This window comes from Vigna umbellata, chromosome 4 (assembly GCF_029865625.1).
Source record: "Vigna umbellata cultivar VRB3 chromosome 4, Vumbellata_1.0, whole genome shotgun sequence".
Lineage (NCBI taxonomy): Eukaryota > Viridiplantae > Streptophyta > Magnoliopsida > Fabales > Fabaceae > Vigna > Vigna umbellata.
In genome coordinates this window covers 40365046-40437134 of record NC_142168.1, presented here as the reverse complement: position 1 = coordinate 40437134, position 72089 = coordinate 40365046, and the positions used below count along the sequence as shown (strand labels likewise).

At 31.0% G+C, this 72089-nt stretch overlaps 3 protein-coding genes and 1 long non-coding RNA gene across 4 annotated transcripts; all 4 read left to right on the top strand.

Moving 5' to 3' along the window:
- Positions 1–2448: 2448 nt before the first annotated feature.
- LOC148200176 (uncharacterized) lies at positions 2449–3856 on the top strand. The gene is made up of 3 exons (XR_015786399.1): positions 2449–2869; positions 3012–3107; positions 3285–3856. It is a non-coding gene; the product is annotated as an uncharacterized LOC148200176 (long non-coding RNA).
- A 41893-nt stretch (positions 3857–45749) lies between these two features.
- LOC124845956 (basic leucine zipper 43-like) lies at positions 45750–46842 on the top strand. Its single transcript, XM_047323144.2, has one exon. The coding sequence runs from the start codon at positions 45881–45883 to the stop codon at positions 46481–46483; it is 603 nt and encodes a 200-aa protein (XP_047179100.2). The 5' UTR covers positions 45750–45880; the 3' UTR covers positions 46484–46842.
- A 3412-nt stretch (positions 46843–50254) lies between these two features.
- On the top strand, positions 50255–53263 carry GAUT9 (galacturonosyltransferase 9). Its single transcript, XM_088113932.1, has 3 exons — positions 50255–50787; positions 51130–52341; positions 52657–53263. The coding sequence occupies exons 1-3, from the start codon at positions 50635–50637 to the stop codon at positions 52930–52932; spliced, it is 1641 nt and encodes a 546-aa protein (XP_087970058.1). The 5' UTR covers positions 50255–50634; the 3' UTR covers positions 52933–53263.
- A 10920-nt stretch (positions 53264–64183) lies between these two features.
- Positions 64184–67172, top strand: LOC124835352 (transcription factor MYB83-like). Its single transcript, XM_088111309.1, has 2 exons — positions 64184–64642; positions 65997–67172. The coding sequence occupies exons 1-2, from the start codon at positions 64320–64322 to the stop codon at positions 66739–66741; spliced, it is 1068 nt and encodes a 355-aa protein (XP_087967435.1). The 5' UTR covers positions 64184–64319; the 3' UTR covers positions 66742–67172.
- The last annotated feature ends 4917 nt before the right edge of the window (positions 67173–72089 follow it).

Below are 72089 nucleotides of genomic sequence, written 5' to 3'. Positions count from 1 at the left end.
TTATGCAGATGAGCTGTGGCCAATTCTATGTGAAGTGCTGCCAGCTCATTATCATCCATCTTCATTGTTTCTGAATATTCTGAATAAAAAAAATAAAAGAAAGAGTAAAAGAAACAAACAAAAACAAGATTGAGAAGTAATTAACAAATATTTAATATAAAAAAGAATCAAAATTTCAAATTAAAAACATATAAATGGATTCAGATTTATATTTATTCGTATTCAATCATACAATTTCTATTTATTCGTATTCAATCATACAATTTCTATTTATTCGTATTCAATCATACAATTTCAATCATTCAATCATAAAATATTTATTCGTATTAAAAACATTCCAAAAATTCATATTTATTCGTATTCAATCATACAATTTCTACATCCGATCCATGTATATCCATGCATTTAATCCATATATTCATGGATTCAGATTAATCCAAACATATACATGCATTAACAATGGAAAAGAAAAATGGAATCACGAACAGAGAAAGAAAGCACCAACCTTAGTGCAAAAACGCGCGAGTGAAACGAGATTCAACCACAAACACTATTGTCCCTGCTTGCGAGCCCGTCAATACAGAGAAAAGAGTGCACAGATGGTGAGGGAGACACAAAGAGGGAGAGGTGCAACGAGGGAGACACAAAGAGCGAGAGAGGGAGTTGAAGGAATATGCGAAAATCGGGTTTCAGGAGGTGCGAGAGAGTATGGGTTTCGGGAGTGTAGGGTTTGCCTTTTAAAATTTGAGAAAGAATCTCAAGTCAAAGATTCTTTTTGTTATTTCTGTTTTCTGTGCAGGTGCGCAGATATTCAAGGTGATTAAACTAACAAAAATAATCCAAGATAAAAAGGACAAAGATATTTTTCAATGATGATTAAATATGGATATCTTCTATTTTTACTAGTTTCACTATAGTATATTTCTATCTTCAAAAGTGTTAAACTGAAAAACTTAGAAAAATATAGAAATTTTTTTTAAAAATATAATAACTTTTATAAAATGAAAATTAAATAATTACTTTTTATATTATAAAATGCAAACTTAAACACTAAAATAATTAAGTAAATATGATTTTAGCTAATTTTACTCTTAGTCAAATTTATTCGATTCTTATAATTTATATTATAAATTTTAAAATCATGTTTTTTATCCTTGAAAATGGGGACACATAACAAAAATGCATGTAGATAAATATGTTCTCACATGTATGGTTTCTGTATTCTAGTCCTTCCTTAATTTTTATTTAATACTTCAAAATATGAAAAATAATAAAAATTTATATTAAATATTAATGTTAAAATTGTTGTATTTTGTGCTCAATTATTTTAAAATAGTGTTTCAGACTCTTGGTAAAGTCTTTGTTACTAGAGAGAATAGATCGCAATTTTGACACATGGATCATAAATTCAATTTGACATTGATTAATATATAAGAATGAAACAATTTTTTCAAAATTGCAAAAAGGTATTGAGAAAAGATGGTCTCGATCTCCAAAATTTTGCTTTTAACAATACTTTTTGCTTTCCAATTGAAAGAGAGGGTGGAATTGTAGTTTCGGAAGGAGAAGATTTGCTTTTTCCTCCTGCCAAAGTAGAAGTTTTAATCTACAATTTTATAGCTTCCAAGAACTTGACTGTTCATTGCAAAGACAAGCACCATCATCTTAGGATTCAAGTATTTAGTATTAAACCTAATTTCTTTGTAAGGATTACTTTGTATTTTTATAGGTTTTCGTGAAAAGGAGGAAGTTAATCTTTTGACATTTATGATCAAGATAGAGATGATAGTAGTAAATGTGTATGGAAAATATTAGAGAGTGGACTGTGTATTCACTATTCTAAGAATGATGAGTGTTATGCATGGAAATATTAGAAAGTACCTCTGGTAGTTTATGAAATTGAAGATGGTTTTTTTTATCAAATTTGAAGAGGTAGTTTATGAGATTTTACTATTTTATTCCTTTTACTTTTATTTATCTTATTTTTTTACTTAATATCTATTTTGATTTTTATATTCGTCATTTTTATTCAAAGTGGTCTTTGAAATTTTTTTTGACATTCAACGTGATAATCTTTTTTGTTTAACAACTTCTAAGTGGTTAACTTTGTTTACCTTAAGGTAGATTCCTAATACAGCTCTTCTACACAATTTCAAAGCGTAAAATAGCTGTATTTACATAATGAAGAGTTCAATCAACGATTAATGTGGGTAAAATGTAATGTCTTACAATCAATAGATTAGTGAAAATATAAAGAACAAAAATAATGGGCTGGGCCAACAGGCCCAATAGCTCTTTTTCCTCATAAAGTGAAGAGATACTCCTTCCACCACCACTGCTTTCTTCTTGTATCTCTCCAACTTATTTTTTTTTCCAAAAATATTCTTAGGTAAAATTTTTACCTATCACTTTTTATACTTTTAATTAAAAACCTTAATTCCCACTTCACTTTTATTAAAAACCCTAATTTCCATTTCCGTCACCCACCCTTACACCCCCCTCCCCTCTTCTCCTTCTCTTTCTCATTTTCATTTTCGTCACCCACCCTTCCATTTCCGTCACCTATCAACAAATTTTCGTCACCCATCAACAGATTTCTGTCACCCATCAACAGTTGGCTCTTGAAGCTGCAATACAAGGACTTGTCCTTCTTAAGAACATCGGTTCTGTTTGCCTATCTCCCAACAGAGTCATCGTACCGTGGCTGTCGTTGGGCCCAATTCCAAGGCTACTGTTACAATGATTGGCACACACGCAGGTGTGAAAACAACCGTATCCAATTTGATGCCTGGGATGACATTGTTCTCTTCAATTTATTACATTTTGGTTTGCTAAAGATTTTCATGACAACTTCCCTTATCTTGATTAGGTTTGTTAAACCAGACACAAAATCTCATACAAGTTTGAATTTGATAAGTTTTGTTACCATTTTTTAGTGCACTCTTCCGCTAATTCAAATTCAACAAATATTTAATAAATTAATACCTTTGTGCGCTTTACCTCAAATGCAGGTGATCAAAGAGGCTATGAGATTTTACAGTGTATCTCCATTAGTTGCAAGAGAAACATCAAATGAAGTGGAGATTGAAGTTTATCTTCTCCCAAAGGTTCATAAAATATTCATTTTATTTTTCAAATTCATTTCTTTTTCTTTTCCGAAAAGTGTTTAATGAAAAGTTAGTCTTGTTATGAACACATATAAACTGTTTTGTTTTGATATGCATTCTTTTCACAAATCTCAGTCATAGAATTAACTGTTTTATCTGTGCCACTGTTGAATCTAGTTTGGTATAAGTAGAGGACTTGGGTGTGGTTAGCACTTGGAGTTGTGGCAAAAGATCCCAAGGACTTTCCAGAGCCAGAAAAGTTCAAACCAGAGAGGTTTGACCCCAACTGTGAAGAAATGAAACGAAGGCATCCTTATGCTTTTATACCATTTGGAATTGGTCCTCGGGCATGCATTGGTAAACAATTTTCCCTACAAGAGATCAAACTTTCTCTCATTCATTTATATCGAAAATACTTGTTTCGGCATTCATCCAATATGGAAAACCCCTTGGAACTTCAGTATGGGATAGTTCTCAACTTCAAGCATGGGGTCAAGCTCAGAGCCATAAAAAGAACATAAAGTTGCTAAGCAAACCGATAAGATCAATCAAATACTCTACACTGTAGAGTTCAGATGATTTTATTATCTTATAAATGTTAAAGTTTGCTAAAAACCAAATATTAGCAAATATGTTACCTTACGTCGAATTTCACCCTATAGCTTGTCTAATAGAATACCTGAAACATGTTATGAAGTTTATCGAAATTCCATATTTTAATAAATATCGGCTGGGCACCCTTCCTATAAGATTCTGGATGGCATGGAAAATATTCTTTAACAAAAATTAGAGGACAGTGAGTAATATCAATACCCATAAATGAACAATTGTACAAATGGAGACCCCTCATAAGTATTATCAAACATAAGCTACTTCTACCTAGCTAATGCAATTTAAATTGCATGGAACAACAAGATGTTGAACTTCTTGGGAAAAATAATGACAAAATACACAAAAATGTTGAGCTTCCACCACATTCTCATACCATGTGAATTGAGCAATTTCCCTTTCATCAGGCAAAACAGGACTGGTGTTCTTAAGAAGGACAATTCCTTGTGTTGCAGTTTCAAGAGCTAACTGTCGATGGGTGACGGAAATGGGAGGGTGGGTGACGGAAATTGAAAAGAGAAGGAGAAGAGTGAAAGGGAGAGGTGGTGAGTGTGTGACGGAAATGAAAAAGAGAAGAAGAGGGGGTGGATATGCTGTGGGTGCTGGAACATGGGTAAAAAATTGAAGTTTTTAATTAAAAGTATAAAAAGTGACGGGTAAAAGTAAAAAACCAAAAATTAATTTAAGGATATTTTTGAAAAAAGATAAATTGGAAAGGTAGAAGAAGAATGTTGTGGATTGTGGTGGTGGAGGGAGCATCTCTACAGAGGGTGTTGCTCCCTCCACCACCCCAAGTTCTCCTGCACCTCTCCATTATTTTCTTTTATTCCAAAAATACTTTACACCTCCCCACTATTTTCTATTATTCCAAAATTACCCTACACCTCCCCACTATATTCAATAATCTTTCTCTTTCTCTCTCCACATTAATGGACATTCATATGGTTCAGATTTAAACTTGTGATATATTGTAAAATTGGGAGTTGCTCCCTCCACCTCCACACATCTCTTCCTCCACTTCCCCAATTTTCTAAAATGCCAATTATATCCTTCTAAAATGACAATTATATCCTCAAAAGTTAAAATTTTTTATTTTTATTATTTTAATATTTTAATTTATTTAAAACTTCTTATTTACTTCTCTGCACCTCTTCCTCTCTTCCATTTCCGTTTACCTTTCTCTCTTCCGTAAAGCTTCTTCTCCATTTCTCCATTTTCGTTTATCATATTTTAACAAAATTATTACGTTTAAAAACTAACCATATATAACATTTAAAATTATAAATTTAAATATAAATTACTGTAAATAAAATAAACAAATAAAATAAAAACGAAACGTAAAAGCAACGCTGCCTCTGGACGGATGACATCCTTCAACGGATGTCAACATCCGTTTAAGGCGAAACGGATCCGTTTTGCCTTAAACGGATGTTGACATCCGTTGAAGGATGTCATCCGTCCAGAGGCAGCGTTGCTTTTTCGTTTTGTTTTTATTTTATGGCTCATGCAAGGATTATAGGCTTGGATATTAAAAGGATTATTGGAAGTATGGGAAGGGTTTAGGGTTTAGGATTATAGGAAGGATTATGACTACGTACCTGGAGAGGAACCACGACAAGGACACTACACCATAAACGCACTGCACCACCTACTGCACCGAGAACAAGAGGAAGATTGCTTGATAATTCTTTTCACGATCACCAAGCTTTGCAGAAAAATATTTTACTCATACAAGGAACTACGTAGGTTATCAGTGAAATATGTTATAAATGAATAAAATTAAAAAACAATAATTTTAAAAATAAAATTTTACTGAGGGGCAAAATAGTAAAGGAAAGGTGGAGGAAGGGGCAAAAAAGTAAAGGGGAGGTGGAGGAAGAGATGTGTGGGGGTGGAGGGAGCAACTCCCTGTAAAATTTTATTTACATTTTCCCTTAAATAAGCTTGATTCAATCTTATTTTCACTGTTCAATATTTTTTTTCTTCAAATCACTTAATAAATAGTAAAATTTTGTTTTAAATTTCTAGAAAAATATTTATATATATGTGTTTTTTTTACATTTAATATCTATAATTTTTAACATTATATTATGTTTTAACTTACCGACATGTTTGACTCAAATAACTTGAATAAAGTATTTAATTTATTAGATAAATAATATAAAATATTATTAAATATTTTAAATATAAAAGAAAAGTTATTTGTTAAAAATTTGGTATTTATTTAGTTCTTTCGTCATTATAAAGTTAGTATATAATAATAATAATATATTATTTACTATTAATATTACTATGTTTATTATTTTGTATTTGGATCTAACCTTTAAGTTTATAAAATGGAAGTGGTAGAAACACTAATATTGAAGTTTCCTCTCAATTTTATATTTTGCAATATATCACAAGTTTAAATTTAAGCCATATGAATACTCCATTAATGTAGAGAGAGAAAGATAAAGATAATGCTCTATTAATGCAGAGAGAAAAAGAAAGATTGTGGAGGATAGTGGGGAGATGTAAGGTATTTTTGAAATAAAAAAAAATAGTGGGGAGGTGTAGAATATTTTTGGAATAAAAGAAAATAGTGGGGAGGTGGAGAAGTACTTTGGGGTGGTGGAGAGAGTAACACCCCTCTACAGAAAGTGTAATGATATTAATATTAGAGGGTTACTCCCTACACCCCCCACATTTCTCCCTATACTACCAAATTTTGTGTAAATTTCAAAATTATCTTTTATATTTTAAAATATCTTACTTCCCATCTTTTTTCTTCAACACATGCGTCACATCTATGTCATATCCATTCAGGTTTTTTTTAGTTTTTAGTTTAGGTTTAATAGATTCGGAGGTCCCTATATTTGTGGGTTCGTTTCAATTGGGTCCTCCAATTTTGAAAGTGATCAATTTGGTCCCTAATTTAACAAAATTGAGTCAATAATACCCTTTCCGTTAAATGCAATGGACGACATTAACTTTTTAAACATGTGGTATGTTGAAGCATCCTTCAAATAAAACTGTGCAACCTGCAAATAAAAGGATGCCTCAACATGCCACATGTTTAAAAAGTTAACGCCGTCCATTACATTTAACGGAAAGGGTATTATTGACTCAATTTTGTTAAATTAGGGACCAAATTGATCACTTTCAAAATTGGAGGACCCAATTGAAACGAACCCACAAATATAAGGACCTCCGAACCTATTAAACCTTTAGTTTATTATATTATTATATTTTAAATTAATATATAAATATTATTTAACTTTTTATAAATTTATTATGTAATTATATATAAATTAATTTTATTTTATTTAATAAAATTGTTTTATTAATTTAATTTATGTATTATTATTTAAATAACTATTTAAAGTTTTTTTATAAATATATTAAAACGGATGTGTCACATCTCACATCCGTTGAACTTTTTTTTTTATTTTTAATTTTCTAATTTATTATATTTTAAATTAATATATAAATAGTATTTAATTTTTTTAAAATTATTACTTAATTATTTATAAATTTATTTTATTTAATTTAATAAAATAATTACTTTTAATTTAATTTATGTATTATTATTTATATAATTATTTAAATATTTTTTATAAATCTATTAAAACGGATGTGTCACATTCGTTGAAATTTTTTTAATTTTTAATTTTTTAATCTATTGTATTTTAAATTAATATATAAATATTATTTATTTTTTTAAAATTTATTACGTAATTATATATAAATTAATTTTATTTTATTTAATAAAATAATTATTATTAATTTAATTTATGTATTATTATTTAAATAAATATTTAAATTTTTTTATAAATCTATTAAAATAATGTGCACGTTGAAGTTTTTTTTTCTTTTAGTTTTTAATTTTTTAATTTATTGTTATTTAAATTCTTATATAAATAATATTTAATTGTTTTTGAATTATTACTTAATTATTTATAAATTAATATTATTTTATTTAATAAAATAATTATTATTAATTTAATTTATATACTATTATTTAAATAACTATTTAAAAGTTTTTTTTATAAATTTATTAAAACGGATATGCCACATCCGTTAACAGATGTGGTGATATCCGTTGAAGTTTTTTTTTTAGTTTTTAATTTTTTATTTATTGTATTTTAAATTAATAAATAAATATTATTTAATTTTTTAAAAAATTTATTACGTAATTATATATAAATTAATTTTATTTTATTTAATAAAATAATTAGTATTATTTAAATATTTTTTATAAAATTACTTAAACGAACATGGTCATATCGGTTACGGTTTTCTTTTTTTTAAAAATGAAAAGAAATAAACTAAAATATAAACTATGTAAACGGATGTCAACATCCGTTGAAGGTGAAACAAATGTTAACCTCCATTTTATAACAAGAACAAATTAAGTATGGAGTGGTGTAGAGAGCATTTGGTGGTGGTGGAGGGAGCAACACTCTTAATATTATTATTATTAAACCAAGAATCCGCAACACACTCACATATAAATTACTCATTGTATTTCTAATTCTTTAATTTAATTTAGGTTTAAACCCTCGGATGGTCCTCGTGTTTATATGGGAATCTCAAATAGGTCATCATATTTTCAACTGTCTCAATTGGGTCCATATATTTGCAAAATATCTCAATTGGGTCCAAATATTTGTAAAATTGAACCAATTTTGCCATAACCGTTAAGTTGTCACAAACGGCGTTAAAATGTGCTGAAATGGATATACTGAGGTGGATATTTTATTAAAAAAAATATACTGTCAGTGATGACATGGAATTTAATAAATAAATAAAAATAGAAAAATTATGCGATAAAAAAAAAAGGGATTTGAGAGTCTGAGTTTCGTCTTCTTCGCTATCCCCCTAAAAAACTGCAGCACCGTCGTCCGTGTCATGAGGAAACTGGAGAAGGAAGAACTGGTGATGAAGGAAGAAGGTGGTGGAGCTGAAGGGGTGGATCTGAGGAAGCTCTTGTGTGGTGAGACAGTGCGCGGAAAACCCCATTGAAGCTTCGTCAGCTCTGGCGGCGGGGACAATGGAGACGACGGTCGGGGCGGTGTTGATGCTGTTTTATGTGCTGAGCCGGCGACTGTCGCGGAAGACGGAGGAGGACAACAAGGATCACGGAGGCTGCGGCGACGTGTCGAAATCGAGCAGATCGGCGTGCCGGAGCCCTCATCCTTGGAGCCCTCATCTTCTTGCTGCTCTGCGACGTCGGAACCTTAGGCCGCCCGCCGCTGCCATCTCCGGTGAGATTTAATCACACTTTCTTCACCCTCTTCTCTGCCACGTTTCTCTGTGTGCGCGTATCACCTTTTCCCCTCCTTTCTCTATTTTGTTTCTTTCTCGATTTGGATTCGTTCCGGGGGTGATTGGTTGCATTCTAATGGGTTGTTGCTACCAAATAGAGAGATGGTGAATCATATATTGTCATACATATATTAATCAAGTTTTTACTTTTTACAGTAATTATGTGCAGCTCAAAGGGGATGAGATAATTGTGGAGTTGTACCAAGATATTATCATGGAAATTCTGTCATGGCTTGAAAGATCTCCTGCTATTCAAGTACGTTTCAAAAGGGTGAAACCAACTTATCTCTGATTCGGTTTTGCAGTGCGGTGGCTTTGGTTTCGCAAAGGAGATGACAGCGAAGATGAACAGGCAGTAGCGATTTAGGGTTGGAAGGATTTTCAAATTGGTTCTCTCGTGGATTTTCTGAGTGCAGGCCATTTTTCTCACTTTTTTCTGCTTACATTATTTTTTTATTTTTTTTAATTTATTCAATTCCATGTCATCACTAACAGTATATTTTTTTTAATAAAATATTCATATCAGTATATCCACTTTAGCACATTTTAACGTCGTTTGTGACAACTTAACGATTATGGAAAAATTGGTTCAATTTTACAAATATTTGGACCCAATTGAGATATTTTGCAAATATATAGACTCAATTGAGACAGTTGAAAATATGATGACCTATTTGAGATTCCCATATAAACACGAGGATCATCCGAGGGTTTAAACCTTTAATTTGATTTAATTTAAATAAAGTGTTAGATGGATTACTTATAGTTAAAGAATTAAGAGTGTTTTTTTAATTAAAGAAGGGTAACTCTGTATATTCTTCTGAGATGTCTAATGCAATCTCAACCTTCTTTTTTTTTTTTACTTATTGGTTTCTTTGTCTATGTTCTTAGTCTGGTTGGCAACTGATTTTGATATGTTACAGTTTTTGCATAAAATTGAATTTATTATTTTCATTTTTATCTCATTCATGTATACTTTTTATTATTTTGGATTCATATTTTATTTGATAATTTGGAATGGTGTTAACTTTTTTATAATGAGGTAGGAGATAAGAATTAATATTTTGGAATATTGAGATCTATCTAAAAGATTTACATATTTTAATTAGAAGTAAATATAGGTCAGATTTGTCATTGTTCTAATTTGATCCAAAATTTTGATTGAGTTACTTAATTTAAAACATGATATGAAATAAGTGAGTTACTTAATTTAAAACATGATATGAAATAAGTGAGATAAAACTTGATAAATCTGATTTTGTCATTGTAATATATCAATTTCGTATTTAATCATTCAAAAAAGAGAAAGAAATATAAAATTTAAAGTAAGTTATATTTAATAAATAGATATTTCAAAATTAAAAAAATTATTTTAAATACAATACCACATTATATAAAATTTTATTCATTAAATAAACAATTTTTATGATTAAAATAGAAAGGTTATGAAACAAATATATTTTAAGAAAAATATTAAACATAAATAATATATATAAAAAGAGTAGATTAGAATAATATTATTTTTAAAAATCATAAATAATCAATGATGAAGAGGAGTTTACACTGACTTGAATAATGACATGGTACTATTGATTCGCTCTTACTATTGGTTATATTTATATTTTATTTTTATATTTATATTTCGTTTATATATTGTTTTAAACAGTTATATATATATATATACATATGTATATATATATATATATACATATATATATATATATATATATATATATATATATATATATATATATATAAATTGTACTCTCTCTTGATTATAAAATAAGAAATACAATTATATATATATATATATATATATATATATATATATGTAAATTGTACTCTCTCTTGATTATAAAATAAGAAATACAATTTCTATCATTTCTTTTCTCATGACATGGTAAAGAAAATTAATTCTTTATCATGTTCTTCCGCAACCAATTCTTTTCCTGTCCAGATCTTCATCTTCTACCTTTCGTTCTTGGTTTTCCTGCCTTTTTCTTCTCCTTCTATGGCTATTTCCTATGTTACTCTCGCATCGTTGCAAGATACAACACACGACTGTTACATTCACCCTAAAGAGAATCCTTCATGATGCTTGTTTCCTCGATTTTTGAAGGTCACAATTATTATGGATGGGCTCGCTCAATGTCTATTGACACTTCTTCCTCAATCTAATCCCACAGTCTCACATTCTACCAATCTAGTGAGCTCTCATAATGCTTCCACTTCTTCTCAAGCTCAAGGTAATATTTATTCCCAATGGATTCTAGACACAAGTGCTACTGATCATATATTCAATTCTTTGTCTCATTTTATTTCTTATTTGCAGATAAGATGGTTTATGTTTTGGCCTGGTTGATTTCCTTTGTGGAGTAACAATGACAGGTTCAACAAAAACAGGTTGAGAAGAAAGAATAATAGGGTCTAAAACAATAGAAGGAAGAGATGTAGGTGGTAAGGAGGGTTGATCAGTAACTTCTGAGAAAATAGGTTATGGAGAGGAAATGATTTTGGTGTCAAAATCCAAGGATTTTTGTGTATCAATAGGTGAGTGCTTGTCATTAGTAAGAAAAGGAAATATGTTTTCATAAAATACTACATTCCTTAATAGAAAAATTTGCCTAGAGTTGAAATCTAACTAAAGGTAGCCTTTCACTCCTTTTTTAAAACAAGTAAAACACATTTTCTTGCACGAGGTTGAAATTTTGTTCTATGAGCTTGAAGAGTTGAAGCATAACAAAATGAGCTAAAAACTCGTAAGTAAGTAATGTCAAGTTTAACGGTGTGTAACAACTGAGATGGAGAAAAATATGCCAAAACTTTGGAAGGTAAAATATTAATGAGTTGTACAACATAACAAACAACAAAAGACCAGAAAATTATGGGCAAATGAGATTGAAACATTAAAGATCTAGCAACATTGAGAATGTGTTGATGTTTTCTCTCAACAACTCCATTTTGTTGAGTTGTTTCAACACAAGATAATTGATGTTGTATCCCTTTTTGTCTATAGAAATTTGTCATTGCAACCTCATTACCATTATATGATCTAATAGCTTTTACATCAATGCCAAATTGTGCTTTGATATAAGAAACAAAGCTAGTAAGTTGTGATCTTGTATCTGACTTACTTGCCATCAATTTAATCAATGGAGAAGATAAGATGTTTTATGTTTTGGCCTGGTTGATTTCCTTTGTGGAGTAGCAATGACAGGTTCAACAGAAATAGGTTGAGAGAAAAAATCCTTTCTTTTCTCGTAACATGGTATCAGAGTCATGATTAGAGCCTATCCTAGTGATATTTCTTGTTTCTTGGGCATTTCTATTCCACCTGCTATTAGGCCATTATCGGACCACCCAATTTCTACTATCACGGACGAGATGTTTATACCTCGGCGTGAAGGGGGTGTGTTGGAAGTCCACATCGACTAAAGATAAGGTCAATTTATAATTTATAAGTGGGTGCAAACCTTACCCTATAAGTCGATTTTGTGGGAATGAATTAGGCTTTAAACCCACTTTTTAATCATGCTAATCTACCTAATGGTCGAGGAAAAGCCCAAAATTTTGCATGGTAAGAGTGGAAAAGAGTCCAACTTTTTGTTCCATGAATGGATATGGAGTGAGTGATTAGATGGTCAAAATTATCATGTTGTGAGATGAGGTTATAGAAAAAGAGAAAAAAATAAAAATAAAGCAAGAAAGAAAGCAACAAGCGTGTGATAAAGAGCAATATAAAAGGTGACAAAAGGGCATTGAACTCACTCCTTCTGTGACAGTCAAAAGAAATCTAATGTATGATCCATCTTTCTGACCCCACCATATTTTTCTTTCCAACAATACACAATTTGCATTATTTGAGTATCAAATAATTCACATCTTCTATCCCAAGTAGTGTATAAAATCATTTTTCCTTTGCTTACTTTTTATCTTTCTTATACACACATCTTACGTGTACTTTCCTAAACCAATGGAGAGAGCAAAAGTTGTCCCATTCTCTTCTTGTACACAAAAGCATTCAAGATATACTTAACATCACCTGTGCACTTTTTCTTTCATTCGAGGTTGAAAGATTTGGGCAAGGATAGATTCTTTGTATTTCAAGGTAAATTAAAGACTAAAACCACTAACTTCAACTAAATCCTTACCAAAAAAGTGTTTGTAGTTAAATTAGAAAGGAATTGGAGACAAAAGAAAAGTCATTTTTCTTACATAAGGAGAAGATATGATATAATATGATATGATATACTGAGACAATATTTGGCCTTGTCACTCTATTTATAAATATTTTTATTTATTTTATGGGTAATGTTTTTATAGATTATTGTTTTAGTTTAAAGAAATGGTTAAATTTAAGAAAACATTCAAATTAAAAATATTAAAGTAAAAAAAATACTTAAAGGATAAAATTGGTAAAATAATTATTTTAATTTAAAAAAAGTTACTTAAAGAGTAAAATTAAAAAAAAAAAAGAATGTACATAAAAAAAAGAATTTCCTTTATATGATAATATAGATTATACAAGATATTATCAAATTAATCTAGGTTGATGTTAACTTAATTTTGGTTAAGACTGGTATTTGTTTTGTTTAAAAATTTTGACATTCAATTTTAATGTTCTAAAACTTTTGTCGATATTTTTTTTCTAGTTTTAAAATACTTTTTTTTTTATCTTCTACAAGTTGTATCCAAACCACTTTTCATCTATCTATAAATATTTGTGTATGCTATTTTGATACAGTAAAAGCAATGCACTTTAAAATTAGAGAAAAATTAAAACAAAACATTTAGAAAAACAAAACTTTGAACTTCAAAAATTTAAATAAATAAACATTGTATTGTTTTATCTTTAAAGGATGAAATTGGTAATGCTAATTGTTTGGAAAGGGCCAATTTGGTATCATTGATCAACAAATTGCATTGTGATGTATATCTTGAAAAAGGGAATAGGGTCCATAGACCTTACCTAATAATTTTAATTGAAAGGAATCTACCCAATCATGAGGGCTTGGTCATTGCATGAATAGGCATCTTACATTATTTTGAAGGGCATGGTCAAAATGATTCTACTTTCAAAGGGACACACTTACCCTTATTTATTATAATAACTAAGTAATAAAGTGTATTCGATAAAATGGGGTAGGTCACTTTTATCAGACACTTCTTCAAGTTGTGGGTTTAGTACATAGGCTTAGAAGGAAATAGAAGATAATATATTGAACAATTTAGCTTATATTAATTTAACCAACATGGACTTCGTCCAATTGGCAAGTAGTTTCATCAATTAAACTTTATTATAAGTATTACATATTGTTATTTTTGACAAATATACGAGTATATAAAATTATTAGGACTTATACAAGTACTTAAAATTATTAATGATCATTTTTTCATGTCTCTTCGAGATAAAAAAAAAAAAGCACACTACGTTATTTTTTTTTATTAAGTATACAAATTTATGTTTGGTGCAAAAATTGTTTGATTTATATATTGAGAGGATATATGAATTTAAACACTCTTTGATATAACTTTATAGCATTGAAAGATGATGCAAATCAGAAGGTTAGAAGGATTGGTCAACTTGAAAAGGTGTTTGGAAAATTCAAACTTCATGAACGAATCTTGGTTGTTGCGGAAGCAAAAGTAATAAAGAAAAATAAGAACAATTTGCAAAGAAAAATAGAAAATAGATTGAAGAAGAGAAATGAATACACCTTCCAGGGTAATCCCAAAAGATAAGTGCTACCACTTGATAAAAGTTTTTGAAATAAAAACTAAAACAATATAAGAAAACTCTTAAGACTATCAAATTACTCACAAGAATAAATTTCATTCAATCTTTAAAAATAAACTTTAAAAAAGGGAGTGACTCTTATTTGTATGTATATCGTAATCTGATATGGAAAAGACTTATTTCTTTCATTTAAAGAGTTAATTGGAGAATCACATATATGAATTACTAGTGACACTTAGGATCATGAAGGAGTTTTGTCCATCACATATGATTTAAAAAAGTGACATGTGTTGATTAGAAACTCTTCATATTCCCTTCATGTTTTGAAAGGTCACTCAAAATGTGTCTTTTGAGAGTGACCTGTGAATTTTAGAATATTCCAAAATAATAAAGGAATATTTTATAATTCAAGAATCTATAAACTTTAATGTTTATCAATTTATCCTTCTAATTTCTATAGTCTTCCTCTTGCTAATCTCTTTTGAAGTTTATTCTTTCTTTCTTTTTTATTCTTTCTTGTCATGCTTATTGTGTTTGTTCATTATTGCTTCTTTTTATCTATCTTCAACAAATTCTTCCTCTTCCTTATTTATATCAAAGGGTTTACAAAAAGTTCATGGTCTAAAGGTTTACAAAAGCACTTAAGAAATTATTGCATTCACATCTTACTGAGTTGCATATATTGTCTTTCATTTTATTTGTTTCTATTTATGTACATCTTAAAAAGGACCATAACATGCATTCTTGGTTGTCATCTATATTAGAGCTTTTTCAGATATGTTTGATTTCGGTTGATAGCATCTTGAGAAGGATATAAGAGCAAAAAAGAAATAAAAGAGAAGGAGTTGAGAGAGAAAGAAATTCATGAAAAAAGTATAAAAGAAAATATCAAAGAAGAAATAAGTGAAAAAAGTTATCAACAAAGAGGAATAAAAATATACTAATAGAAATATATTTTTTATCATTGTGTAAATATTGTTGTTTTGTTCATTTAATAATGTGAAGAAGATTTTTCTCATGAGATGTCTCAACAATATTTCATTTGATAGCACACAACCAATATTATTTGTAAGAATTCGAATTCTCAAATGGAAATTTAATCAATAGATAATCTTTGATCTAAATAGTATGGATTTATCTCAAAGGAAATATATTTAGGGATGATAACAGGTCGGGTCAGGTACGAGTAGTGTCTACTCATTACCCGACCCGCAATAAAAAAAAATACTTGTTAGGTGCTCTAGATATCTAATTAAAAATACGTGCAAGTATTTTGAACCCTATGAATACCCATGGATACCAACAAATAGTTAAAAAAATATTTTATAAATTTTTAAAATAAAATATAAATAAAATTACTAAACAAAATATAAAATATAATATATTAAAATTTAATTGTAATTAAATTTAACTTAATAAAATATAAATTAGTTTTAATTTTAATTAAATTTAACTTAATAAATATAAATTAAATTTTATTTTTATTTTTTTGCGGGTAATGGATACTCTACAAGTATGGATAGTATGATATCCATACTCGACCTGTTTATAAACAGATATTAAAATACATACTACTTGGAAGTAATAAATATATGTGGATATCAACTATCTACCATAGATTTTATCCACAATTACTCACGGGTACGACTATTTTTGTCATTTCCAAGTATACCCATGATTTTATAGGACAAATGTTATTGAAAAGGGAAAGAATGATATGATTCTCAAGATGACAGTGTAATTTTTACGTGTTTGTAATCTTTATATTTTTTATTAAATATAAAGTAATTATTCATATAATGGATGTTAAAGGAAGTATCAACACATATGTTAATTACTTGTGTGTATTAAATATTTCTTATTGAGAATTAACGTGGAATAAAGATTGTATTGTTAGAGTAATTTTGGAGTAATAAGAATTCAAATTTAATCTTATAAGGATAACACAGGTAATCAATTTGATGACTTATCACTTATTTTTTATCTTTATTGAGTGTGTAATAAAAGGTTTAAAGAATAATTCTGATATATTATTTCAAAGAGTAGAGTACCATATATATACATTTAAGGATCCTATAATCTTCATCTATTAAAGGAATGACAGGTGCACAAATCTGCACAAATTATAATAATATCTAAATTATAACTAACATAATATTTGATTGCCTAATATCCTTTAATAGAATATTTGGCATATCTTAACACCCCCACTCAAGTTGGTGCATGGATATCACACATTCCCAACTTGAATAGAGACTCATTAAACAATCTTCTTGATACTCCTTTGGTGAGAACATCAGCCAACTGCAATTCTGATCTTACAAAAGGAAATGAAATTATTCCAGCTTCAAGCTTCTCTTTGATGAAATGTCTATCAATCTCCACATGCTTTGTTCTATCATGTTGCACAGGATTGTGAGCAATTGCTATAGCCGAAGTATTGTCACAGTACAAACTCATAGCTTCATTTTGTGTAAAGCCCAAATCTGATAGCACATTTTTAATCCATAAAAGTTCACATACACCTAGTGCCATGCCTCTGAATTCTGCTTCAGCACTAGATCTTGCTACTATAGGTTGTTTTTTACTCCTCCAAGTTACAAGATTCCCTCCTACAAAAGTAAAGTATCCAGAGGTAGATCTTCTATCATCTTTTGAACCTGCCCAATCTGCATCAGTGTACCCTTCTACCTTTAAGTTTTCATGATTTGAGAACAAAATTCCTTTTCCAGGAGCGGACTTCAAATATCTCAAAATCCTTTCAACAGCATCCATATGAAGCTTCCGTGGGTCATGCATAAATTGACTAACAACATTCACTGCATAGGTGATATCTGGACGTGTATGGCACAAATAAATTAATTTTCCTACCAGCCTTTGGTATCTTCCTCTGTCTATGCTTGCCGAATTTGAGCATTGAAAAAGTTTATGATTTTGTTCAATTGGTGTATCAGCTGGTTTACTCCCAAGCAGCCCAGTTTCCGATAGTAAATCAATAGTATATTTTCTTTGGCATAGAAAAATACCATGTTTTGATCTAGCTACTTCAATACCTAAAAAATATTTAAGATTTCCAAGTTGTTTCATCTCAAATTCAGATGCAAGGTATTGTTGTAAACTAGAAATCTCATCTTGGTCATTTCCTGTAACAATCATGTCATCTACATATATAATCAAAGCTGTAATTTTTCCTTTACCTCTCTTAAAAAATAAGGTGTGATCAGAGTTACTTGCTCTATAGCCAAAAGCCTTCATAGACTTGGTAAACCTTCCAAACCATGCTCTTGGGGATTTTTTTAATCCATATAGAGCCTTCTTTAATTTGCAAACCTTCATTCCAATTGAATCAGTCATGCCTGGTGGAGAATCCATATAAATTTCTTCTGAAATTTCTCCGTGTAGGAAAGCGTTTTTCACATCAAATTGTAGAAGAGGCCAATCTTGGTTTGCAGCTAGCGACAAAAGTATTCTCACAGTATTGAGTTTGGCTACTGGTGCGAACGTCTCTTGGTAATCTACACCATAAGACTGAGTGTAACCTTTAGCCACAAGTCGTGCTTTATACCTCTCAATAGTTCCATCAGCTTTATGCTTAATTGTAAAGACCCATTTGCAGCCCACTGTTTTCTTCCCTTTTGGTAAGGATACAAGATCCCAAGTGTTATTTTTTTCTAAAGCTGCCATCTCCTCAACCATTGCTTCGGTCCATCTAGGATATGCCAAAGCTTCCTGTACATTACTAGGAATAGAAATTGAAGATAATTGAGATACAAATGATGCATATGACTGAGATAACCTGTGAGATGACACATATTTACTAATGGGATATTTAGCTTTGGCTTGGAGGTCTGGTTCATATTTAACTGGAGGTTGACCACGGTTAGAACGAGGTGGAAGAATATATTGAACAGTAGTAGACTCAGTGTTTGGTGTGCTGGTGGTCTCATGCGGACAAGAATCAATTCCATGATCAATTTCATTAGTATTATCAGAGATAGTATCAGAAGGTACCTCTGAAGAGTCAAGTTGAACCTGTGGAGAAGATTGAGCCAATTGGTTATGATCAGAAGGCACTGTATTATCCAGAAAAGAAGGGTCCATATTTAGGATTGGCTCACTTCCTGCAGAATGATCCTCAGACAATAATTTATCTTCACAATCAAACATACCAACATCATGATTATGCACTTCACTTTCATTGTCTCCCTGAAGTGGAGAATCAACATAAAAAAATCCATGCTCATTAAATGTCACATCCATAGAAATATAAAATTTCCTTGATGGTGGATGGTAAGCACGATAACCTTTTTGAGTTGATCCATACCCAACAAAAACACATTTGATCGCTCGTTCTTCAAGCTTTGTACGTTGATGTGGGTGTAAGTGAACATATATAACACATCCAAAAATATGAGGTGGTAAATAAACTATGGGAGGAAGGATACAATGATCAGATAACACATCAAAAGGCCTTCGAAAGTTAAGCACACTAGAAGGAGTTCGATTAATTAAATAAACGGCAGAGCTCACAGCCTCACCCCATAAATGAGATGGGACATTACCATCTATCAAAAGTGATCTTGTCACCTCTAATATATGTCTATTTTTCCTCTCAGCCACTCCATTTTGTTGTGGTGAATAAGGACATGTAGTTTGATGCAAGATGCCTTTAGAGTTCATGAACTCTATTAATTCAGTCTTAAAATATTCTCCTCCATTGTCTGATCGAATGACCTTAATAGATGTGTTAAATTGTGTAACAATCAAATGATAGAAGGAACGAACCACATCACACACATCACTTTTATATTTAAGCAAATATACCCAGGTTACCCGAGTACAATCATCAACAAAACTGATAAACCATTTTTTTCCATTATGTGTAGATTGCGGGGCAGGGCCCCAAACATCTGTGTGAATTAATGAAAAAGGAAAATTAGTTTTGTTATTGCTTAAAGGAAACACAACACGATGATTTTTTGCCAAAACACAAGTTTCACAAAAAAAATCAGAAATATTGCATTTATGAAATAGTGATGGAAATAGTTTTTTTAAATAACCAAAAGAGGGATGTCCCAACCGTCTATGCCACAACCAAATTTCTTTTTTGTTTTTATCTTGTATGTGATCGTTCGCAAGACAAGTCAATCCTTTTTTATGGTTTGATTGTGAGACATTTTCAAGATAATACAGTCCTTCACTCTCTCTACCACTAGCAATCTTCTCCTTGGAATGGATGTTCTGAAAAAGACAATGGGTTGGGTAAAATAAGGCAACACAAGAATGTGATTTGGTTAACTTGCTGACGGAGATAAGATTACAGTTTAATGTAGGAACAAATAAAACATCAGGAATCGATAAGGAGGGTGAGAGGGATATAGTACATATACCTTCAATAGGAGACGAGACCCCATTGGCATTAATAATAACAGTTTTAGAACAATTAGAGGAAAAATTAGTAAATATATGAGGATCACAAGTCATATGATCAGTAGCACCCGAATCAATTATCCAATTACTATCCTTAGGGCAGAGTTAGATACACCTGACTTGGTCACAAATCCGGCAGCAGTAGAAATATAACTCTTGGAAGCAGCGGAAGTTCCAGAATCATGTTTCTCCGATTGATTGTCATCGGAAGAAGCCATCAGAAATATTCAATGAAAAAAGGCACTGATTCCTATATCTTAGAGGATATCAGTGTTGGCTCTGATACCATGTTAGAAGTGGACTTGAGGCCTAACTCAACCCCACAAAACCGGCTTGTAAGGTGAGGTCTGCACCCACTTATATACTTTAATTTGGCCTTATCTCTAGTCGATGTGGGACTTCCAACACACCCCCCTCACGCCGAGGTATATACATCTCGAGCGTGAGATTAGACATTAATGGGTGGTCCAATAGCGGCCCGATAATGGGTGGAACAATATGCCCAACAAACAACCAATAATGCTAGGATAGACTCTAACCATAGCTCTGATACCATAATAAAAGGTTTAAAGAATAATTCTGATATATTATTTCAAAGAGTAGAGTACCATATATATACATTTAAGGATCCTATAATCTTCATCTATTAAAGGAATGACAGGTGCACAAATCTGCACAAATTATAATAATATCTAAATTATAACTAACATAATATTTGATTGCCTAATATCCTTTAATAGAATATTTGGCATATCTTAATAGTGTGACGTACATATTATTTCCCAAACTAAATATTAGAAACACTCCCTTTTAAGTTAGTGTCAAGATTTTGAATCTTGATATTCAGTGTCTTTTTTTTATACTTATGACATGTATGAGTGTAAAAAATACTTCTCCTCGATTTATATCACAAATTAATTCTTAATGATTTTATTTAAAAAATGGAGAGAAATTTGAGGAGGGATAAAGGAAAGAAAAGAAAGAGTAATGAGAGATAAATAAAGAGAAAATGTTTGATTAATATTGAAAAAAAAAACATGTGCAAATTGTAATGAAAGAGATATAGAGAAAAAGGAAAATATAAAAAAGAAAAATAATGAAGAAAAAGAAAATAAAGAGAAAGAGTTAAGAGAGAGATAAATTAAAGAAAAGGAGCGAAGGAATTGAGAAAAATGAATTTAGAGAAAAAGAAACTGAGGAAAAGGAGTTTAAAGAAAAAAAAATTCAAGAAAAAAAGAGAAAAGGTGTAATAAACTGAAAAGAGGTGGTTAGTAAAGAAGTAGGAGAAAAATAATAATACAAATGATATTTTTTATAAAAATGTTATTGTTTTGGGCATCCAACAACATGAGGAAAAGTTTTCATCATATGTAAAAAAAACACGTCATTTGAACGATAATATTTGAAAGGGTTATAGTTCTTGAATGAAAAATCAATAAAAGATTGGTAATTGATATAACAGCTCAATTTTTTACTTACTAAAATCTGTAATTAATATAAATTACATAATTTAAAATAAAACTTGAATCTTTTTTATTGAAAATCTCAATTACAAACAAACTTTTTTATTGAAAATCTCAATTATGGACCACTCTCCCTAGTTTTGTGCATCTTTCTCAATACCGGTATGATCATCTACTCCTGTATAAAATATGATTATTCCAGATGAAAACTATCAATGTAAGGGTGAACTAATATTTAAACATTTAATCATCATGACAAGAATGTACATAAGTTATAATATAATACTCATCCAAACCTTTCTTAACTCTAGCCGCTCATAACACCATTCAATTTCGTCAATTGTCAACCATTCACAAAGCCTATTGACTCAACTAGTGAGAAGAAGGAGGGGAAGATATTGAAGGGTGGTAAGGAGGGCAAGTATCGATCTAAGGAGTTGCCCCAAGGACCATGGTTTCACCAGTATACCCACTTTAACCTGACCAGAGCCAAGATACTTGAGGAGGCTATATGCCTTTATCTGATCCCCTTCAGAGGAAGAGGGTCACACCCTAGGGTGCCGACGACAATAAGCATAGCATGTACCATAAGAACATGGGGCACAACACGAAGGATTGCACCACTATATATGATAAAATTAAGGAGCTAATCCAGGTGAGTCACCTAAAAAAGTACATGAACCTATAAAAGGAGTCTCGAGAGATGTTCTTGCCGCTTCTCAAGAACCAAGGGTCGACGAGAGTCCCAGTGCAGAAGCAAAAGCTCTAATAGGAGTAGAGAGTGTCCGCTTTGAGGTTGCATTAACATGATCTCGGGAGGGTTTGCAGGAGGCGAATTCTCATCATCAACATGTAAGTGGCACATTCGCACATTGAGGACTTTCCGCCGTAATAGATAGGAAGTTGAGGTTCATGCCTCTTATCACCTTCACAAATGAAGGCCTCAAAGCCCCTAATCCCGATCAAGATGATCCTATGTTCATCACAACTGAGATAACTCATTATAAGGTGAGCAAGGTGTTGATCAACCAACAAAGGTTGATCAACATCCTCTATTCGAAAACGTTCCTGAAGACGGACTTCTCTAAAGACCTCATTGTCCCATACAATGAACATAAACTACGCTTTGTGGGAGAGAGGGTGGATACCTGCAGTTACGTAGACTTAAGGACAAGGTTCAAAACTAGCTAGGACAATAGGAAGATCTGAGTGAGGTATCTCTTGGTGGAGGCTAACACCTCATATAATGTACTAATTGGGCAGTCATGCCTGAAAGCACTTGGTGTCGTAGTCTCCATGTCTAAATTGGTGATGAAGTTCCCATTTGATTAGGGAATGATTTGCATGGTACACGTAGATCAAAAAATATCACGGGAATGTTACGTTGTGGAGCATAAGGTTACGTTGTACGTTCGCGCGTGTAAGGCCAAAAGTTTTGAAGTGGCCATGGCTGAATTGGATCCTAGGACTAATACGGAGGACTGAATGGAATCACAAGGCAAGATCAAACAATTAGACTTAGAAAAACAAGAAGGTCAATCAATGAACATGGACAATGATATGAGCCAAATTAAGAGCAAGTTGTAGCGAGAGTGTTGAAGGTCAACAATAACTTGTTCATATGGATTGTTGCTGACATGTCGAACATTTACCTTGGTGTAGAAGCTTGGCTAATGGCGTAGAAGATATATTTATAATGTATTTAATTATATAAATGTTTTTTAAGTTTTTAATTAATTAGTTTTCTAATCAAATAAATTAAAATAAATTTTTAAATTACTTTATTATAATTAATGATTTAAACCCAATTTATAAATGTTAATTATTTAAATTATAATATTTTTATATTTGTTTCCTTAAAGCATTATAAGATTGAAAAAATAACTTTTTAAATTATTTTTTATTTTATTTTAATTAAAAGAAACATATATCCACTTTTTACTCGTCTTTGGCCTATCACTTTGACAAACTAAGTTGGACAAATTTATACTGATCCACTTTATCACTTCTAATAAATAGGACAAATTTAACAAATATAAAAGTTAACTAAAATAAACTTTTAAATGTGTTTAATACTATACATTTATAAAATAAAGGTTATTTTAATCTATAATTAATGAGAGATTTCCAAAACTATCTTACTCTAAAAATAAAAGCATTCAACGTCACTCCACTATGAAAAATGAATTCTAATTGTAATAAATTTTATAAAGTTTCACTCCAACGCTCACTATATCTTTTGTCTCTCTGGGATTGGTATAAAAAAATGTTGTTTTGCTAGTTCATGCGAAAAGCCTCTTTAATGGGTTGAGATTGCAATGGCTGTCGATTTTACAGCAGTAAACCCTGAAAATTTTAGGTCACTCACTACTGTTTTAAGCACCCAAATACAAAAGAAATAAAATTTTATACGTAAGATCTTGTGGTGGATTGACTTTACCAATCTACTTTTTAGGTTTTTATTTTTCTTTTATTGTTTATTTCACCCTAAATTGGAATACCATCACTAGCAAAAATACTCAATGAAGTGACAAAGAGAAAGAAAGAAAGCAAAAGTAGTGATTTTGATGAAGGGAAGAAGCTTGGGAAAATGATAGCACTCATTCTCTCTAGAAATTAACTTGCATTGTGTGGCTCTTGAGTGTGGCTTTGGTGCAACATTTATGCCTCTTCCTTGAGGATATTTTTTAAGAGTAAAGTGGGGAATATAAGAATCATTACTATATCAATCATAATACATTTGAAAACGATACAGGCTCTCTCAAATTTATAATGCCGCCTTTCGTTTTGCTTTAAACCTTCACTTCTTGTCACTATCCTTTTGTCCTCTTCACAAAGCAACTATATCTAACTCTTTATAGACATATTATATGCAATTTTTTATTTTACACCAAACATATCTATATCAAAGTAAACATTATTTTATCTATGACATTATCAAATTAGATTTTATTTTTTTAACAATTTCATATATATTATATATATACATATATATACTAGTATAATACTTAAGTTTAATAGTGATGTTTTAAGTTAGTCATCAATCATAAGAAAATAGAGATTTTTAGTATAATTAATATAAAGATTAACAATTTGTTTATTATGTTAGTTAATTTGTCATTACACGCGGTAACATATCATTTTATATTTATTTTCCTAACATACTTGTTTTAACTTATATTCTTAATTATTATATTTTAAATATATTGTTATAGTATTTTAAAAATTAATTTTATATTTTAAATTTTTTATTATTAGTTATTATTATATATTAATCATAACTTAATTACAAATATTAATGGAATATTTAACATTATGAATGTAGCATTTATGTAAACATATAAAATATATATATATATATATATATATATATATATATATATATATATATATTATTATTATTAGATAGTTTAATATGTTTTGTAATTTTATTATATTTAAATCACTATTTTTATATTATATTTATTATTATGTTTTTAAATAGAATATATAATATATAGTTTAGTACATTTATGGACAATAATTTATTTATTAATTTTATTAATATTTTAGAAAAGAAAACTTATAATATTTAATAAGTATCTAAATACAACTGAAAAAAGATGAAATCAAGCTAAAATGTGATAATATTAGATTAATTTTAATAAAATTTACATTAAAATTATTTAATAATCAATAATATATATATATATATATATATATATATATTATTGATTATTAAAAACAAACAAATAATTGATAGAGTTTAAATATAAATTTAAATCATACATTAAAAAAAAGAAAAAAATAACAACATATAATAAAATATCCATAAATTTATTATTCATAAATTCATTATTTTAAACTTTCATGTTTTATTTAGTTTTATTCTATATCTAGATGAATTTTTTGCATAACAAAATTATATCATTATCTTATATATTTTAAAAATATGTTTAGCTAGTAAAAAAAAATTAAATATATTTAATCAGTCAAGGATTTCAATGACCTATATTTTTGCGTAATTTTTTTATATAAATAATGCATGGGATGGTAATTCTAAAATGAACAATATCATCATATGATGTGCACCAAAATGCAAAAAAACTATGAAAAGCAAACATATAACAACTACTAAAACACATATAAGCTAAGACAATCCATTAAACCAATCCCAATTTAGCAACGATCACCATTATAATAATAGAATTAAATGGAATCAATTTCAAATTGGCAACAAGCATCATTGACAACAAACATCATAGGTAATCCATTAAACCAATTCTAAATTGGCAGCAAGCATTATTCAGACAATCCATTAAACCAATTTCAGAACCAAAATAAGAAGGCAATCCATTCAACACAGACTTACCTCCAACAGACCTCCACTGTCAGACCTCCACAACCATTTTAGGGCTTTTGGACAACCATGAACCTTCCACCGCTAGTAGCCACTATGACGTAACAACCACCATCACCCAACAACAAGGAGAGCCACTAGCCACCACTGTCGTGCCACCGCCACTACCATCACGCACGTTGCATCGCCACCGCTACCAACCACTAATGTCATGCCACCAACCATCAGCGTCGTAACAAGGACCGGCCAATAGTGGGGGAGTTTTGTAGGTTGAGGGAGGTTAGGGCAGAGGGTTTGTGAAAAATGAAAATGGGAGAGAGAAAAACTAATTTATGATTTCATAAACTCGAAAGACTTACCGATCGTCATCGTCCGTCAGTAATGATTGATGATATTTATTGATAATATTATTGACGAATATCAACGACTATAATTTGTCAGTAAATACTTATCTCTACTTCGTCGGTATGTATTATCAATGAATTATTAGTCATTTGATAATTTTAATAATTTTTGTAGTGTACCGCATTATTATCCTTAACTACATGCCAAAATGATGCTTTTTAACTTAATGTGAGATGAGCTCTGCTTGTACAGTACTGCTTTAGTTGTAAGTGAAGATGATCCGGTTGTATACAATACAAATTTATTATTAAGAAATATAAGTAGTTACGAATGGCAAATTGTGTGTATACTGTTCTAGCTGCAACCTATAAAGTAAATTTGAGAACATTATTAAAGAAACAAAAATACCTTTGATGCAGTTGCAAATGAGAGGGCCACAGACTTATATAGGTATAGCCGAGAATCTAGAGACAGCTTTGTGTTTGATAGCCGTGCCACGACAAGAATTTGATGTTAATGGGGGCACTGAAGTTGGATGATTACTCATTGCAGCCGCATCAGAGATCCTAGTGTTGAAAGCCAGACAGAAAAAAACAAAATAAGGAGATGCAGAGGACAGATTTGTAGCTCACAACAATGTTTAACGAAGCCTCTTCAGGGTGCATATCTCAACATATCAACTTCAAATATTTCAGGAAAGTGGCTAATGATATTTCATCTAATATTATCAATTTCTAAGATATATAGAAAAATAAGTATGTTATATGCTAGAAAATGTGTCTTATTTAAAAAATATGAGAGATGTCAAAAATGGATAATTTGGCTCATATGAATAAATTAATTGACCTAAAATTCCGTTCACTTTATGATAAGTTAAAATTTTGTAATTCAGTTTTACAGCTACTTATTAGTAAATTAGGTGTATCATATCATTTAAAAATATTTTATTTTCTTAATTTATTTTATATATTTATTATAAAACAATAAATATATTAACTTGATTATTATTTTTTATATAAGTATAATCAAAGTATTTATATGTGTTACCAAACATTATTATTTATAAAAATAGTATTTAAAAAAATTAAAATGTTAACTTAAGTGTATATTCAAATAAATTAAACATTCAAACTTTTAAAAATTATAAAATAACATCATACTTTTTAAAAATAGACATAAATAAAAATAATAAATACTTATAAGAATAATAATAATAAAATATTATTATTGGTTGACTATGGATCAACTCATTCTCATTTTACTCAAATTTATTTAACTCATGAATTAAGTTAGTTAAGTTCAGTATAATCCGTATTTGAAAAAACTTAATTTTTTTTAATCTAATTCGGTTCAAAACATGAGCATTTAAAAAATTTGAATTCATTTTAACATTTCTAACTATTCTTTTTATTTGATTGTATAAGAGAATATATTTTTAAAAATATATTTAAGTTGTGAAAATATAAATTTGCCTAATTTGTTAGTCATATTTTATTTTATTTAAGTTTTGAAAATATAAATTTGCCTAATTTTATTTAAACCTCTACTATAATTAATTATTTTTTAGCGTGGCGTGGTAAGATATTACACATGGTTAACGTATTACACATTAATAGATTTTTATTTTATTGTTATGATAATTTTTTCAATTTCATCGTCTTGTTTTGACTGTATTTAATTTAGTCTAACTTTCTTGAAAATCGAGTTAGTGTAGTGATTTATATTAAAATAATGATAACAAAAATAATACAACAATATGAACAATAAATGATATATATGACAAAAATATCTGTACTTCACGGATATTTATTATTTGTGGGTAGCGGGTATTTTAATATTCGCTAATAAATGGGTCGGTTGCAGCGCTCACTACTCGCAAAAAATAAAAATAAAAATTAAATTTGTATTTTATTAAGTTAAATTTAATCAAAATTAACATTAATTTATATTTTATAAGGTTAAATTTAATTAAACTAAATTTTCATGTATATTTAATTTAATTTTTATTATGTTTTATATATTTTTTGTAATTTTATTTAAATTTTATTTTAATAATTTATAAAAATATATTTTTTAAATATTTGCGGGTATCCGCGGATTTTAAAATATCCGCAGATATTTTTTAAGCAGGTATTCGTTCGGGTAGTGGATGAATTTTTTTGTGTCCGGTCGAATTGCGGATGGCACTATCGGTACCGGACCCGACCCGTTGTCATCCCTATGTATCATCAATCAAAATTAATTAACTTATTAATAAAATGATGTTATTATAAATTTGATAGAAGATATTATTTTTATTAATATAAATGAATCAAATTAAAAATGTTAAAAATAATAAAATGAAATCCAAAAAAAAAAGAATATAATAAAAAAATTATCGTATTTCATTAATTTAGATTCAAACAATGATGGGTGTCTAGAAAGAAGAAAACAAAGGAGTAAATCTAGTATACCACTCATTTTGTTTTTGGTTTAGCCTGTTTTAGTTTTGTTATGATTAAAGAAAATCGTAGTTGGTTTGTGTCTATAGTAATAATTATTAATAAATAAATAATATGTAATTATGTTGTCCTAAAATCACAGCCAAACTATGCGTATTGCCACTTTTCTGTACAAAAGTAAAAACATTGTTTTAGTTAATTAGTTTTTTTTATAAGTAAAAGGGACTTTTTATGCTATGTTAGGGGCAAGAGAGTTTTCCAAATCATCCTAGGAATCATTTGAAGTCCAAGGATTTAAACCTAAACATAAACAAATACATGTACCTATATATCAATAATTTATTAATGGTCACTTTGAAAGCATTGGTTAGAAAGAACTATCATATATAAAGGATTGTATCAAACTAGTGGCAAAGATTTTTAAATGACATTGGCACTAAGCCATTATAAAATCAAATCATGTTTTGTCATAATTAAACAATCTGCCACTGCAGATAACCTCAAGAGGTTACAAATTCTGATTGGATAATCCATCACAACTGTCACTACCAGAATCACCAACAACATATACATATAACATATCATAAAATATGGTGACAACAAGACACATTATTTGTAGAAAAATTGGAGGTACTGTTAGGTCCTAGCCAATTGCCATTAATTAAATTTGAATCGTCATCTTTATATCCACAAATTTGATAGTGCTTCAAAACCTGCCAGAAGAACTACGTAAGCCAAGTAATATAATATATATATTTTTTGTACATGCAAGTTCAATTCTGCACCAAGACAATATTTAATTAACTGATATGGTTGTTCTGCATTGAGATTATGCAACAGCAGTGTAGCTAGGTTTTTCCTTTTAATTATCTAAAGTACTCTTGAGTCATCATGTTCTGAAATATAAGAACCACCCCAGAAGAAAATTTTGGATTTGGACACCTTTATGCAATACACTGAATATAATTCAAATCAATAACATCAGAATATTCTGATGAAATACGCATGCATAGGTAGGAATCAATTTGAAGAAGATGTTGTTTGAGTAAGAAGAATGTGTTGATTATACCTTTTACATGCTGAAGAACATAATGATGCTGAAGCGTGCAAGTATGACCCTTTGGAGATTCGTGTTGCTAAAAAAATGTGATACAGAAAATCTTAGGAGGTTCAAAAGTACCAAGATTCTGTGTCTTGATCTTCTTCCTATGAATTTGTAAAATGTGTTAGTTGAGGAAGTGAATTGATTGATGAAATGTAAGTGTATATTTGATGAAATCTTAGGCTTTCTTATCATAGACAAGAAGAAAAGAAATGTGGGTTAGCATAGTGGGGTGCACACACATTATTTCAAGTGACATCTCCAAAACCCATGCTTACTCTCCCTACCCTCTACCTAGAAACTTCTAAAAATTCAAAATGAATGAATATATGAAATGAGAAAAAGGTAAAAAGAAAATGAAAATACAAAGTTTATTCATGGATGAAAGTTATGGGATGAGATGCCACTCTCATCTTTAGACAAAGTGCTAATTACATGTTGGGAAGACTAATCAAAGTGTAATTTATAAGATTATGATATAAATAATAAAAATATTGTAAAATAATTTTATATTATAAGTCAACGCATATCATAATACATTATTCTTTTTCATAAAAACCATGTCAATAATAATATTTTAAAAATCATATGGATAATAATTGATAATTATATATAGTATAAATTATAAAATGCCAATTAGTTAATTTTATTATACTTAAATATATAAAAATAGTTATTGATATTTTGTTCGTGACATAATCATTAGGTTTATATATTAAAACAAAAAAATCAATCTTCCTATGTTTAATGATCCTTGATGAAAGATTAAAATCTAATATGCGAAGTAGTCTCATATTTAGAAATCGAGATAAAAGAGTATTTATACACATTCTTCTATCATTGAAGTACTTTTTGAGAATAAAATTAGAATGAAGCCAAAGACCTTTAAAATAAAAAATATCACATTTGTTCCACATAATTGAAAAAGTTGTCTATTGATACGGTTGTTAATGTTAAAGAGACGGAAAAAGTGTTTTAAAATTATTGAAAAAATATAACTATTGTCCATTTGTTCTGTTTAAAATAAGTAATTCCCATTTTAATGTTACAGAAAACTGTTCAACAGTAATGCACCTAATTTGTTTAGATTTCTGATTATCATAACTATTAACATTATCTCCCAAATAAGACACCTAACTTATTCTATCAATTCTCTTTTCCCTTGTATGTTTATCATTATAAAAATCTCTTTAGAAAAGGTAAAAAAATGTTAACTAAATATTTTTCTAATTAAACAAGTTTAAATGAAATATAAATTGATATTATTTTATGATTAATATTTTATAAACTATTTTTTAAAATATTCAATAAGAAGCTGTTCTAACAGTATTACATTTTTTTGTAATATTATAATTAAAAAAAAACTAGTCATATTTAATGTGTCTCGCCTCTGAATTATGGTTTTTTTCAATCTATTTATAGGAATAAAATTGGAAACCTAATTTAAAATATTTCCCATCAAGAAACATGTTAAGGCTATATACATTACATTACATGATAAAAAAAATGTAAAAATTAATAAAAAACAAAATAGAAAAAAAAATTGAGTGAGTTGACAGGGCGAGAGCAATAGGTATAAGATGGTGGAATAGCTAGCCATGCGTGCTCGTTAGTATGGGTCCCACCGATGACATCTATTGTGCGCCCGCATTTTTCTCGTCTCTTCTGTCAAACATCATTGGTTTTTTTCCTACTGCCAAATGTTAACTAAATTAAAATATATCTAATCTAAATACTGCCATAAAAACATACAAAATAAACCTAATGTGAATTATTCAAGCTCACGATAATAGACTTATTCACATAAAATAGTATGTTTCATAATCTTACAAACATAATTATCATAATCTTAAACAGCGAATCAGTGAAACGGAAAATTTACGCCTCATAAGCCATTAAAGTTCATTTAATTAAATGATTTACACTAAAAAAATATTTAGTAGGGTTTATTTTGTAGAGAAATTCTCTACAAATTAACATTATTTTAAGATGATTATAATGAGTGATCTCAATGATGATAATTTTAAGTGTCTTTTAAACAAATATTCACACGATTAATTTTCATCATTTTAATTTCTTTATTTTCAATTGAAGAGTTTCTTACTTCAAGTCGCCCTTTTCATATCAAACATTTTGTATTATGTGTTTTATTTTCACCCCAAGTATTTTGTGTTGATCCTCAAATCAAGTGTTTTTCGTTCTTCTCCAAATAGTGTGTTTTGCATTTGTCGTTCTCCGTCATTGGTAGTTGCGATCACAATTGTGTGTTTTGAGTTTGTCCATGAGTTCATCATCGTTCTTAGTTCATCGATGGCTAGCTAGATTTCAGCTATAGTCCGGCTTTTGGTGATTTCATAAACCTAGGTGTTTTGGTGAATTCATCAGCCAATTATTGCTTATCAGCCATTAATCTTTATAGTGACCCGGGTGATGAAATTTTATGTCTTGAAAACATCCTCTCTACTTATGATGGTTAATTTGTATATGTCTAAGCCTCTCTAGGTCCTATAAAGGGATAAGACTATCACTAGTGCATAAAAGGCCTTTAACGTCACCCTTTAGATGTCCGACCCTCGAATATCCAACGTAAAAAATGATCGGTAACATTTTTCGTAAATAAAACAACCATATAGACGTCTGTTTTAGAACAGACGTCTACAGCCATATAGACGTCGGATGTGGGGGAACCGACGTCTAAAAAGTCACTTTTAACTCCATTTAAACGTCCGATCCCGCCAATCCAACGTTTACAGCCATATAAACGTCTGATGTGGGGAGAACCAACGTCTATATACTCATTTTTTAAATCTAAAAAGTCATTTTTTAACTCCATTTAGACGTCTGATCCCGCCAATCTGACGTCTACAACCATATAGACACCTGATGAGGGGAACTGACGTCTATATACTCTTTTTTGAAATCTAAAAAGTCACTTTTTAACTCCATTTAAACGTCTGATCCCGCCAATCCAACTTCTACAGCCATATAGACGTCTGATGTGGTGGGAACCGACATCTATATGGCTGCATTAAAACACCGCGAACGCGAGGCAGCAGTTACGCGCACTTAATGTTCATCATCTTCCTCGCGTTTTCTCTCTACAGGTTACACTTTTTAGGTTTGTTTTTGTTAGCAAAATGATGAAGATGAAGTTTTGATGATGTCCAAATCAAGTCAAGATATATCAAGATTCATGAAGATCCTGTGAAGACTTGTTTTTGTTATAAAAAGCTTTTGTAATAATTATAGTTTAAGGTTTAAAACTTAGATTTGTAGCAGGTTTTGATTCTTGTACTTTCATACTTTGTATTTGCTATTCAGAATAAAAAACACGGTTTTAATCGATTAAATCAAGTATTAATCGATTAAAACATTGCAGGTGCTGAAAACACAACTGGCATGGAAATAATCGATTATTACCTATTTTAATCGATTAGTTAATTGATTAATCCTTAAAATAATCGATTAAAGATGACTGTTGGAGTTTTCTGACTTTTTGAAAACTAGTCGTTGTACTCATTTTAATCGATTAACACTTGTATTAATCGATTAAAAGCGTTAAAAGGCCAATTATGGAGAATGGAAGAGTATTTGCTTGAGTCCATAAATAGGCTCTCCTTATCCATCAACAATAACTCTTCCCTTGTGCTCTAGTACTCAGAAATCATTGAGACTTGTGTGTTCTTGTTCGGCTTGTGAAACTCGTGTCTATGGAGCTGGTGAAGTGCTGCTACGGTGACAAAGGAAATAGTCGTTTCATCCTTGGTGTGTCTAAGGAGGTGTTCGGAAGAGGAAGTTCATCCTTCGTGAAGTATTCAGAGGAGGTGTTCATCCTTTGTTAAGACTCAAAGGAGGTGCAGGTTCATCTCTTGTGGTATCAAGAGAAGTGGTTTCTAAACTTTTACAAATTGTTTCTTTGTGATTGTAATTTGTAATTGTTTTGTGAGTAATGAATTGTTTATCTTGTTTTGAGATAAGCGACTGGACGTTGGATTAGTAAGATCCGAACCAGGATAAAATCATCTGTGCAAATTTCTCTCAACCTTACTCTCTTTATTTGTCTTTATTATTTGCTTGGTAAGTTTAATTGAGTAGAAATTAAAAGGCACACGTTCGTATTAAAAACCCTCTTGGTTTGTTATTCCACACTAACAATTCCGCTGTAGCCGCTCTGACAGTTTTCTCAATTTTTCCTCGTTTTAAATTAATTTTACTCTGATTACATCACTCTTTGATGAATTATCTTTCATTTGAACCGATTAAAATGCGTTTTCGTTGGGTTTTGGTGCAGTTTTGCTCGTGTCCTTGGGCGACATTCTTGGGCGGTGATTTCTTGTGATTTGTACTCCTCTCCACTACGTTTTTAAAACCATCCAATACAAAAAAAGTACAATACATTCTCTTCAACTAAAATATAAAGTTGTAAACTCGAATCACCATGAGCCAGGAGCAACCCGAGACGTTTTAGATGCAATCAAACGTTTTACACGTCTGATCTATAGTGTTAGACGTCTATATAGACATCGGACCTGTATGGATCAGACGTCTCATTAACGTCACTCGTATAGACGTCGGACAGAGAACAGACGTTAAAAGCCCAAAATAACATATGTCTAAAGCTCTTTCTACACTAGTGTATCAAAATCACTAAGTTAAAAAAAAAATTGTTCTGCATGGTCTTGGTTATGATGAATTGTGTATGACATAATAGTTTGTATGTGCCTTATTTTATGTTGTTTGATGCCTATGAATTATGAATTTCATGTTTAATTATTTAAATTTATGTTCCATAACAAGTACATACTTGTGAATAATCAAATATAAGTGACGTTGTGTTCGTGAACGACATTCCGTCACTATTAAATTACTTACATGGAGAATACATTTATCTCCTTTAAGAAGAATTGGTTAAAAAAGAAAAAAATTATGTCCACACTTTGTTATTTAAATTTTTTTTTTCATATGAAGTTTTACAAGAAAAGGTCATTTATCTCCTAATGTCTTAGATATTTTGATTAAAAGTCCGCATTAAGTTCAAACATTTTGAATGACTAACCGTTAAGTTTTATGTCTAGATATAAAATCAATTAGTTATTTTAACCTAATCTAGGTTTTAACATCGTGTCCAATAATCAGATACTCACAATATGCAATCAATCAATATTATTATGCAGTTAAGAACGAAAATAAAACACAAGAGTAATGAAAAATGATATATATTGAATAACATAATTCATAAAGAGTTGAGATACATTACATCCAACCCCGTGAATAAGGGAGTTAGTTACTCTCATATATTATGACCACTAGAAAAGAATAATGATAAATATCTTCTCTAAAATTATTTAATAAACCCTTAATTATTTAAAAAATTATAATAAAAATATAAATAAAAGATAAAAATAAATAAAATAAAAAACATAATAATGTGAATTATCAACTAGCGTAATCACTTCTCAATATGTATATTATCTAAAAAACCACACAATACCTACTTATTTTATTCACCCATCAAAATAATGTCTCATTAAACCGAGGTAACTCTCATTTCCTAAGGATATAGTTTTCCTACCAATAAATATTCCTAACCCAAATATGAAGTCTTACACTAGGAACGTCTCTCATCTACAAAATATCTAAAACGAGGAAAACAAAATATATTAAATCATTAAAAAAAATAAACTACTTAAAATATGAAGTCAAATTAATTTTTACCTAATTATTATATGATATCAATTGTCCTCTAGCTAAGGTCAAGTGAATCAAATTACACTCAAATTATGATGTTTGAACGGTTACACTCTATAATAAAAAAGATTGTATCGTGACTATCAGTTATAATTTTTGACCTAATGACAAACCTTTGATCAACAATATTATACATTGCATATCAAATAAAAATATAGTAATAGCCAGAATACAAATATTATATTTAAATAAATTGATTAATTTAAATATTAAAATTTAAGTTATTAAAATAAAATATCATAACAAAAGAATACAGACATGTTTCTTGGTATTTTATAATAAGAAATATTTGTATGCATTAAAATAAGTTTCAATGACAGGGCAATGTAACTAACCCGCATGAGAGTGGGTCCCTTTTCGTATATGTTTTAAAATATTTTGGGGTCTCTCTGTTTGGCACGAAAAGGGCAGCAGTTAAATCATGTACCCTTCACGTCTTAAGGCACTGTCTATTTGTCTATTTACGTTATTCTCTCATAATACCTTGCAAATCCATTGCTACCAAAATAGCTACAATTGAGACAAAATACAAAAAAGGTCATTATGGGAATTTAAGACACCATAATGGAAGACACTGATTAGTTTCAATTCTAATTTGAGGGAACAAGTAACTGCTCCATATCATGCCTAAAGGAAAGTAAAATCATGCTAATTACCATCAACATTTTTTTATTCATTCCCTTTTCAGCTTTTTCTTGGAATTATGAAATTGATTTTAGGCGATAAGTCTTCAAAATGGGTCACTGATTAGTTTTGAGTAATAAAAACACGTAGTTGTGGTTGAGACAACTAGTTTAAGTTAGGAACAAAAACACATTCAGGGTCTAAAGGTTGACCTCAAATTTACTATCTTGTGCTAATAACCATTTGAGTTTAACTTTCCACGTAGTTATCAACTTCAACCTCACAATTAGGATCAAAATGAAACTTTTTTCACTTGGTTTATGGAAAGCACATATATGTGGTAAAAAAGTATACACGAAAATAGCATAGCATGTGATGTATAAGCATATGCAAAACATGTTATATTTTTTCATAAAGTTGTAGAAAGTGAAGGTTCTTTGAAGAAGATTCAGAATAAAAATATAGTATTAAATGAGACAAAAGTACGGTCAATATAAGAGATTGATATTGTCTTCCATCTAAAACATTAAAGTAAAGAGTATATAGATCTTTTTTTCTTATATGATTTTTCAACAAAAAAAGTACTTTCAAAACAGTATTTTGAAACTATTAATAAATTGATAATCTTTCTAAAAACTTATTACATAAATCTATTAAACTAGACACTGACTCGTTGAATGCTTCCTTTATATATGTGATTTGTTGAGGTTGTTATGATTTTTTTTACTTTCTAAAGAATTATAAGGGATATATGTAGAAGAGGTTTAAGAGTCAATGCTTCTTTGAGTTAATAATATTTCTATATCAGGATGATTTGTGGTTGTTTCCAAGAGTCATGATATATGTGTGGGTATGATTATGCATATTCAGAATGCATAAATGTTGAAATGATTTCCAAGAGTATGCTTCTTTTGACCTAACGATATATGATTGATGAACAAAGTAATTATATGTGATTGATGATGAATTGAGTTATATGATAACTGTGATGAAAATATATGATTGCTCTGATACCATATTAAAGTGAGGGGCATATACAAGGAAAAATACATAACATTTTAAACGTTATGTTACACTCTGGCAAGAGAGAGAAACACATTTCTAAAGATCTAAGAGTTAGAGAGAAGGTAGAGAGACCAAACCCTCAATAACAACCACAACATTGTCAAATCTGGATGATAGAGTTCTTAGGATCTTGTCAACAATATACTCATCAGATATCCCATCCTTACAAGCCCTCATTTTGTTCACCAGTTCTTGTACCTTGTCAAAGTACTCAGTCACGGTTTCACTCTCCTCCATGACCAGAATCTCAAACTGTCTTCTCAGCGCCTGCAATTTCACCTTTGTGTTTCTGTCTCAATCACCATAGGTCTTCACTAGGATGTCCCATACCTCCTTAGCTGCCGCCTTGGAGATCTTGTTAAAGATCTTTGGGCTGACACACTGGTACAACAGAAATCTTGCCTTACTGTCTAGTTTTACTTGTGTCTTGTAATTCCTCTTCTCTTCTTTAGATGCCCTGTCACTCAATTCAGGCACTCTGTCTTCTATCACCTCTGAAACATCCTGGAAGCCAAAAATGGCTTGCATTCTGATGCGCCAGTCATCAAACTGCTTCCCATCAAATACTTGTAATGGTCCCTGTATTCCTCCAATTCCCGTCATCCTTTCTTGCTAGAATCTTGTAGTTTCTTTGATTTTCACACACCCAAAGAAACCTTCTTTCTCCTCTTCTAGATACACACAATTCCAGATCACACACCCACTTCACACACACCAGGAAAACCACGAACCTATGCTCTGGTACCATATTAAAGTGAGGGCATAAAAGGAAAAACACATAACGTTTTAAACGTTATGTTACACTCTAGCAAGAGAGAGAAGCACACTTCTAAAGATATGAGAGTTAGAGAGAAGGCAGAGAGACCAAACCCTCACGCTAGGGTTCCACACCACCACTCACACTGGCCGGAGAATCACACCACACTGACCGGAGCACTGGAGCACAGCATAGAGAGAAAACAGAGACACTCACAAGGTACTGAATTTCAAACTTTTCTCATTAAACAAATTCTGAATGTTTTACAGTATTTATAAACTGAACAATAAACTGTTTTCTGTTTTTGTTTACATTCTAACACTGTGATATAGAGAATGGGAAAGGAGAATGTTATAACAAGATTCTATTATGAATATTGTATAAATTATATGTAGGAATTGTTTGATGTGGAATAGTATATTCTTTGTAAGGAGAAAAAAGAATAGTTCAATAAGTTAGTGTAATATAATTGTTAGAGATGCTTTTGGAAATTATCCTTAAACTTTATCAAATTTTCGGATTCATATAATGAATGAATTTTTGGGTGATGAAGAACGTAGAAGGTTCCTATAACTGGTTTTGGAACGTGAATTCCTTCTTTATTATGTTATAATGAATTAACTTCGCGGAGAAGTTTGAGGATTGGTAAATTCTGGACTAATTCTAAGATATCATATATTACAAAAGTGTGAAAAAATGTTAAGGGATGTCAAACTTTTAGTGTCTAAACAATTGCATCAATCCATATATTGATGTCTTTAATCTTATGTCTTAAAATGTATGATGTTGTGCTCATATGATGAAATTGAAATTTAATGTTCAATTGCAGAAATATACATTTTGATTTGCTTGAACTTAATAATATTAACTTACTCTTTTTTAGTTACTTCGTGTTCTCTTTACTTTTGTGATGTTCGCTATTTTGATATGGGGGAATTACAGGTTCTCAGATAAAACAAATCAATACATAGAACATATTCTTTAAGAATAATAATGATGATAACTTAGTTCTATATTGTAATAATTATCTACCTTACCTCCTTCTCCATTAACTAGAATTGTTTCTAATAAATTAAAAATTCTCAAAAAAGTAGACATGTCTAATTTATTGGATTGTTACACTTTATCTCAGTTTTAAAGGACATGTCATGTTAAAAATTAACATGAATATGGAAATTATTAAAAATCAGAATTTTGTTTTTGTCAAATTTTAACATGACGTAAAGTAAGATTTTTTTTTCAAAATATGTTAATGATGTCACCACATTATGAGCCACATAAAAAAAGTAAAAAAAAATGTAAAGTTACTCTTTTAAACCTTTATTGTTCTTTCAAATGTAGAAAATTTGTTTATATGTTAATATATTTAGAATTATAACGATATCTCAAAGTCTTAATCTATTAAGATTTTTCTTTTATTTTCTTTATGATTTTGAACTTATATAAATTTTTCTCATAACACTGTAATACATTCATTAAATAAGATAGTTTATAATGTCAAATATAACATTTTTGTTATTATGGATATGAAGTAATGATTTAAGTTAACTTTATAAAATTGTAAAGTAATATTTGTATTAGTAATATATTATAAATTTGTTATAATTTTGGAAGATGTAGAATTTTCTACTCACATATTTTTTACACTAAGATATATATACATATGAAATATATAATGATATATTAATGATGATGAGATAATATTTCAATATAAATGGCAGAACAGAGATCTAATAAATAAAAAATCTAGCGTATCTATTGTTCTTTTGACCTAATTTGCATGCAAATTGATGAAAAAGAAAATAGTGGAAGGTTTGAATTGTAGGCCCTGGTGAGGAAAAGGAAGCGGTGGTGGACAAGTGTAGGAAGTGATGTAAACCAGATACCGATTTGTACGTAGGTGATGATGAACATGAAAAAAAGAAGAAAATACTAAGGTAAAGAAAATGATAGAACATGTACCTGAATCCAATTGCAAAGTCAATTTATCAACTTTACTTGTCCACTTGTCTTTCCTATTCATAGCATTTTCAGTTTGATTTGACAAAACTAACGTATGCTAAGTACATCTACAATTCCAGACTACATTTACACTTTAGTCAATCACAAACATACCAATTTATGTTGCTCTCCAACTATACAATACCAACTTTTCATTTTCCTATTATCATCTCATTTCTTTACCCTCATTTCTGCTACATTTCCAGATTTGTCGCCATTTCATTGGTTTAAGTTCATCTTTTTAATTTAGTCAATTTTCATGAGATAGACTGCTGCATAAATATATACATTTTTTAATTAAAATTTTGAATAAAAAGTCATTTTAAAAGTTAATTTTTTTTATTATATTATTTGAAGGATAAAAATATCTAATAATTTTATTATTTTGTAATCACTACTTGCAAATAAAGCTTTAATTATTAATTATAATAAGATAATTAAACTTGTAAGGACTTTTAATTTATTTAATTAGAATTAGAATTAGTCAATTAAAGACTTAAAAAAGTATTTATATAAGTCACGTTTTAATGTAAAAAAATTGAAGGTTAAACCTACATATACTTTAAAATTGTAGACATGAATTCATTAATCTTTTCATAATATTCCACATCAATTTTGTTAATGAGTAGCTTACATAGAAAATGTTGACTATATGTCTTATTTACCAAACCCTACTTAATATATAGACCGAAATTAAAATGATCAATTTGAAAACATGATGTAATTTAGTAAAATATAGGAACCAAAAACATAATGTTTTTTTCCTTGTATGTTATATAGAAGGTCCTTTAATCTTTATGAAAGTTGATGTAGAAAATAAGAAACTAAGAGAGAGAGAGAGATTGTGATAAAGTGAAGAAGAATGGGAAGACAAGAATGAAAGGAGAGTCTATATCTGTCTAATGATAGTGTTGACCATTGAGTCCACTGAGACATACTCACAAGGGAAGTGCAAATCTAAAGCATTTTTGTAGTGAAGTTTTTGGTACTCATCCTTCTCAATGAATCTAAGCTTTTGGTTTAGTGGAACATGCAATATACAAGTACCATTTTCTACTCATTAATTTCAACCATATGTTATGCATAATATTTCTCCACTTCCTTCAGTGCTTATGACCAATCCCCTCAATTTCCTTCAGTAATTTTCTCCCAATTTTATCACATAATTTACTCTATTATTCATCTAATCATAATGCCATCTTTGCATATCACTATATATGCCATCTTTTTATTTCATTATTATCATCTCACTAAAAATTTCTCAAACTTTTATTAATTTCTCAAACTTTTATTTCATTATTATCATCTAATCTTTTTTATTTGTTAATTTATACATTAGTTTAAAAAGAAGTGACACGTGGAGTGTGTTCTCTACCTCATTGGATATAGTGAAGAACTGTTCAATGCCACTATAAACTTTTCTCACTTTCTTTCTCTCTCCTTTAACCAAAGCTTATCACATTCAAATTTGGTACATATCCTTCACCATTAGGGTATTAATTAATTAAGAAAACTTAATTTAGGATTTGATAAAGAAAAATGATATGCTTTTAGACATTATCTATGATAAAGTATGATAAAGTATTATGCTATATTTTTTATTTCTTTTTGTTGTACATCTAAGATTATGTTTACAATCAAGTTTTCTCGATTTGTATAATAAGGAATTAAACTATGACAATGTTTAAGAAATCAAGCTTTGATTATTATTTTATCATATTGATTGTTTGTAATTAAGTTTAGCTACGTATGAATATTCTATACGAAAAAAAAAGTTGGTGATACTCTATTTATTTTTATTTTTTATTTTTTGCATTCTTTTGGTATGACTTTCATGTCACTCTTACTAAAGATAAGAGTCACATTTCTAAACTAAGAGGACATTATAAAAAATATATATGTCAATTTACTTTTTCTATGATGCAAGTTTTTATTTCATTTTTTTATGTTCAAAGGTAACGAACAAAATTTTAAAAAAACTATTTAATGAAGGTAATTCTATATTGTTGTACAATCCTTAAACTAAAATACTTTTATTCAATATCCCAATGCTCATTATACGAGGCAAAATTAGATTCCAAAAATATTAAAACATTAATGTATATAACTTATTATTTATTGAAATTAATTAGAGAGATAACTCATCATAGTTTAAGATTTTATAAAAATTCATTAATACGGACGAACTTTAAATTCGATTTAAATAAAGGACCGAAACATAACTTTTAATTCAGTTATTATAAAATAAAAAACTAATTTAGATTTTATTTAGAGTTTTTTAAATTATTATAATATTAGTAAACGCATAACATATATTAGAAATTTAAGTAAAAGTTGAAAGTTCTACATTATTAAGTAAAATTGAACAATTTACATATGGTGAAATTAGACAAGATGTATGAGAAATAGCACACACTCGTTACTTTATAGAAGGTTGGGTTTTGGTCACATAGATAAATTTACTATGAGTGATTAATATCAAATCCACAAAGCAACCAACATTAGTTGAAAATTAAGATTCTACGCTTATTAGTGGAAAATTAAGATTCTACGCTTAATATGACAGATGAAATCCACTTGTTCATAATAGTTTGATTTGTGACATTTTTGTAATAAAAGTTGTCTGTCATAATATGTTAAATGTAAAACAACACGTATATTTAAAAAAAAAATTATAACGTACATGACAATGTAGGTTATAGTAGGTTAATTGTAAATATCACATATTATGACAAGTGAATGAATATCTCTCATAAAACATGCGAGATAATATGATAAGTGAAAATAACAATGTTATAAAAGTCAATATATTATGATAGGTACACAGAACTACACTACAGTAAATTGGATATATTATGACAAACAATTAAAAGTATGTTACAGTAGACTGGATGTATTATGATAGGTAACAAAAACTACATCATAGTAGACTGCACCTATTATGACGTACTATTTTGCTACATCATAGAATACACAAACCTTCCATGACTATCAAAATAATGACACCGAAACACATGTCATAATATGTCAATTTTACCTATTATAATATGTCTTTTCTACACTAATGCAAGAAATAATAATAGAATTGTTGATTGGTTTTTGCATTTTAATATGTCAAATACGCATGGAGTTAATGATGAATTTTATTAAATGTTTTTAATCCAAAATTCTCATATTTTGTATAATGATTGAGGTTGAGAAGTCCAACAAAATATATTATTTTCTAAAAGAATAATTGATCTTGACCAATAATTTTGGAAAGTCAAAATAATATACTCAAACTAGAAATGTAATATTTATCTATGTTTTTAAAGATTTTATAGAGGGAATGAGACTACCTTTCATTAAGATCGGTCGTTGTTGTGTGAAACACTAGTCCATAGAACACGGGAAATCAATAAGTTATTTTCATTAAAAAAAGGCTTCCATGTGTAATATTTATCTATGTAAGATTTTATAAAGAATGTCTCATGAAAACAAAAAATAATTATAGAAAGGAGATAGGTATTATCTCGGGAGGGTGTGGTAGAATTCAATAAGAGTTACTTTGAAATCCTTATTACTCTCGTGATGATCTAATCAAGTTCATAATTAGGGAAATATGAGGAGCATGTGGGTTGTGGAGAATAAGCATGAGAGAATATGCAAGAAAAGACGAAAACATGAAACATAGGTAACTTTTTAGAAGGCAAAACAAACACAGCACATGATTCATTTAGCATATTTATGGCATACTTTTGGAGTGGATGGTAGTATTAGAAGAATAAGCTTATGTTGTTTTCTTTTGTGATTACTATTGAAGTTGTTGTCATTACCACAACCAAATAAATAGAGGTTGATTTGTACCAAGTACCTAACCCTACTAACCAAAAGTGAGTGAATATTGCTGATCAAACATTTGGCTTCTATTTAATCCATACACTTACAATTGTTTTTGGAGGCCCCATAATAAGTGCTTCTTGAGTCATCAAAATATTGTTAATTCCTTTATTCTTTCTTCATCCTTGTTTACCAATTTGGCAAGTCGTCAATTTATAAATGGGGCTTTCTTTATGGAAGTTAATTTAAATGTGGGTGGCCATTTATATTAAAGAAATCTCCAGAAATAGTCACAAAAGTATAATACAACGTTTGGTTTAGTATTTAATGACACTAAGATCTTTATTTTAAACAAAACTACTGTTTTTAAAATAAATGTGTATGACGATAATCACTTTCCTTAATTTTTGTCATGGTTAAAACTTATTATAGTATTATGAGAGTTTTTAGTTTCTTTTATCGTTCTTCTAGGATTTTCCAATTAAAATTCTAATTTTATCTCAATAATTATATCGATAATATTGATATAAATTATTAGAATTCCCTTTCTCTAATTAAAGTGTTTAAAAAGTAAAGTAACCAATTTTAGATGTTAATAAAAAATTATATATGTTAAGACCTTTTATCAATTAAGTTAATTTTACATTATATGAGTGGGATAATATCCTTATTTTATAAGTTAGATTTAGAAAAATAAGTTAAATTTAAATTCCCATATCAAAATCTACTTTGCAAAATTTATTGGATTTATTATTAAATCATCCATAGATATTTAGTTTAAGTATAATATATATATATATATATATATATATATATATATATATATATATATATATATATATATATATGGTGATGAACAAACAGTGGATTGATGAAAAACCATTTCCCCTTTTATTATGTGTGAATTAAAAAATTTCTCTTATCATTCCAACTTTTAGGTTTAACCATGGCTAAAACAAACATGTTTTTTGGTTTGATTTATTGGTTAATTAGTCCATGGAAGTCACCTTCAACAATTGTCTTTCCCAGCCTCGTTTTTCCACACCCTTTCTTACGTCATTTAATCAATTAGAGAATTATACGATCCATCATGGAACCTGTTTCGAATTAAATAATTAAGTTACTTTTTTAATTAAAAAAAAAATCCTGTTCTTGCTTTCACCAAACAGTCCTCCAATAGAGTTATTTAATTATACTTCCCATGATATGAAATACCTCTGTCTCTCTTAGGTAAGCATATTTTTTCTACAAAATGATTATATCCACACACCCAAGTTGCATCACCCCCCTTTGGGCCACTCATGTGCATCATACCATTCATCCATACCATGTCACAAACATCACATGTCATGCACATATACATGCTTACATGAGTTCAATGTTTAACAGAGAAAAGGAAAGAGAACGTGTATATATGATAACACGATTGCAATTAACATCATCTGCAGGGCGGAAATTTAATGTCTTCTGGTATGAATTAAGGTTTTACTTTGTCAGAAGTTTATATTAAAAGTCAGCATAGGTTACCAAAATAGAAGATTTAAGTAATTCTGTCTAAATTGTGCATTATAATATACACATCTTGTTGGTATATTCTTCTTAATAGTACTTATAAAATGGCTGCCATGTTTTACATAAACTAAATTTCACAGAAATTTGAACTTTCAAAGTAGACCATATGATAATAATGTTATATATATGAATCTGAAATGAAAACATTAGTATGGTACGTGAGAAAACATCCTTAGTGGTTGCATGATGATGTTGTTAAGATTGAACTAAAGACAATGCATGTTAATTCCATTCCATGAAATTAATGTAAGAAGTTACTCTACTGTGATGAAGTGGGGTCATTTCATCTTTTTCAGACCCTATATAATACCTACTCTTCCGACTCTTTCTTCCTCCTTCTCAAAACCAATTGCAGACTCTCTCCATCACTCTCTCAGAAACAAGGCTCTGCAACCCTTTTGCTAAACCAAAACCATGCAAAGCAGGGAAGTCTCAGCCCTGAATTATTTACTCCCTTCAAACCCTTCTCCCTACCCTCCCAACAACAATTTCACAACCATCCAAAACAACATTCCCACATTCCAGTTCCAAAGATTCTCCACCCAATTATATGGCCACAACCACAACACCCCCTATGATTTCAGTCCTCAATCATCGTGCATCAGCAGCAACTCCACTTCTGATGAGGCTGATGAGCAGCAACTCACTCTCATCAACGAGAGGAAGCACAGAAGGATGATATCAAACCGAGAATCCGCACGTAGGTCACGGATGAGGAAGCAGAAGCACCTCGATGAGCTTTGGTCACAGGTCATGTGGCTCAGGAATGAGAACCACCAACTCATAGACAAACTCAACCATGTCTCAGAAAACCATGACCAAGTTCTCCAAGAAAATGCTCAGCTCAAAGAAGAAGCCTCTGAACTTCGCCAAATGATCAGGGACATGCAGATACACAGCCCTTCTCCCTCCTACACCCCTTTCCAAGATCACCATGTCCCTTGCACCTCACCGTATCTCAGATCCGATTCTTCAAACCAATCCAACTCCTGTAACAACATCGATCTCCTTGGCTGAGTTTCAACACAAGAGGCTCCAAATTTTTATCATCTCTTTATCTAATCTTCTTTTGCTTTCTTTTTTCCCCCTCTTCTTTCTATGTCTATGTGCAAGTCAAAAATCATGTCTTTTCCTCCTTTTGCGCTGTGTGAGAAGAAAAGATAAATGCCAATAACATGTCTTGATGAGTAATTTCATTTCATCCTTTTCAGTCCATTAACTTGCCACTGTGTACCTATTATCTTTCTACAAAAAAGCGTGTCTGGTTTTTACCTTGTGCGCAAAGTTTTAAAGTTTCATGGTTTGTGAACGATGCAGTATAAGAGAGTGAAAAATCTTCAAGTTGAAGTCAAAATTGTATTTTCCTTTTAATGTTAGTCTTGTGTTTTTATGCCATAAACAGTTGAAAAGGTTGCAGAAAAAAAATCAGTCATAGACATTCATTTCTTTTATAAAATAAACATTGGACTTTGTCATGTTGTGGCACGAACGCTTAAAAGAGGTTGAAGAAGACTTATCTATGGATTAACTGATAGTTAAAACTTGTTGGACACTTAGTTAGGAGAGTCAGAAACATGATGATGATTAATGTCCTCCACAGAAAACAGTATAGAAAGAAGAAAATATGAATTTTAAGGCAACATGATCCTTATATGATTTGTGTAAAATAATGGAGGTAATTATGTCAGGTGGAATTGGGATGAGGATAGTATGACATGACACAGAAATAAAAGGGTGTCTGTAGTGGTCATTGGCTAATGATACAAAAGTTGCCATAAAAAGGAGAACATCTGGACAGGCCACCCACTCAAATTGTTATCACTAATTTATCTCTTTTTCAGACCTACCTTGACTGCATACTATTGGAAAATAACTTAAACTTTGCTTATTTTACTTTCCCAAGTTTTGATAGAGATCCAACACAACTTGTGCACTACCCATTGTCACTCCTCATGCACCTTTTCCCAACAATAATATTCCTCTTCACCAAAACATAATACTTTCAATCAATACTAGTATACTATGTGATGTGCTAAAAATAATGTTTAACTCTTCCTTCTGTATTTTTTTTTCTTCTCATGTTAAGACATAATATGACATCATTGAGTTTAAGTCCATTTAATTCAATAAGTTTGGACATATCAGAGGCCAAATAATTCAAGTCAGAAAACAAAGTAGTGGAAGCTTAATTAGCACATGAATAGAACAAAACTATAGTACGAATAATCACCGACAAAAGAAAATGTTGTAGTCATCGTTCCCGCGTTTACACATATCTTTCTTTTGTCTTGTTAATACACTTCAAAAGTCATTGAGGGTAATCTCTTAGCATGTTAGTAAAGCTCATTAGATAAATTACTCATTCTATTTCTAATTCTTTAATTTAATTTAATGTAATTTAATTAAAGTGTTAGATGGATTACTTATAGTTAAAGAATTAAGAGTGATTTTTTATTAAAGAATGGTAATTGTGTATATTCTGCTGAGATGTCTAGTGCAATCTCATCTTTTTTTTTTCTCGTACTTATTGGTTTCATTTTTATCTCATTCATGTATACTTTTCATTTGGTTGCATTCATTTTGAATTTTGGATTCATATTTTATTTGATAATTTGGAATGGTGTTAACTTTTTTTTTAATGAGGTAGGACATAAGAATTAATATTTTGGAATATTGAGATCTATCTAAAAGATTTACATATTTTAATTAGAGGTAAATATAGGTCAGATTTGTCATTGTTCTAATTTGATCCAAAATTTTGATTGAGTTACTTAATTTAAACGATGATATGAAATAAGTGAGATAAAACTTGATAAATCTGATTTTTTTTTTCATTCTAATATATCAATTTAATATTTAATCATACAAAAAAGAGAAAGAAATATAAAATTTAAAGTAAGTTATATTTAATGAATAGATATTTCAAAATTAACAAATTTATTTTAAATACAATACCATATTATATAAAATTTTCTTCATTAAATAAACAAGTTTTATGATTAAAATAAAAAAAATTTGAAAAAAAAATATATTTAAAAAAAAATATTATACATATTGTGAACCTGCCCTAACATAATAAGGTCTATTTTAAAAATCTCAATTCTTCCAAATTAATTTCAAACAGAACATACAAATTAGGTTGGGCAATAAATAATTAGCACTATACACAAATCAAAATCAAATCCTAATCATACACTTAAAAGACAAAGAGTTGTTCTTTTGGTTTTTCTTTTTTTATAAAAAAGAAGGTGAATTTTATTCTTTTCCTACTTTTTTTTTGTCAGTTTAAAAAGCATTTAGGGTTGCTATCGGAATTATGCCTAACCAATACACTAATAATCTTTTATTAAGAAATTGGTGATATTATGGAGGCGCTTTCAAGTAACTTTTTTGTTGAATAAACCACATAAAGAAATGTAATTCATAAAGTAATAAGTTATTACTTTTGAAATATTATCACTCCTTTCTCACGAAAACATTTTTAATAGACTTAATTAAACTAATTTTATTAAATCTTAATTTCGTTTTTTATTGCTTGAAATGCATCATTATAGAATGAGGAAAGTTGCTTTTTTTGAAGTTAGACTTTTAATCAAAAGTTATTGTATGAACTAAGCCATTTGGTTGGATTGTTTAGTCAAAACAAACATCAATGCTCATTTGAAAAATAATAAAATCCATATGTTGGCACGAATTCACTTCACAAGTCAACCAAAATAAAGTAATTAATTATAGGAGAGAAATAATTTGATATTAATTAAATTACTAATAAATAGTTTTATTTTGCATAAAATTACTAACTTAACTAAATAGTATAAAAAAAAATTACACCTCTAGAAGAAATCAATAAAAAAAGGAGAAACCAAATTACTTTTCATAAAAAAATTACTCTATTAGTTAAGTATATCTTTTAAACTAGTCATCATAAATTAATAAATATATTATATATGATTATTTGTAATAAGAATGGTATGAAAAATATTAAGTTAATTAAAGTATTAATAATATCGAATTGGTATATAAATCGTCTCATTTTCTAAAATGAATGACGTATTTAATTATTTTTTTCCATGATCGTTGTTAATCAATACTCAATGTATTAAAGAGTACATTACAGTAGATGACTAGTTATTTAAAGGGATAAGAAAATATATTAATAGATTACATCGTATTTTTTGTGAAATTAAAAAAAAGACACTAATTTTATTTTTTAATTCTTGTGGCAAAAATCTTAAATAAAGGAAGTAAGTGTTGTCAATAATTAGCTTATTTTAGTCCAAAATAGTTAGTGAGTGTTAGAAACCTTATACATTAAATCATACAAATAAAAACAAAGCCTATTTCTAATTTAAGTCTTATTATAAGAATTCAAATTATATATATATATATATATATATATATATATATATATATATATATATATATATATATATATATATATATATATATATATATATATATCATGTCTAGATAAATTTAGTATGTTTTATATTGTTATTTAATCATTAATTGTTATAGATAATAAATTTGATAAATATAATCAATTTTCACATTAAAATATATTTTTATTGATAAATCACATAAAACTTTGAAAAAACAATTATATATGTCAATAATTTCATGTAATAAAAAACTATATAATAAATTTGACTTTTTTAGTATCTACATTAAAAATCATATCAAAATTACTTTATGGGCCATTAAATTCTAAAACATTTTATAATGATTGAAATTAAGGTAAAAAGCATAAGATTATAGCAGTTGAAAACAATCCATGATTTGCACAGGAAGAGAAAAGAAGGTCAAAACAAGAGGAAAAATTTCCATGAGAATGAAGAGAGGAAAAAGGAAAAATTGAATGATGGAGGCCAGATTTCAGGCTGAGAACCATTACTAAGTCACCTTTACTCATTCACACACAATTTCACAACTACACACTCTGCATTCATTGCATTATCTCTATCTCTCACTTTAACATCATCACAACCTTCTTTGTCCCATTCCTTCATCTTCATATTAATTTTGTTCCCAAAACAACCATGCCAATTCCATTTTCCAATTTCCACCCTTATATTCAAAATTAACAACAACCAAAGCACACACATAATCAACTTTTCACACACGGATTTTTCTAATTCTTGGATCTGACTTCCTCGGTTCAAGATCCAATGGCGGTTGCTACCAGAGGAACCAGGGGTGGATCTACTTTTCGTGGTCTCTTCTCCTTCCGGATCTTCATCTCTGCCATGTTCTCTCTTCTCTTCATCGCCACCCTTTCGGTCCTATTCACCAACAACCCCTCCACATCCCAAGATGTATCTGTAAGTTGTTTATTTTTTCTTTCAGCACTTTTCCTTGCCCTTTAGTGTTTTCGTGCCAAATTTTCGATTTTGATTGAAACCCGTTTTTAATTTGCGAAATTCGAGACGACGCATTGTGTTAGATTCAATTTAAAGCTTAACCCAGATGAAAGGGTTTTAAATTGTGGTTACAGTCGAGATTGTGATTGATCCTTGATATTTTGGGAAATTGTAATTAGACTGAAAAGCTTGGTGTTGTGGCCGAAATCATGGTCATGGACCGTTTCTTAAAACCTTGCCACATGATGATTTGGCAGCATTGAATGCCCCTTGTAATGGTTTAAGTGTTTTTTTTTGTCATAGGATCTTCCCACCACTGGTAATGCATACGTGCATCGAACGTTTTTGGCTTTGAAATCTGACCCTCTTAGGACCCGAGTGGATTTGATACACCAGCAAGCTAAAGATCACATAGCTCTAGTGAATGCTTATGGTGCTTATGCAAGGAAGCTCAAGCTTGACATTTCTAAGCAATTGAAGACTTTTGATGAGTTGGCGCACAATTTTTCGGATATTGCAATGAAGCCGGTTTACCAGAAGTCATTGTTTGAGACAGATGGTCCGATTGATGAGGACGCGCTGAAGCAGTTTGAGAAGGAGGTTAAAGAAAGAGTGAAGATTGCGCGTATGATCATTGTTGAGGCGAAAGAGAATTATGATAATCAGTTGAAGATCCAGAAGTTGAAGGATACAATATTTGCTGTTCATGAGTCACTTGCGAAGGCAAAGAAGAATGGGGCAATGGCGAGCTTGATTTCAGCCAGATCGATTCCCAAGAGCTTGCATTGTTTGGCGATGAGACTGATGGGTGAGAAGATTTCAAATCCTGAGAAATATAGAGATGAAGGGCCGAAGCCAGAGTTTGAAGATCCCACTCTGTATCATTATGTGATATTCTCGGACAATGTAATAGCTGTGTCTGTGGTGGTGAGATCTGTTGTGAAGAATGCAATGGAACCATGGAAGCATGTTTTTCATGTTGTTGCAAACAGGATGAATGTGGGGGCAATGAAGGTTTGGTTTAAGATGAGGCCTATTGAAGGCGGTGCGTTTTTGGAGGTAAAAGCAGTTGAAGAATTTGCATTCTTAAACTCATCATATGTCCCTATCTTGAGGCAACTTGAGTCAGCAAAAATGAATCAGCCTGAAAATGCAACAAATGATTCAAACATGAAAAATGCCAAGTCCCTGTCCATGATGGATCACCTTCGATTTTATTTGCCAGAAATGTACCCTAAATTGTATAAGATCTTGCTTTTGGATGAAGATGTTGTAGTTCAGAAAGACTTGACAGGTTTGTGGAACATTGACATGGAGGGAAAGGTGAATGGTGCTGTTGAGACCTGTTTTGGTTCTTTCCATCGATATGCCCATTACATGAATTTCTCTCATCCTCTGATCAAGGAGAAATTCAATCCAAAAGCTTGTGCTTGGGCCTATGGCATGAATATATTCAATCTCGATGCTTGGAGGCGGGAAAAGTGTACAGATACTTACCAGTATTGGCAGAACTTGGTAAATTTCTTCTTATAGTTAGTTAACTTTTCTGTGCTAATGATTAGGTTCTGATTTACTGTGATCATGTTTGGATAAACTTCTTAACAAGTACATAGAGGACAAACTTCTCCAAAAGCTTATTTAACTTATACATAAGTTAACTTTAGGAGAAATTTTGTTCATTTTGTCTTCTTAATTTCTTCTCATTAAGTGCTTATTGTGAATCTTATCCAAATAGGATCTATGTAACTCTAGTTTTGCCAGAAAAAGTTTCTTGAGTAATGCTGAATCTATTCTTCTGTACTGTTACTAAATGCGTTTTTCTGTTATCAGAATGAAGATCAAACTTTGTGGAAAGCAGGGATTTTGCCACCAGGTTTGATCACCTTCTACTCCACAACCAAGTCATTGGACAAATCCTGGCACGTGCTTGGCCTGGGTTACAATCCCAGCATTAGCATGGATGAGATCAACAAAGCTGCAGTCATTCATTACAATGGAAACATGAAACCCTGGCTTGATATTGCTTTGAATCAATACAAAAATCTGTGGACCAAATACGTGGACAATGATATGGAGTTTGTGCAGATGTGCAATTTTGGCCTATAGTTGAGATCAACTCCCAACTGTCATCATGATAAAAGCTTCAGATAACATGTCAAATGTTGTTTCACCATATTCTTTAGAATCTATGTCCATGTTAAATGTAGCCTGTCAGAGAAGTTGTGTTATCACCAAGTAAAATATACTAGGCAATAATTTTGATAGACTGTATTTGGAAATTTACACGAAGTAGCTTTTGCTTTTTCTTCTTCTGTATTTTGGAGCATATTTATCATGTATTGCTGATGATGGTAGTGTCACAATTTAAATTAACGAGAAGTCACTACTTTTCATCTTTTAAACACATCTACATGTTATTTTTTGTAGGTTTGTGACATGCCTCCTTGTATTTTTAATATTTATATGTATTATAGGTAAAAGCCATGTGGTAAAGAGACTTTTCAAGCATTTGGTTCACTTAGCGCATTTTAAACCAGCGATGTTTTCACGATCCAAACTGACATATCCGGTTGTGGCATGGGAATAGATAAATCTGAGAGTAGATCAACAAATCCCTTTGTCCAAGCTCTCGAGATTTTATCAGTCATTCTTGTGGTTGTTGATCGCTTCACAAAGGCGACACACTTTGATACACTGCCAACTTTTTTTTCAACGCCACTAAAGTAGCAGAACTTTTTGTCAACATGATTTGCAAGCTACTTCCTCCTTCCTCATTCTTTCTTCCTCTTCTTCCTTTATTTTTCCAATTTCATTTTGATTTTTCATCAACCCAACACTCACTGTGTCAATTAACACAAATGCATATTAGAACCAAATCACATTCTCCATTCTTCTTCATCATTATTATCACTTTCTTCTAGTTACAACACACTCAATACCCACACACAACAAATCACTTCATAATGACGCAGAAAAAGAAAAAAATACAATGATTATGACGAACTAATAATAGAACTAAATCACGTTCTCCATTCTTCTTCATCATTATTATCACTTTCTTCTAGTTATAATACACTTAATACCCATACAACAAATCGCTTCATAATGACACAGAAAAAGAAAAATTTACAATGACTATGATGAACTAGGAGACGTGGTAATGAGTCACAACGATGGTGAATGAGTGTGGTAGTGACTATCTTAGTATGACAATGGTGGAGAAGGCAAAGGACAAAATCTTCACGCGTGAAAGGAGAAGCACAACACTACTAACACTGGTGGGCGTTACAACGGTCTATGGTGGCCATATACATTAGGGAAGAAGAAACCCCTTTGCTCTGAAAAAGAAGAAGATCAAAGAAGGAAGCATTGCATCAATAATTCAGGTTGAAGGTGGCAATAGTAGCCGACAATGTCATTGGCTACTCTATGTAGACAAATGACATCAACAACACTATGGTTGCGAATGGTTGTGATGGAGAGACGGTGGTCCAATGGTTTAGGCATGAAAGAAGATAAAGATGAAAAAGCTTGGCCTCCTTTCTACACCCTAATTTCTACCACTTATGCACCTACTAAGTTACTTAGACGAGAAATTTGTTGCTCTTTCTATCGACGAATTTACTAACGAATAAATCGATCGATAATAAGAATTTTAAATTATCAGTAAATTTTATCTATAGATTTTAAAATTTCTTACCTACGAACTTTTTCAATGAAAAAATTTGTTGGTAATACATATCTTATTTATCAACGGAAATGAAATATGTATTACTGACAAATTTACTAACGAATTTTCTTTTTATAATATAGTTAAAATTTCAAAATTCGTCAGTAAAATCTAGTTCAATTTTTTTGACGAATTCATTTACATCAGCAAAATTTCGTCGATAATTTCAAAACCTTTTATAATGTAAAACACATCATAATTCATCTTTTGGATGTCAACATAGTTCATAACTCAAAATATTTTCTCCATTTTTTTGTCTTTGATTTCTTAATATAATAGTACAAAAATAAGTTTTTAAGTCTAAAAATTTAAGTCTAATATCAAAAAAGTAAACTTAAAAAATATGTGATGATAATTTTATAAATAAAAGTGACTTGTTTAAGCCTGTCAATCTTAAAAGAGACTTAAATAATCACTTTTTAAGTCTAATGTTGAGTAACATACTTAAATAGTTAAATTTTAAATCTGTTTAAAGACTAATAGACTTAAATAATTATATTTTAACCTCTGTTAATTTGCCAGCAGACTTCAAATTTCCCATTTGCAACCTTTCAAGACTATGAGCTACCTCCAACACAATACTTTCTCACTTACGCAGAACAGATTTGCTAGCCCATCTCCTCATCTAGGGCCATGTCCACTTCCGATTGCGACGTCGACAAGGGGACCAACGACGGTGGCATGGGCACCAACGACGGCAAGTGCAGCAGCAAAAAACTTTCTCCAGATTTCTTTATTCCATTAGGATTTGGAGGTGGGAAAAGGGAGGAAAGAAATTTGGAAGTGCAGTCCTTACATCATCAATATTATAGTTAGATAATTTTACTACATAAAATTCTGCATTCACTGTCCATACCATAACTGTTGTCACACTGATATCCTTAAAGCTTGGTTTCAAATTGTAAATTTAGATTCTACATTTGAATTACTTAATTATATTGCATCTTTTATTTCCAAACATCATTTTAAGCTTATTCCAATTTTTCATGTGCATTTTCCGCACTAACATTATAAAAGGGTAAAACTTAACTTTTTCTTTTAAATGTATTGTTTTCATCTTCACATGTAACTTTTCTTTTATAACTTTTAAATTGAATACATACTTTTATTCTTCATAAATATACTTATTTTAAGAAAGTTCAAAACTAAATCTAAACTATCAAAATCTAATTAAATATTAAGAGGTGTAATTATTAAAAGAAAAGTATATGATAATGAAGTTACAATTAAAATAAACACATAACAGTTAATTGTTTTTATCTTTATAAAAAAATATTATACAAAAGACGTAAACTAAAATAAAAATACAAAACTAATACTTTAATATCAAAGAACAAAAAAGACTTACTTTTATTTCTTTACTATGAAACAAGAATGGAGTGGAAGATCAACAAAAACAGTTAATAAATTAAGAAACAGAAACAAAAAAAACTAGCATTACATTTTCTCTTTATATATATATATTAATAATAAAAATTAGTGAAAATTTATTTATATTTAGATTTATACTTGGATTTCTAACCAACCACAACCACGAGTAACCATTTACAACCGCCGTTCATCTTAACCATTTATGCTTGCTAATAAATGTCTATATATATATATATTTATATATTTATATTTATATTTATTATACAATAAAATTATTAAAATATATATAACAAGTATTATATTTTAGAATTTTAGGTGTTACACTATCACTAAAAGGGGCAACACAATTGGGAACAATTCATAAGAATTAATAGGTTACAAATATAAAAAAGTGAAAACTAGATGGGAAAATGTTGAGAGATAGACTAAAATATTAGTGGAAATCGTGTTTTTACCTCAAAGCTAGCTAGAACAGTTTTGAGTTACAAATAACTTATACAGGTTGGAACATGTATAAAAATAATACACGCTTGCTAATAAAAATAATGTTAGTATAAACAATTGGAAGGATAAAATTCATAATATTTTGAAAAATAAAGGAGAAAATGTTTTGCAAAATTCTAAAAATAAATTATAAATTGAAGGGAAAATAAAATTTAAGTTTAAACCCTTTAGTTGTCTCCATTTTTGTGGGTTTTTCCCATTTTGATCATCTTTTTTATGGAATCCCAAATTAAGTCCTTAAAAGTGCTAATTTGAATCAATTGAACTCTTGCCGTTAAATTTACTTAACGAGGTTATGTTTTTGCACATGTGGGAGGTTGATGTGTCAATTTTTTAAAGCGTGGCATGCTGAGAGTTGAAACGTGAATTTTGGTAAAATGTAATAATATAATATTAGGGAATTCTAAAATGGGATTTAGGGTTCAATGAAATAGAATTTGGGATTCAATTTGGGATTAAATCTGAGAGGAGAGTGCAATGTGAAGTCTTTCAATGTGAAGTCCTTAGTGGAGAGGATAAAGACTTCATTAGGGATTTCGAGCTTCGTGATTGGAGTTTTGACGTGAATCGTGAAGTGGTTCGAGTGAAATTTGGTGGAAGGTTAGTATCTCTACTATAAATAGATATGAATTTAATATTCGATGCTTTTTGTTGTTATCTGGGGATGCTTTTTTGAATGTGGGGTTGGCGTTGTCTGAAAATGTGGTGTTTGCATATTGCACTTGTGGTCCCCTATGTCCCCCATAGTTACAATCTGTTTGTTATGTCATTATCACTTTAATAAGCGGTGTTTTTTGTCGTTTTAGGGTTATTTCTAGGTGTAGAATATTCTTGATTGTGTTGTGTGTGATGGGCGATATAAAGGTTGTTATTCACCATAGGGGAAAGTACGTCAATGACGGCTGCCTGAAGTATGAAGGGGAAAGTGATACAATGTATTTTGATCCTGACTTATGGAGTTATTTTATTGTAGTAAGTGTAGTCAAAAGTCTTGGGTACGATGGATTTAAGGACTTGTGGTTTTCTGTTGGATGTGGTCTTGTATTAGATGGTAGGCTAGAAGCCTTGTGTGATGACGTAGGTGTCATGCATATGGTCACTTTAGCTCAGTTAAATGGACGAGTTCATTTATATGTTGTGCACACTATGTTTCAACCTGATGTGATTCACATGATTGAATACAATGTTGATGAAGGAGGTGACGAAGTTGCACCTGAGGTGAATGAGGGTGGTGAGGAGGTACGTGCTGATGGTGAGAGGATAGAAGTTGTTGTTGGTTAGGGTGAGATGATAGAAGCAGATAAAGTTGAGGGTGAGAGGATAGAGGTTATGGAAGTTGATGGTGAGGCTGAGAGGACAGAAGCAGATGAAGATGAAGTTGAAGGTGAGAAGATAGAGGTTAAGGAATGTTATGTTGAGGCTAAGAGGACAGAAGTAGATGAAGATGAAGTTCAGGGTGAGAGGATAAAGGTTGAGGAATGTCATGTTGAGGCTGAAAGGACAAAAGTAGATGAAGATGAAGTTCAGGGTGAGAGGATAGAGGTTGAGGAATGTCATGCTGAGGTTGAGAGGACAGACGCAAATGAAGTTGGGGGTGAGAGGATAGAGGTTGAGGAATGTCATGCTGAGGCTGAGAGGATAGAAGCACAGGATGGTGAGGCTTACACAATAGAAGTAGAAGACTTGAGGATATAGAAGTAGAAGTTCGTGATTAAAGTACATCACGTGATGGTGATGATGGTGAGATGAATAGTGAGGATGTGTTAGTAAACATAAATTTGCAATGTGAATTCAGTGAAAGTTCTGGTAATATGAAGGTTGAGGTTGAACCTTTTTTACTTGGGTCTGAATCATATATGGAAGAAGATGAGATTAGTGATTCCAGTTTGTTCAATGATGAATGGCAATCTAAGGACTTAACTTCTCCTATCATAAGTGATGAAGAAAGTGAAGATGAAAAGGGGTATGGGAATTTTTCTACATTTAGTATGCCAAAAAAAATGATTGATTTCAACTAGGAAGTGGGAACATATTTTGTGCATAAACAAGACATCTTGGATGCCATCAAAAGCTATGCAGTAGAGAATGAAAAAAATTTGAAACTTATTAAAAATGATAAAAAAAGAATAAGGGTTAAATGTTTTGGATCAAAAGGAGAATGTCCGTGGGTGGCATATTTTGGTTTCATGGATGCATTAAAATCATGGCAACTGAGGATTGTGGTTGACAAACATACATGTAGTAGGGAACACAAGTTGCAGCAATTCAATGCAAAATGACTATTCAATATTCATGCTCCTGCAGAAAATGGAGCATCAGTGGAATACCTTGTGTTCATGCATTGACAACAATGAGGTTTCTCAACATAGATGCAAAGGACTACATACCTGTATGCTTTCAAAAGTCAACGTGTGAAGAAATTTATTTCTCCATTATCTATCCCATTAATGGAAACAACCTATGGGAGGTAACACAATATCCAGATGTCATGCCTCCATAAAAAAGAAAGATGTTTGGTCGTCCTAAGAAGAAAAGAAGGTTAGAGCAATGGGAGTTGAAGAAAAGTAGCACTAGAATGTCAAAAGGGGGTTTACTGAAGAGATGTAGCATGAGTAGGGAAGTGGGTCACAACAAAAAAAAACTACCCGAAGAGAAACCAAGTGCAAGAAGAGGAACAACAACCCAGTTCATTGCTTGAGGGTCAACCACATGAAGAAGAACCACTTCAGACTTGAAGAATGTTATATGTTTTATTAGTAGCAAATGTAATAAACAATGTTTTATGTTTCAGTATGTAATTGCCCAATGTTATATGAAGAAGAACCGCTTCATACATGTTTTATAAACAATGCTTTATGTTTTAGTATGTAATTGCCCAAAGTATCCTATTTATTGGTATTTGTAAGAATAATGGATGACTACTTTTTGGTATTAATATACAACTTCTTCAATTTCATATTTGCAGTTTCTTTATTGCAAGTAGTTTCTTTATTGTAATAGACCAAAGTATCCTCTTTCAGTTGTTTATCCAGGTCCCAAGATAGCAATATTATTTTACTCGTGTATTGTGTATGTTTGTAGTTATGTGTTCTCAACTGTTGATGGAGCCTTTATTGAGCACTGTTTTACAGGTTCTATGCATATTTTATGTTATATAAAGGGCAACTGCTGACATAAAATTGAAACCAAATTTTCAATTGAACTCATTTTTTCCAAATTTTCATTTCATTAAACATCTGAAAGTGATACATCTTCATAGTAGAAAACATAAATACATTGCAACCTCTACATTAAACAGAACTACATTAACATTATCAAGCCTACAACTAATACCAAAGCAGACCTACATTACACCTACACATAAATTATCAAGCCCTTCCCATCAATTGCAAATATAATGATGTTCATTACCCATAGAACACTAACAACCCCAACCAAAAATTTCATCCACCTTTGAAGACCCATCACAACTTTCTGCATACCAACTATCTTCTTATCACTTTCATTTTCAAAACTCTTCAGCAACCTCTCATCATTTGCTTCCAACACCTCACAACTAACACTTTCTTCAATTCCCCAATCACTACACCATTTGAAGTAGTTGCATCCACCATTTTTACTTCCAACCTTATACCTAGGGCAACCCCAGAATTGTTTGCCTCGATTCTTACTGGTTTTCATAGTCCTCAACACAGACTTCTCTCCACAATGGCAGATCAGCGAAGCCTCATTCCTGTTCCACCCTCCATCTCCACGAGAGCTCACAAACCGCAAATGCTTTCTTCGACACTCATTTCAAGTGGAAGATGAACATGAATGACCCATCAACATTGTTGCGTCTTCTGCTTTCGCACTTCCCTGTTTCGAAACTTCACGTGCTTGCCAATGTTCAACAACAACGAACCCTAATTAACCAAATAGGGTTTGGAAACTTCACGTGCTTGTGCAAGGTTCAGAACCATATTCCTCTCACATCCACATTCGTCTCAGATTTTTAATCACAAATGAAATCCCATATTTAAGTTCATTCAACCCTAAATCCCATTTCACAAATCCATTTTATTAAAATTTAACAAGTTGCCAAATTCCACATTTCAACTCTCAGTCTGTCACGTTTTAAAAAATTGAACATCAACCTCCTATATGTGCAAAAACTTAACTCCGTTAAATAAATTTAATGACAGAGATTCAATTAATTCAAATTAACACTTTTAAGGACTCAATTGGGGATTAAAAAAAATGAAATAAAATAAAAAAAATCCACAAAAATAGAGACAAGGTTAACCTAAAATTTAACATGGATGATTTCTAGTGTGTGTAAAAATATTAAATTACAATGCATGAAAATTAAACTCCAGAACATTTGAATACCTTGAACGTAAACTTCGCTCTGTTTCGTGATTCGATTTCAATAAAAAATAGTTAAACAAGAAAAAAAAAAGGGGGTCAAAGGAAAAAGTACTTTTCAGCTTATAGCGTTACGTTTCAACAAAAAAAAGTACACTAAAGCCAACGTTCCTCGACTTGTTTTCATAAAAAGGAAAAAAAGCTAAAAGCACTTAAGCCAGGGATGAGATTATGGATTTAAGGTTTTGGAAACATTTTAGGAGTGTTATTATATATTAGTGCACTTCTTTAATATACTTTTTTCTGTTTGATTGATATTTAAAAAAAAAAGTTAAATATGTGTTTTTTTTTTCTCAAACTATATATTATAAATTTTTTTGTTTTATTTCTAAATAAAATTATAAATTATTTTCTATTTTAAATTTTGTCTAAGTCATATAAAAAATTTTTCTTTACAAAGTGCAAGTAAAGATTATATTATAATCTAGAATTGTTTATTGGAAAGGAAATTTTACATGACTTTTATTGCAATGAGAGATGAAATAATTTATAATTTAGTTTAAAGACTAAACACACTTTGTTATAATAGTTTGGAGACAAAAAAAATATCTAATCCTTTAAAAATAACAGAATAAAAAATTATATTAATTAACAAAATATTATAAGTTTTAAAATCATTTTAATAAATTTAATTAATTTAAAAAAATCTGAAATTTGAAAACCTTTAGTATGGATTATTTCATCATGATTAATTAACCCTAAAAAGCTAAAATCATAAAAATAATAACTAAATAAATAAAATATATTTTGTCACTTAAAATCTCACAAAACTTGATTTTGAATTTGCATCTTGCCCTTTTATATGGTGACCCCTCAACCTTGTGCAGTTCCATATTTCTTTCCAAGTATTCTCACTTTTCAGCTCATGATTTTTGGTTTTAAAGTTCAACAACTTTTTGGCCTCAACATTCTAGTAACACATTCTTATTATGTAGTACAAAGTGCAATGCAAAATCACATATATGAGTTGTATTTTCTTGTCTTGATAACAAAGTAGAATGTTGCTTGGGACAGCCTCATAAAACAAGCATTATTAGATGATTTTGGATCATTGTTTTTTCTCCCTCTTATTCCCAACACAGCTGTAGATAGATATGATGATTTTGTAACATTTGAGTATATATGAGGAGAGGTTTCAGCTTCACTTTTTCCTGAGAAGTTTGTGGAAGTTCAATCAGAAGACATATTTGGAATGGTGAATAACCATATTGCCCTTGCAATATGCAGGAATTGACAAAGACTCCCCCATGTGTATCTGATTTTGAAGTGGACAGTGACAGATATAATATTTTAGGTTCATGAAATATTTTCTGCAAACTAATTGGCTTGTCTCAAAGGTAATTAGGTAATGGAAAGGGAATCTCTCTGGGGGAAATGTACTTTGAAAGCCAGGGAGAAAAGGATGGATCATGGAATGTAACCATATTTTATCTGCATACTTCAAAAAATCTTGTGACATGGATCTTTCTAATTATTATGCTTTTTAGCTTAAGCTTTAGGTTTCAATTTCCATTTGCCAAAAACAATCCCATTTTTATCAAACCTGTACCAGATTTACTTTCTTACAAGAGAGGTTCTACCATGTTGTACATGTACAACGACTACAAGTTTTGTACTGTTCTATTATGCATATATTAATATTAACACAAATTTAGATTACTATAAAGATTTTTATACTATTGAAATTATTTAAGTTATAAGAGATATTAAAATCTAACTCAATTTTACTAAATTAATTTGTAAGATGAGTACAATTGTCCCTTAATTGAAAGTCTTTTTCGTGAAGGGTTTTAGGTAAGTCGGTTAAGATGAACGATTGTACGAATGAATACTCGTGATTGAGAATACTTTTGCTGGAGGGGGAGTGTACCAATGTGAAAGAGACTAACCTTTGAGGGGAGATTGTTGTAAATCTAAGTGAGTCCAAATCCTACATTGGATAAAAATGAGATAGTAGAACATTATATAAAAATGAAAGACTCAATGATCCATTATCTTAAGGTTTTGGGTAAAAAATATTGTCAATTTCTTATGTGATTAGGTTTAGATCTAATTGGCGTGTTGTATTTCTGAGTAATTTTTTTTTTATAATAAACACTTTATATAATTCTGATACCAATTTAAAATATGAATTTTAAGCATAATTTAATCTTAGAAGTTACTTTTTTAAATTAAATTAGATTTAAAATTTATTTATTAAGATTTAGTAAAAAAATTTAAACAAGATGAAGTGAGGTAGTTACTATGGATAAGAAATACACGTATATACAGTACTTGAAGGGCAAGTAGAAGTCGTTGTCAAAGATGGAACAACATGAAGTAAAACAACCTAATATTTATCCATACAGTTAAGTAATCTTAACAGTTTGCAAAAGAACTCTTAACCATGTCGTGTTCATCAGTTAATTAATCCTCGTTCTTAGTATCTTTAAAGAAGCAACCGACTTTTTACAAATACCACTCATTAATAACAGTCTTCAAAGTACTGCAAATTCATTGCAACTATCATCATTGAGCAGTAACTTGTGCAGGTTAAAAGTTAACATTAAAGAAGATTACAAAGTAATAAAAGCTCTTGTACTTAACAGCTCAAAGTCATAAAAACCATGTATAAGCATGTCACGTTTTATAAATTTAAAGTTTCATGATGGTTAATTAACCATAATTTCTGTGAAATAAAATTAACAAATTCCATTGCTTAATTGAGCTTAGTTTGTACTTGTACGAAGATAATTGGCTGTAAGGAAATGATAAATTTATGGTATGAAAAGGGCATTGCTTTGTTAGGAGGTGTACATTGTTTGCTTCAGAAGTATGCCAATGAGTGGTTAGCCCCCCTAATGAAACTCATGCAAAGAATGTAAGTTACACACAACTACAAAACCATTTGAAAATTATCAAACAGTTTTGTCAAGCATGCCACTCTTTTGCCATTATATTAAAAAAATCAGCATACATATATAGGTAACACAGTCTCTCTCTTCTCTCTGGTATATATCAGCACACGTGAATTTGAAGTTTAAAAGCTTTAGTGATAGAAGAGAGAGAGAGAGAGTATTATGTGAAGTGGAAGCAAAATAGTTTCTGTTCCATACACTAAAAGACTATGATTACCTTGTGAGTGAAGTAAAATGAAAAAAGACAAGAATTGAGTCAAAGACAAGAAGAGCAACCATGTTTTCTCTTGATCACTCTCTTTTTTTCTCTTGGCTAAGGAGGTCCCCCTCCAATCCGTTTTCCACTCTACCTATCAACCAACAAACAAACACAATCCCATTTCTCATATTCATATTTTAAGCAAACCCCACAACCATCATCATCATTATTTACCATTCCCACCCCATCAAGCCTTCTCTCTGTCCCTCAAAACCATCATTCACCTATATAGCTTTCTCCTACATCTCCATCACAACCCACTTCATAAGGGCCTCTCAACCCTTTCCCACATCCCTCACACCCCTTTATCACCCCTTTCTGCCAAATGAGGAAACCTGATATGATGGCAAAAGACAAACTCAACACCACCACCACCATTAACACCACCACCACCAACAACAACAACATTAAGAGCAAGTTAAGAAAAGGGTTGTGGTCACCTGAGGAAGATGAGAAACTGATAAGGTACATGATCACTAAGGGACAAGGATGTTGGAGTGACATTGCAAGGAATGCTGGCCTTCAAAGGTGCGGCAAAAGTTGTCGTCTTCGTTGGATCAACTACCTCAGACCTGATCTCAAACGTGGTGCATTCTCACCCCAAGAGGAAGAACTCATCATCCATTTGCACTCCCTTCTTGGAAACAGGTACCATCTTCATTGCCTTCGTTGCATTATAATGCCAACTTTCTTAATTACCTCAAAGTTCTTACCTTTCTTAAAAAATTAAATGATTTTTTTTGTAAATTATAAAATTAAATTATACATAAAATAATTTTAATTTATGAAAAAACTTATTTCATTTTGTGTTTAATTTTTTTACTTATATTGTTCTTATTAAAACAAATTCCAAACAAGCCTTGGTAATTTCATATCATTAACATCCAGCTCAATCTATAAAGACCTAATTAATTATCGATAAGAACATTTATTCTTAGAAGAGTCCTTATTATAACACAATTTTGGTGGCTTTTATAATTAAATGCCACGTAAATTTAAGAAATTTACTGAGTTTTCTCCAATTGTACAACTTTTAAACTTAAAATAACAACTTTTTATGTGAGAAAAATTACTTACATAACCTACAACTCTTCGGGATTCTTAAGAATGGTAAAACAGTTATAAGATTTCATTTAAGTTGTTATATATCATTGGAGAAAACATTTTTAGTTTTTGAATTTCATGTGACATTATAAATATAGTCCATTAAAAATCGAAGCAATTCTATCATGGTTGTACCACTGGAGGTGTTTTAAAAAGATTAAACTTTTATTAAAATGAATAAACAAAAATGGCTTTGATAAAGAAGTCAAACAAATATTGAAGCAATTGTCATTCAAGATAAATTTAACTTGTAAAGGGTATCTAATTAATATATATATATATATATATATATATATATATATATATATATAAATATATATGTATGTATTATTGTTGATAAAAGAAAAGCTTGTAAAGGGTATTGGGAAAAACTCCAATCAAGATCCTTTTTTATCAAGAAATTGACTGAATATAGGTTTTTATATATAAAATGTGAACATGTTTAACTACATATTTAGATGACGTAGCCTAAAAGCATTTCAGGGGTTTTGCCTTAACTATCATGGTTTAGCTTTCTGCTTAAGGATGACCTGACCCATAATATACATTTGACTATTCACTATAGATCTTTGAAAATCTTTTCTTAACCATCAATATTATTAAATATTAAACCCGTGTCTTCCATCATGTTCATCAGTATAACATCTCAACAATACTTTTTCAACACAACTTTTATGTGCTATAATTATTGACGCTCACGAGATGACGTATACATCACTCTTTATTTCATTAATCTTATGATTACTTCAATACTTTGTGACTAATTAACCCGTTATTATATATATTTAGTTTATATTGGTACAAGACACTATGTATCCATGTAACAGAAGCTACACATAGTATTCAGAAATTTGTACAAGTGTTCCTGTTTTAACCATTTTGAAGTTGTGAATCTCAGATGGTCTCAGATTGCTGCACGGCTTCCTGGTCGCACAGACAATGAGATAAAGAATTTCTGGAACTCAACACTGAAGAAAAGGTTGAAAATGAGCAGCAGCAACATCAACAACACTTCATCACCAAACAACAGTGACTCATCAGACCCTAGAGATGTCATGGGGGGGATAATGCCAATGAATGATCAGCATGACCTCATGACCATGTGCATGGACTCCTCATCATCAACATCATCATCATCCATGCAATCCATGCAAGCCAACATGGCACTAACAGACCAATTTGACCCCTTTCCTTTGTTGTCCAACCGCTATGACATGACCACCGGTGCAGCCGGTTTCCTTGACAACATGGCTGCATGCTTAAACCAAGTTAGTATGGTAGATCATGATGATGGGGTTGTTCATGGAGGTTATGGGGCATTGGAACCTAATAAAATGGGGTTAGAAAGCGACTTTTCCCTTCCTCCACTAGAAAGTAGAAGCATTGAGGAGAATTCTAGTAACCCAATTGATGTGAAAAGCCATAACAACAACCACTTGAAGAACAGTTGCTTCAGTAACACTGATCATCACCATCACCATCATCATCATCATAATTTTCAAACCTCCAACAACGTAGTTGTAGAGGATTTGTTTGGTTTTGGAAATCATGGGCAAGGGGAAAACTTTAGAATGGGAGAATGGGACTTTGAGGGTTTGATGCAAGACATGTCCTATTTCCCTTCCCTTGATTTCCAAGTTTAAGAAAGTCATATTAGATCCACCTCACAACACATAAAGAAAATCGGCTTAAGTAGCTCTCTTTGCGTTAACATTAAATCTTGTTAACGCCATTCCAAACACACATTAAATCTTAATCCTTTTTTTTTCAGAGTTTCCTTATTTCTTCCTTCCAATTGTGTAAACAACTCTATTATAAGGATACTGGTTAAAGAAAACCACAAAAATAAAACTCTTTTTCCTTTTAAAATTATGATCACTAGAAACTACTAATAAAGTGGATCAATAGCATTTTTTTAAAGAAAAAAAAAAACTTTAACGAGAGTACCTTAAAAATACTTGTTTTTTACTCTCTTTCCAAGACACAAGCCCTTTTACTTGTTTTTTCTTCGTATTACTCTCATTGTTTCTTCTTTCTTTTCTTGGTTTTAATAAAAATAAATGTCATAACTCAATTGTCAATTGTTCTAGCTAGATTTATTTAGTTGTGCAACAAAAGAAAAATTGCATTGTAAACGTGCATAGGGTGGGCCTGGGATATATATATTTCTTGCTTTTTTTGTGCCCTAGCTGTTTCCCTGTTATGTGTTTCCTGTCATTTTCAAGGAATAGCTTGGTTGGTGCAATAATGTAAAAGAGAAATGTGAATAGTCATACTTTACAATGTCAAGAGAAAAATAAAGCCAAGTTGAAATTTTATGTAGTATTGTGTATAACACAAGAAATAATGTTGAGTTGAAAGTGGTTATTTAGTGATAGATAATATAGATCTTTAATACAATATGTAAAGACATCAATAAGTATCAACTTTGAAATTCATTCACTTCTCTCTCTCTCTCTCTCTCTCTCTCTCTCTCTCTCTCTCTATATATATATATATATATATATATATATATATATATATATATATATATATATATATATATATCTTTTTGTGTGTGATTTTTTATTCTTGCACTTGCTAGATAAAGGGTGTGAGTAAGTCAAATAGCCTAGTGATAATAGTTTACAATACTACATTATTTTAATTAACTTCTGTATAATTTTTTTATTATACTTTTTATATAAAATGGTTTTATTATTGTTTCGTTTTGAAATTTGTAAAATATTTAAAATATTAGTTATTTTTAGAAAGTTTTGTTTTTATGTTAAATTTCTTTAGGAAAGTCACGGCTCCTCTCTCACTACAATGAGATATTTTTTAACACCAGTTGTAAAAGATTTTTTTTTCATTACGTTAACATTTAATTCTATATTAAAAAAATTGTTCTTAACATTTTGTTGTAAATATTGCAAGAATGGTGTAACATCCCATAAAATAGTAATTACCATAATCAGAATTAATTACATTAAGATAATAAACAGTGCAGTCTTAACTTAAACCGAACGAGCGCTAAGTGTCGAACGGCATAAACATACAGAAAATAACGATCGCTACAATAAACAAGAGTTTAAGGACGAACGGCATTACAGGACTATAACCGAACGTCCGCAAAAATACAATAACAAAACTAATCTACGAGCGAGCGCTCTAAAGCTCGGCTTTTACTTCAACATCCACCAGTGTTGCGTCCTCCAAATTTTCTTCTTCCAGCATTACTTCAAGGGACGCTCCACCATCTGCTCACATCCACATGGATGATCATTGCAAGGACAAGACGAACGTACATAGACCATAAGACAACACAAGGAAAAACGAAAGGGTAAGCTTACGTAATTTAAATTCATACTTCAACATTTTTATTCAACCCATCACACAATCAACTCATATACGCATAACATCAATCAACATAAACATACTAATACTAGACCGACCGTCCGGACTGTATGAATCTGTGTAGTTACAAGCGTCCTTGCACCCGAGTGATGTAGTAACTGGGATACACCAAACAGCTGCCACTCGAGGTAAGTCCGTTCTTACGTCGCCCATGTTAACTTATGGACTAAGGACCTCCTGCCGTTCCCACACATGAATACCCCATTCTACTTGAAGAGGCGTATCACGGAACATCAGGATGGACAGCGAGTCTTAACTTATCCACAGTCATACTTTACCAAATTTAATATCCAATAATATTTAGAGTCGTTCCTCCTTGGAACGCTCGTTCATTTATCAATATCATAACTTCACCTCATATATGATTCATCCATTTTATAATTTCCCCAACATCACATTTTCATTCTCAGTTACACTTCTCTAAAAGACGAACGTTAATTAACTGTATAAACGAACGCTATTTGAGATCAGGACGAACGCTATTTCAAATTCAGGACGAACGCTATTTAAAAATCAAATATTTATTCAGTTGTACGAGCGCTTGATAGGAGACCTTGCGCGATTTAGAACGAACGTTCGATATAAGGCCGAACGCTATCAAAGACGAACGCTCGACATGAGGCCGAACGCTATCAAAGACGAACGCTCGACATGAGGCCGAACGTTTTCAAAGACAAACGCTCGACATAAGGTCGAACGCTTTCAAAGACAAACGCTCGACATAAGGTCGAACGTTTTCAAAGACAACCGCTCGACATAAGGCCGAGCTTTATGTAAGTGTAAAGTTTCAAATATTTATATACAGTTGAGCGGAACCGAACACTCAAAAATTCAAATAGGGACTCGTTCTCGAGCAGAATTCTTTCCAAATGAAGGAATCCCATTCTAAGTTATTTTAAGGAAAACCGAACGGTATAAGACCGTACAGTGACGAGCGTCATTTATCAAAGGCATGAATTAAGTGCAGATTTCTCAACCTTAACAAATTTTCCAGGTTTCAACATTATACTTATACTTTATAATTCAGATTGATTCTCAAATTTATGAACTTTATAACTTTCACTTCCAGATTTATTCACGTTCAATAATCAACCTATTAATAACTCATACATTATAGTATTCATCCATCATTCATACGTATCAACCAACATGCAGTTCAACAACTCAGAAATCATATCCGGTATCAGTAAACAAATCATAACAGCACAACAGGGTTCGTTCATGCAGATCCAGAAAAATACGTATACAGAAATTTCATACAGACAACCCACATCATGCTTTCATGCACTCATACACGTATAAATTTAAATATATGTAAGCTTCCCTTACCTGGATAGCAGTGTACGCCCTAAAATATGACTTCCACACGTTCAACCACAACTCTTCTATACGCAACAGTCACTTAAGTCCCTTCTACGAAATCTAACCCTTTATCTAAACACCAAAATCAGAGTTTTCTCAGAAACAGTCCATGCATGAACTGAAGACATGGTTTGGAATGAAACCCTAATGGACAACTACTAGAGGAAGGAACTTACCAGCTTAGAATCAAATTCTGTTCGGTCCAAACGGAAGATCACAGCTGGACGAACGTTCCTACGGTTCTGAAATTGAAATCGGAGAAAGAAATGAGGAGTTGCAGTAGAGAGAAGTTTACTGGTTTTAGAGAGAGGTTGGAGAAGTTGAAAGGGTGAGTTCAGAGGAAGAAGATGAATGGTGCAGGTGAGAGAAAGGGTTTTCGAAAATTCTGATTTTTGTTAACTCACGTTCGTTTGAACGAACGTCTCCCAAACTGACACCTGCATTCCAAACTCTGAAACGGACGCTTCCAACGTGACAAGTGGCGTGTGTGCATGCAGAGTTCAGTGCGCAATTAATGCCTTGGACGGGTGGCGCGGCTCGTTTATGGAAGCAACTAGGTGATTCAGCAGCGTAATAATTACTGATTTGACACCTAATTACGCTTCTAATTTACCGGGATCTCACATTCCACCTATCTACAAAAATTTTCGACCTCGAAAATTAGAGACTCACCCAGAAACAGATTAGGATACAAGTCCTTGATGGCGCTCTCAACTTCCCACGTTGAATCACCCGTCTTAGCGTCCCACATTATCTTCACCAAGCGAACGTCCTTGCCCTTGTAATACTTGGTGCGGCTATCTTCAACACGGACTGGATGCAGTTCTAACGTTCGGTCTGGACGTAGCTGAATGTCTTCTAACTCCAGTACGTGTGACGGATTTGCTACATACTTTCGAAGTTGAGAGACGTGGAAAACGGGGTGAAGGTTGGATAATTGGGGTGGCAACGCAAGCTCGTACGCCACTGGTCCGATCTTCCTCAAAATTTGGTAAGGCCCAATGAACTTGGGAGACAGCTTCTTTGGACGAATGGCTCGTCCTACACCAGTGACTGGATTGAGTCGAAGGAACACATGATCTCCTGCAGCGAATTCCAAAGGTCTTCTCCTTTTATCAGCGTACGACTTCTGTTTGCTCAAAGACGTTTTCAACCTTTCCTGGATCTGCTTGACTTTCTCGGTCGTTTGCTGAATAAGTTCAGGTCCAGTTAGCACGTTCTCTCCTTCCTTGAACCAACAAAGTGGCGTTCGGCATTTCCTCCCATAGAGTGCTTCGAACGGTGCCATTCCAATGCTCGCCTGGAAACTGTTGTTATACGTGAACTCCACTAGCGGCAGAACCTCATCCCATGCACCTAAGTGATCTAGGACGCACGTCCTCAGCAAATCTTCGAGCGTCTGGATGGTTCGTTCAGACTGGCCGTCCGTCTGAGGGTGGTAGGCTGAACTCATTTGCAACATACTACCGAGCTCGCTTTGAAGTGACTGCCAAAACCGTGAAGTGAACCTTGTATCTCGATCGGAAATTATGCTCGAAGGTACTCCATGCAGACGAACGATCTCCTGGATATACAACTTAGCTAAGTTGGCTAACGACATCTTTAAGTTGACAGCTAGGAAGTGGGCGCTCTTTGTTAGCCTATCCACGATCACCCAGATTGAATCATGATTTCTGACCGTGCGTGGTAGATGAGTCACGAAATCCATAGATATGCTATCCCACTTCCATTCGGGAATTTCCAACTGTTGAAGCAATCCGCCAGGTCTTTGATATTCTGCCTTCGCTCGTTGACAGGTTAGACATGATGCTACAAAACGAGCGACATCACCCTTCATTCTAGGCCACCAAAACGATTTCCGGAGGTCTTGATACATCTTAGTCATGCCAGGGTGCATGCTAAGACGACTATGATGACCTTCCTTCAGAATAATCCTCTTCAGTTCGCCATCATTCGGAACGCACGTTCTGCCCATGTAACGCAACATGCCGTCCGTTCCCGTATTGAACCACTTAGCTCGATCCGTACCGAGCGCGCTTAAGATCTTTACCAGCTCTTCATCCTCGCGTTGCTTCATCCAAATCCGATCAAACACATCGCTAGATATGCTAAGGTTACAACACTTGATGCTTTTCGGTTCTAATTCGAACTGTAACCTTAGATCTCTGAAACTCTCCACCAAGCTTAGCTCGCGCACCATCATGGACGACACATGTACCACCTTCCTGCTTAG

Bases quoted from the DNA above. Each gene is read 5' to 3' on its own strand.
- LOC124845956 (XM_047323144.2), top strand. From the start codon at position 45,881: ATGCAAAGCAGGGAAGTCTCAGCCCTGAATTATTTACTCCCTTCAAAC.
- GAUT9 (XM_088113932.1), top strand. From the start codon at position 50,635: ATGGCGGTTGCTACCAGAGGAACCAGGGGTGGATCTACTTTTCGTGGT. The intron at 50,788-51,129 runs GTAAGTTGTTTA...TTTTTGTCATAG, and splicing joins CCACATCCCAAGATGTATCT to GATCTTCCCACCACTGGTAA. The intron at 52,342-52,656 runs GTAAATTTCTTC...TTCTGTTATCAG, and splicing joins ACCAGTATTGGCAGAACTTG to AATGAAGATCAAACTTTGTG.
- LOC124835352 (XM_088111309.1), top strand. From the start codon at position 64,320: ATGAGGAAACCTGATATGATGGCAAAAGACAAACTCAACACCACCACC. The intron at 64,643-65,996 runs GTACCATCTTCA...TGTGAATCTCAG, and splicing joins CACTCCCTTCTTGGAAACAG to ATGGTCTCAGATTGCTGCAC.